The following is a 72089-nucleotide window of genomic DNA, read 5'->3' as shown; positions in this document are numbered from 1 at the left end:
TCACATATTATAATGTCCACTAAAGTCAGTGTCCACATATAGCAAGGGAAACCACAGATCAACAGCTATCTGTCACACCTGAAATCAGTGTCCAAAAATTACAAGGGGTTATAATAATAACCGCAGGTCAACATCCTTTGTCCACTGGAAATCAGTGTCCACTTATTAAAGGGCACCCACAGCATAAACAGCTATCAGTCTCACTGGAAATCAGTCCACATATAACAAGGGAAACTGCAAGTCAACCTCTATTTGTCCACTGGAAATCACCGTCCACCTCTCATAAGGGCAAATAAAGCATCAAAGTTTATCAACCTCACTGGAAATCAGTGTCCACATATAAGAAGGACAACCACAGGTTAACGGCTATCTGTCTCATTGGAAATCAGCGTCCACATATATAAAAGGCAACCACAAGTCAACGGCTCTCAGTCTCACTGGAATTCAGTGTCCAATATAACATGGGCAACCTCAGCATCAACGGCTACCAGTGTCAACTGGAACAAGGGTCCACATATAATAAGGCAGCCACACATCAATGGCTATCAGTCTCATTGGATACCAGTGTCCATATATAACAAGGGCAACCAGAGCTCAATGGCTATCAGACTCACTGGAAAACAGTATCCACATTTAACAAGGGCAAACAAATGTCAATATCTATCAGTCTCACTGGAAATCTGTGTCCACATATAATAAGGGGAAATGAAGGTCAACCTATGTCTCACTGGAAATCAGTGTTCACATATAACAAAGTCAACTGCAGCAACAATGGCTATCAGTGTCACTGGAAACAGGGTCCATATATATATAGGGCAACCAAGGAATCAACGGATATCAGTCTCATTGGAAATCAGTGGCCAGATATAACAAGTGCAACCGCAGGATCAACAGCTCTGAATCCCACTGGAAATCAGTGTCAACAAATAACAAGGACAACCACAGCAGCAGGAGATATCAGTCTCACTGAAAATCAGTGTCCACATATAACAAAAAAACCAGAGCCTCAAATGTTATCAGTCTCACTGGAATTCAGTGTCTACATATAACAAGGGGAACTACAGGTAAATGTCTATCATTCTCACTGGAAGTTATGTCCGCATATAACAAGGGCAAGCACAGCATCAAAGTCTATCAGTCATACTGGTAATCAGTGTCTGCATATAACAAGTGCAACCAGAGCATGAACGGCTTTTTGTCTTAATGAAAAGACTGTCCACATTGAACAATGGCAAGCAGGGTTCAACGGCTATTAGTCTCACTGGAAATCAAGTCCACATATAATAAGGGCAACCAAAGCATCAACGACTATCAGCCTCACTGGAACTCAGTGTCCACATATAACAAGGGCAACCACAGGTTAACCGCTATCAGTCTCACTGGAAATCAGTGTCCACACATAATAAGGGCAACCACAATTCAACGACTCTCAGTCTTACCGGAATTCAGTGTCCAATATAACATGGGCAACCTCAGCACCAATGGCTCGCAGTCTCATTGGAAATCAGGGTCAACATATAATAGCACAGTCACAGGTCAACTGATATCTGTCTCACTGGAAATCAGTATCCAAATATATCAAAGACAAACACAGGTCAACGGCTATGTGTCTCACTGGAAATCAGTGTCTACATATAACAAGAGCAGCCACAGTAAAAAGGCTTTCAATCTCAATGGGCATCTGTGTCCACTTAAAATAGGGAAAGCATAGCATCAATGACTAATAGTCTCCAGGAAATCAGTGTCCACCTATAAAGAGGTCAACCACAGGTCAATGGCTATAAGTCTCAAGGTAAATCAGTGTCCTCATATAACAAGGGCAACCACAGGATCAATGGATATCTGTATCAAAGTTTATCAGTGTCCACATATAAAAAGTCCAGCCAGAGCATCAACAACTATGTGTCCCAGTGGAATCAGGGTCCACATATAACAAGGACAGCCACAGCATCAAATGATATTAGTCTTAGAGGAAATCATGGTTCATGTAAAACTAGAGCAGCCACAGCCTCAAAAGCTATCAGACCCACTGGAAATCAGTGAACACAAAGCAAATGTGTACCCACAGAATCAGCGGCTCTCAACTCACTGTAAGTATTTGTTCACAAATAACGAGGGCAACAACATGTCAACAGCTATCAGTCCCACTGGAAATCAGTGTCCATATATATCAATTGCAAACATAGGTCAATGGCAAAGCGTTTCACTGGAAATCAGTGTACCCATATATCAAGGGGAACCACAGATCTATGGCTATGTCTCACTGGAAATCAGTGTCCACATATAACAAGGGTAACCACATATCAACCGTTATCATTCCCAATTAAATCATTGTCGGCCTTTAAACAGTGAAACCACAGGTCACCTGCTATCACTCTCACAGGAAATCAGTGTCCACATATAACACCGGCAGCCACAGCATCAACAGCTATCGGTCTCATTGAAATCAGTCTCCCCATATATCAGGGGCAGCCACAGCATCAATGGCTAACACTCACACAGGAAACCAGGGTCCACATATAAGAATGGCAACCACAGCATCAACAGCTATCAGTTTCACTGGTAACGAGGGTCCACATAAAACAAGGGTAAACAGAGGTCAAATACTATCACGTCCACTAAAATCAGTGTCCACATATAACAGTGAAAACACTGGTCAACAGCTATCTGTCACACTGGAAATCAGTGTCCACAAATAACAAGGGCTACTGCAGGTCAACATCTATTCGTCCACAAGATTTCAGTGTCCACATATTACAAGGGACCCCACAGCATCAACAGCTAACAGTCTCACTGGAAATGTGTCCAAATATATAAAGAGCAACCACAGGTCAACGGCTCTCAGTCTCACTGTAATTCAGTGTGCCATATAACATGGGCAACCTTAGCAAAAATGTTATCAGTCTCAACGGAAACCAGGGTCCATATACAATAAGGCAGCCACAGATGAACGGCTATATGTCTCACTGGAAATCAGTGTCCACATTTAACAAGGGCAAGTACAGTTCAACGGTTATTAGTCTCACTGGAAATCACTGTCCACCTATAATAAGGGCAACCAAAGCATCAACGGTTATCAGCCTCACTGGAAATCAGTGTCCACATATAAGAAGGCCAACCACAGGTTAACGGCTTTCAGTCTCACTGGAAATCAGTGTCCACATAGATAAAGGGCAACCACAAGTCAGCGGCCCTCAGTCTCACTGGAATTCAGTGTCCCAGTATAACATGGGTAACCTCAGCATCAATGGCTATCAGCCTCACTGGATATCAATGTCCATATATAATAAGTGGAGATGAAGGTCAACCTATATCTCACTGGAAAACAGTGTTCACATATAACAAAGTCAACCACAGCGACAAAGGCTATCATACTCATGGAAACAGGGTCCGTATATAAATAGGGCAACCACAGAATCAATGGATATCAGTCTCATTGGAAATCAGTGGCCAGATATAACAAGTGCAACCGCAGGATCAACAGTTCTGAGTCCCACTGAAATCACTGTCCAAGTATATCAAGGGCAATCACAGTTCAAAAGCTATCAATTCCACTGTAAATCAGTGTCAACATATAAAAGGGCAACCACAGCATCAGCGGATATTAGTCACACTGGAAATTAGTGTCCACATATAACAAGGAAAACCAGAGCATAAAATGTTATCAGTCTCACTGGAATTCAGTGTCTACATATAACAAGGGGAACAACAGGTAAAATTCTATCATTCTCACTGGAAATTATGTCCACATATAAAAAGGGCAAGCAGAGCATAAACGTCTATCAGTCACACTGGAAATCAGTGTCCGCATATAACAAGTGCAACCAGAGCATGAACGGCTTCTAATCTCACTGGAAAAAGCTGTCCACATTTAACAATGGGAAGCGCAGTTCAATGGCTTTATTCTCACTGGAAATCAATGCCCACCTACAATAAGGGCAACCAAATCATCAACGGCTACCAGCCTCACTGGAGATCAGTGTCCACATATAATAAGGGCAACCACAATTAAATGACTCTCAGTCTCACTGGAATTCAGTGTTCAATATAACATGGGCAATCTCAGCGTCAATGGCTCTCAGTTTCATTGGAAATGAGCATCAACATATAATAAGACAGCCACGGGTCAACCGTTCTTTCTCACTGGAAATCAGTATCCAAATATATCAAGGGCAAACATAGGTCGAAGGCTATGAGTCTCACTGGAGATCAATGTCTACATATAACAAGAGCAGCCACAGTAAAACGGCTATCAATCTCAATGGACATCTGTGTCCACTTATAAATAGGGAAAGCATAGCATCAATGGCTAATAGCCTCCAGGAAATCAGTGTTCACCTATAAAGAGGTCAACCACAGGTCAACAGGTATCAGCCTCACTGGGAATCAGTGTCCTCATATAGCAAGGGCAACCACAGCATCAACGGATATCAGTCTCAATGTTAATCAGTGTCCACATATAAAATGGGCAGCCACAGCATCAACAACTATGTGTCCCACTGGTGTCAGTGTCCACATATAACAAGGGCAGCCACAGCATCAACTGATATCAGTCTTAGAGGAAATCATGGTTCACATAAAGCTAGAGCATCCCCAGCCTCAACAGCTATCAGTCCCACTGGAAATCAGTGAACACATTTAAATGTGTACCCACAGAATCAGCCCCTATAAACTCACTGTAAATATCTATCCACATATAACAAGGGCAAAAACAACTCAACAGCTGTCAGTCTCACTGGAAATCAGTGTCCATATATATTAAGTGCAAACACAGGTCAGTGGCTAAGCATCACATTGGAAATCAGTGTACCCATATAACACGGGAACCACAGATCTACAGCTATGTCTCACTTGAAATCAGTGTCCACATGTAACAAAGGCAACCACATATCAACTGCTATCAGTCCCAATTAAATAATTGGCCATGTATAAAAATTGAAACCACAGGTCATCTGCTATCAGGTTCACTGGAAATCAATATCCACATATAATACAGGCAGCCACAGCATCAACCGCTCTCAGTCTCATAGAAATCAGTTTCCCCATATATCAGGGGCAGCCACAGCATCAACGGCTACCCCTCACACAGAAAACGAGGGTCCACATATAAGAATGGCAACCACAGCATCAACAGCTATCATTTTCACTGGTAACAAGGGTCCCCATAACACAAGGGCAACCACAGGTCACTTGCTATCACATCCACTGAAAATCAGTGTCCACATATAACAAGGGAAACCACAGGTCAACAGCTATCAGTCCCACTGGAAATCAGTGTCCACATATAAAATGTACTACCAGATCATGAACGGCTATCAGTCTCACTGGAATACAGTGTCCACATTAAACGAGGGTAAGCACAGTTCAATGGCTATTTGTCTCAGTGGAAATCAGTGTCCACTTATAATAAGGGCAACTGAAGCATCAATGGCTATCATCCTCACTGGACATCAGTGTGCACATATAACAAGGGCAACCACAGGTTAATGGCTATCAGTCTCACTGGAAATCAGTGTCCACATATATAAAGGGCAACCACAATTCAAAGACTCTCAGTCTCACTGGAATTCAGTGTCCAATATAACATGGGCAACTTCAGCATCAATGGCTATCAGTCTCAATGGAAATCAGGGTCCACATATAACAAGGCAACCACAGGTCAACGGCTAACAGTCTCATTAGATATCAGTGTCCACATATAACTAGGGAAACGAGAGCATCAACAGCTATCAGACTCACTGGAAAACAGTATCCACATTTAACAAGTGCAAGCAAAGTAAATAGCTATCAGTCTCACTGGAAATTTGTGTCCACATATAATAAGGGAAACCGAAGGTCAACCTATGTCTCACTGGAAATCAGTGTTCACATATAACAAGGTCAACCACAGCAACAATGGCTGTCACTCTCACTGGAAACAGGGTCCATATATAAATAGGGCAACCACAGAATCAACAGATATCAGTCTCACTGGAAATCAGTGTCCACATATAACTAGAACAAACACAGGTCAGTGGCTATCATTCCCACCGGAAATCTGTGTCCCCATATAACAACGGCAACTACAGGTCAACGGCTATCAGTCTCACTGGAAATCAGTGTCCATATATAACAAATGCAAGAACATGTCAACGGTTATCAGTCTCACTCGAATTCAGTCTCCAAATATGAAAAGGGCAACCACAGCATCAACGGCTTCAGTCTCAATGTTAATCAGTGTCCACATATAAAAAGCCAGCCATGGCATCAACAGCTATCTGTCCCGCTGGAAATCAGGGTCCCCGTATAACAAGGGCAGCCACAGCATCAATGGATATCAGTCTTACAGGAAATCCTGGCATATATAACAAGTGCAGCCACAGCCTCAACAGCTATCAGTCCCACTGGATATCAGAGAACACAATTATCAAGTATACCCACAGAATCAATGGCTTTCAACTTACTGTAATATATGTGCACAAATAACAAGGGCAACAACAACTCCAGAGCTATCTGTCTCACTGGTATTCAGTGTCTAGATATATCATGTGCCCACACAGGTAAACTTCTATGTCTCACTGGAAATCAGTGTACCCATATAACAAGGGGAACCACAGGTAAACGTCTATGTCTCACTGGAAATCAGTGTCCACATATAACAAGTGCAACCACAGCATCAATGGCTATAAGTGTCACTGAAACTGGGTCCGCATTTAACAATGACAATGACATCATCAACGGCTATACGTGTCACTGGAAATCAGTGTGTACATATAACAAGGACAACCACAGCATCAAAGGTTATCAGTCTCATTGGAATTCAGGGTCCATATATAACAAGGGCAACCACATGTCAACGACTATCAATCCACTTGAAATCAATGCCCACATATCAAAATGTCAATCGCAGGTCATCAGATATTTGTCTCACTGCAAGTCAGTGTCCACATATAACAAGGGCAGTCACACCATCAACGGCTATCAGTCTCACTGGAAATCAGTGTCCACATATAAAAAGTGCAACCAGAGCATCTACGGCTATCAGTCTAACTGGAAATCTCTGTCCACATACAACAAAGTCAAGCAAAGTTTAACGGCTATCAATCCAACTGGAAATCAGTGTCCATATAACAAGGTCTACTACAGCATCATAGGCTATCAGTTTCACTGTATTTCAGTGTCCACATATCACAAAGGCAACAACAGCATCAATGATTATCAATCTCACTGGAAATCAGTGACCACCTATACCAAGTGCAACCACAGCATCCACAGCTGACAGTCTCTCTGCAAATCAGGGTCCACATATACCAAGGGCAGCCACAGATCAACGGCTATCAGTCTTACTGTAAAATCGTATCCACATATAACAAGTGCAACCACTGCATCAACATCTATCAGTCCCATCGGCAATCAGTGTCCACATATAAATGGGCAAGCACAGCATCAACGGCTCTCAGCCTCACTGTATATCACTGTCCACATATCTTTTGTAGCACTTGAGCTATTCCCACAGAATGTATTGTCAGGGAACTGGAAATAGTGTAACTCCTGTTTCTGATTTAATTTACAGGGGTTGTGGGTAGTCAGACTCAGTTAGTCCAAATACTTAAGAAATCAGTTGGAAAGAAAACATCAGATGAGTTCTACTTGTTGGCACAGTAACACGGTGTGTGTCTGGGGAGTAGAGGGTATTCACATGATGATGAGAGTAAGACTTGAAATTCCAAAGAATGAATAACAAATATGATATAGAACATACAAATATGGTGTTAGGGTCCGTTCTTCAGAGATGTCACATCTGAATTTAAACACTTAAATTACAAATATTCAACCTGTCATTTTCTCAAATAGAGATCTTAAGAGAATCTGGATAAAACAGGGGCTACATTTGAGGTTCAAAAGAATGTTGCTTAATGATGAATCATGCACAGTTACTGGACAGGTGAGCTGGTCAGCAGCGCACTGACAAGAGGGACAAGGCATGTATGTGGGACCTTGGAAGATCCTTTTATTATAGTAGGAGGATCAAATTTGGGGAAGGGAAAGCAGATGGAGTTCTCTGATTTTTTAGAAGTATTTGACCTGTATTTAGAAATTCATTGTTATTTAACTTAATATCTGAAATTTTGTTTGACTATGAAGAAAAAAAACTTCACTCAAGTGTAAATGTCTCTTTCCTAATCATATGTTAGGAAGGAAACGTGTCTCACGGACCTTACTTGTGGTACTGATAAGAATACATTTATGATATAACAGCAATAATTCTGTGAACATCACCACAGAAGTCAGCTAACTTACCTAAGGTCACTGCAAATCCACAAAAAGAAATTAAGGTTTCCTACGTCCAACTAAGCAGATAAGCTTTCCTGCAGTACACAGAGCCTATACTCTGAGACCCTGAAAAATGATGTTTTCTAAAAAAATCCAAGCTGAATACAACTTGACATTCTGGCTGGATTAAATATGTAACAGAGCTTCTAGTATTACCCAGTGGAAAGAAATTTTAAAAGACGGAAATGGTAGGATGATCTGACAACTAGAAAGATACTTTTAGAGCTTACAAACATTAATTTAAACCTTGGTTCATAGTCTTAATTTTGAAAAAGTTACTTAATCTCCCTGAACTTCACATTTTCCTGGGTACAATGAGGATAGTATGAGATAATTTATGCAAATCACAGTGCCTCAAGCTCTGGTAAATGCTCGATAAATAGCACCAACTGTATTTATTAATAATAGTTAATATTTTAATCATTTACTACTCTCACCTTCAGATGACCCAGACAACAAAGCTATTATTTCTCTCAGTGACTGACACCTCAAGGAAAGCACTAACCTGATATAACAATGACTAAAAGAAGACCATTTTAGTGAACCCACACATGCCCACACATCTCCCACCACTACACACACACTTCAGTTCTCAGAAATAATTAACTGTGAACAACTACTTTATTCCAGATACACTGTAAATGCTGTAAACTGATCTACATTTCTACAGCTTCAGAAAATGGTCTCCCCGTAAAGTATTAGCTAACAGCAGAGCACTGCAGGGGGAGCAAAGACCTGTCAGAGTGAACAAAGCAAACTGTTAGGTAAAGCCATAGTTTTATAAAGTCCATAGTTACACACTTTCTATGATCAAAACAAAAAAACCTTTAACTTTCATTTTCTGGATTTCCGAAGTACAATTAAAGGTAAATGAACTTCATATTGAAAATTCTGTTCTTCCACTCTTCTTAAAGCTTTCAAAACCCTACTCAAGTAGAAAAATAAATTTTTGTTTGTTTCTAGACCTTATTTTTCTTTCTTTCTTCTCATCTTTCCCATGTATTACTGCTCAGATGATTAACAACTGTGTCTGTTCATCCTCGGTGACCATTACCAACATGCAGATGCTGAAATTCCATCTTCGTGGTCAGAACATTTTGCTTTATCTTTTTGGGAGACAGGTCCCGACACAGCTTTTCTATTTTGCATGAGGCCTTTCCACCACAAAAGTGGATTCCTCTTACAATTCCAGGGTCAAACAGCCTGTCAGATGTGGCCTGCTCTAATTCAGATGTTGGAAGAGTTTAAAGAAAAAACAAAACCTTCCTCTGAGGCAAGTTCATGGCCTGTATCAGAGATAAGCCTGCCGGGCTCCACATCCCACCCCATCACCATGGAGGGAGCCAGGTTCCTGATGCAGTGTGGCCTCCTCAGAATGCCTCTGAAAACAAAGCATGCACAACACAGATGAATTAAATAGAAACACGTCTGCAGAGACTTAAATCTTTTGAACAAGTAATCAATAAATCTGAAGTATCCTAAAATGAAATTTCATAAGCACTGACTGGGTTGATATTTAAACAAATGCTTTTGATCTGCCTCAAACCAGACTTAATGCTTCCCTCTGCATGGGCCTTCTTCCCAGTGATGCACATTCATAACAATCCCAAGTTCTATCCACTATTTTTAAAAAGCATCTAATTAGCTTTGATGTGCCAGCATTCAGTTAAATGATGTAACTAAGGAGTCCTTTGGTAAACTAACAAACTGTGAATTGTTCAAAATTTTTGAGAGTATGAATTATTAAAAATTAGTCAAAAATTACCTCTTCCGTCCAGTCTCCCAAACTAGAAACCTTGGTTTTTGACAAACCTGCACTTCCTAAATCCAGTCAGTCGCCAAAACCAATCATCTCTAACTCAGACAGTCCTCTAGAATTATACTATCATTCACCACAATTGCTTTCACTCTCGGACCTAGTTTGAACGATTTCAGTACTCTCTACCTTGATTGCCAGTCTCCTGCATCCACCTCTCACCATGCAGTGAGACCTCACCAAAAGCAAAGACAAGCACTCCCTTCTCTTGCCAGGAAAATCCTTGTAGATCTCCAGTGATTCTGAGATGGAATTCCGGGTCCTGGTCTGGCCTGTGACGGTGCCCTCATGGATAGCCATCTGCCCACACATCTCCTCTCATCCTTCTCAAGTCCCCCTTTGTTCCTGCCAACCTAGATACCTCCCCATTTCCTGGATGTGCCAGGATCCATCAGAGCCTCTGGGGAAGAATGAGTTTTTCTCTCAAAGACAGCTCAGCTTTCCCCCTGGCAAACTCCTATTTAACCTTCCAGTGCCGCTTTGAATGTCCCCTCTCTATGGTGGGCTACTCCCCCTTTCCTTCCCCTGGCAGTTGAGTGCATCATCGTCTGTGTTCCTGCAGCACGTTTAGCATCTCTATCAGCATTTCCTCTGTGTGAGTATTCACTGTGTGCTGCCCTCTCCCCAGCGATATCATGATCTCCCCTAAGACATGAACCACGTACAATTCCGAGGCTGGTATGAATGCTAACATTGACTGAATCCTCTACTGCATGTTAGCTTCATCATGATCTAACACAAAGTACATGAAATTAAAACCAGGAAACTCCTGGGTTTAAATAATAAATCCTAACACCGTCTTCTTCTAGAAACTTAGCTGTGGAGCTTTGCGCTTCCTCACCTGTAAACTAGTAACACAACCAGCTCATGGCGGGGGGGGTGGGGGGGGAGGGAGGGAGGGAGAACTAAGGAAGATTAAATGAGAAAATGCATGAACACTGCCAGGAAACTTCCAGGTATGAATATATGCATCAACAATAACAAAGATAAAAAGGCCCTGGCACCCACTCTGTGCTGGCATGTGGTCAACAATCTCCCCATCTAACCAACTAGTACAAAGGCCCATGGAGGACACAGGAGCTGACCGATGCCACAGGGTAAGTGCCAGCAAAGCCAAGACTCAAGCCCAGGTGGGAATCCAACCATAAGCTCCAAACATTACTTCACTTACCTAAGTACCCGATAGTTGATCTGATCCTCATCAAAATTCCTTTTACTTTCCTCATTTTATGGATGAAAAAACTGAGCCTCAAATAAATAACTTGCCACATATCATACATAGAGTTACAGGGTAAACAAGCTAGGATTCAAATCCAGTGTGTCTAAATTCAAAACACTTCAGTCAAAATCGCATGGGCTATCATCAATATAAAAGGTGCAGACATACTATAAAACAGAAGACTGGCATGAACCTCAGGAACAGCACCTGTGTGGCGGTGATTCAAAATGAATCCAGATTCCCCCTGGTTAAGGTGATCAAGACAGACAGGCTGATAGATAGATGATTGATGGATGGATAGATGACTGATAGATGGTTGGATAGATAGATGATTGATGGATGGATAGATAGATGATCGATGGATGGATAGGTCGATGATAGATACATAGATACATAGATAGATACATAGATACATAGATAGATTGGTTGATCTTAAGAAGGAACCTTCACAAGTCACAGTACATCCCGGGGAATCTTCTTTCACATGGGAAGTAATAAGAAGATATCACAATATTTTATGTGGTTTATTTTCCTAATACTGAAGGGAGGCCACAGTTGTGATGGGTAAAGAACAGGAAGAAGAAAAACAGGCACATATGGATGTTTTGTTATTTACTATCATCTCTTGATCTCAGCCAGGGCTCATTTCCATCGTCTCCAAACCCCTCTCTCAGTCGCACACACACACAGAGGAGAAGGGGTGTGGTCAGAAGCAGGGCACAGATGTAACGAACCCACAAGGATGAGACCTTTACCCTGCCTCATAAACACCGAGCTACACACGGGGAGCCAAGCAGACTCCAGTTTCCTCATGAGAAAGTCCGCTCACCACAACCCCCAGGGTCACACATGTACCACATACCTGAGAAAGATGAACAATACTCTGGTTTAGAAGTGATAACCCAGCTGTGTTGTCATTTGTTATGAGTTATCAAATGGCTTTGGAATGATGGTTCTGCAGTATTAACCCTCTTGGTGAGTGGTAGCTGGGGAGGAACCAGATGGTACTGTTTCGTGTCAACAGTTAGTACCTGGATGAGACATGAACACACAGGAAGAGTGCTTCAGGGCCCGCAGAAACCTCCAGCCTTCTGGGAACAAAGCTCCTGCCCTCAGAACTGCTTCTAAAGGTATGTCCATGACCAGCAAGGTCAGAAATACTGACTCAGAGCCACATAAAAACCATCAATGATTAGGGCAGGCTAGAAAACTGCCAAGAGTGGCCATCTGTTTAGAAGAGGAGGTTTGGCAAGTATACTTAAGAATACCCTAGTCAGAAAGGAAACAAATGTGCTAAGTTTTTGAGTGGCATGGGCAGGATAGCCTGCATCCCATGTGGGTCTTTAAATTACAGGGCGATGAGTAGACACACATCAGAGCTGCTGTTTCCACTGCAATCTGCCTCACAGCCATTGAGTTCTGTGAATTCTCCTACTTACATCAAAGGGATCTGAGCTGGACTTGGCATCCTGACATCGCTCCCTGAAGCAGTCACTGAAAGGAAGAAGGAGACCCATGGCAATGATCCGTGAGCAGAACTTCTCTGCTTCTTCTGGAGGCCCATTCTCCTGCTGGCTGAATAGCTTCTCCAGCAGAGTTCGCCCTGCAGGGGAGACACGGTCGTTAAGCGGGAGCACTGGAGTGTCCCCTGGCTCAGGCTCCCGGAGGAGATGCCAACAAACACAGCTGGGATAGCACCGTTGCCAAGACTTTGTCATGTACAGGGAAGATTCTACAGGTGGGCCACACGGGAAAGGGCAGACCTGGGTCACTCTCCCATCCTCCAGAATATCTCCTGCCCTCAAACAGAATGGGCCACGTGATCGGCCCTACATCCTCTTCCATCTGAAGAAGACCCAGCCTTTTGGGTTTCACTGTAAATCCTCCTTCCACTCCTTGTCAACCAGCCGGAAGCTCTCTGAAGAGGCAGCGAGTAGCCAACAAGTGGGCTAAGAAATGTCAGAGGCTGACTCACATTCTCAGGGGTGACTGGCGGGGGCAGGGAGGGGGGTGGTGGGGAGGCAGGCACCAGCCACTGGAAGGGGACAGGGTGGGTCCACAGAAAATACCACCATGAAGAGGAGAGTAACAGAAACTCAATATATTCTCATATAAGCCTCAGAAACATCACTCTAGGGTAGGTTTACATTGAGGTTTTTATTACTTCCCTAAGAGAGACAAAAGAAGAGAGGCACTTGGAGAGGAGAGTGCCTGCTGTGGGCCAGACCCACATTGTCCTGTGGCTCTGGGTCCCACACGCGGCGAGAGCAGGGTGATGATGGAGGAACACAGGCGTCTGCGGTCACTGGTCAGCCAGAGCCAAGAGCTGCAGGCCAGACCCTCATCCGTCTGATTCTCAACTTACTATTCTTCAGAGAGTGGTTTTGCTGGCTTCCGCACTAATCATCTACGGTGGAGGAAACAGGAGGTCTCCAGGGTCACTCAGTTCCTGCTGCTCCGGCCCTCCCTCTATCAGCAGGTTCAGTCTTCATATTTAGATTAAAGTCCCATATCCAGAAAAGCTCCCAGTGACCCCTTTCTGCACTCTTCTGGCTCCCTTCAGAGCTCCTCTGTGTCATTAATTACTTTAGTTAATTATTTGTTTAATGTCTACTCTGTTTACTAAAACATAAACTCTCTGACAGCCAGCAGACATCCTGCAGACCTGGCCACTCACACAGAAGAAGCACCAATGAACACTTTCTGGAATTCTGATTGAATACAATGCTATGATTCTGTGACAAAGACTCATTCACATCATGGTCAGAACTGAAAATGAAATATCCGTCTAGACCAGGGGTCAGCAAACTTTCACTGCAAAGGACCAAATAGAAAATATTTTAGGCTTTAAGGGCAAGTAAGGTCTCTGCTGCACATTCTTCCTTTGTTTGGTTTGGTTTGGTTTTGAACAAATTTAAGAATGTAAAAAGCACTCTCCGCTTGGGGCTGTGCAGGGCCAGGCCTCACTCTACACATCAGTTACATCTAAATTTCAAACGTATAAACATTCAGTTCTGCAGGATGGTTTCCATGCAATTTTAGTGCATCTTCTTATGTTTGTTTGTAAAAGAAAACTAAATTCAAAATCTACCTCTCATATGTAGAATGACAAAGCAGGGCAAAAGAAGCTCTCTGTTTTCTCCATTCCTGTAGGTCACTAGAGAGCATTTGCAGGTCTCCCAGGACATTTTCTGAGGGGAAATTGAACTCTTTTTCCCTACATAACTAAGTTTGCCTGCACCTAACTGGACCCACACACCTAAGAAACCACATCTCTTGGTTCTCAAGTGATTAATTATCATTACACTAAACCAATCTTATGCAGACCATCTTACAGTAGCTCTGCTAACGGCCAGAAAACTAATTAGTTCTTTCCTACAACTCAATCTTGCATACGACATAAAACAAGGGAGACAGGATCTCGCGTGTGTGTTTCCCAGAGTGAATGAATGTATATGTGTTCATCAAGCCAAAACCTTATGAGCAGTGGTTGAGGAGCGGCGTGGAAAAGAGGGAAGCACAGCCCTAGAGCTTCGTGCCCTGAGGTGCGAACAACCTTCACCCCGAGGACCTCAGCTACAGCCCTGACCCTGTGCTGGGGGCTGGCCCGCCACCGCCCCCCTGGGCCCCACTTCCAGCTCTAACAGCCCTGAGTGTCTCCCTGGTGGCTAACTCGCCCTGGGCTGGGAGCCCTGCCCTCACCTCCCTGCCTTCACAAGAGCCCGGGTCCCCAGGGACTTCCTCTCACAGGCCTCTCCGATGGAGATGTTACGTCCAATCCCACACGCTTAGGGACAGGGAGTGGGGGTGACATTTTGATCCCACAAGCACTTTTAAATGATGTGACTCCTCCAAACCCTCAGCGCCCTTGACACTCCCGCCAGCCCTCATCCTGCAGGGTCCACACTTTCTGGCCCTTCCGTCTCTCACAAAGCCCTCCACCTCCTCACTCACCACCCTGGTCTCCACTCGACCCCATCATCATCGTCACCGACACTCCTGGAGGTAACCCACCCGTGACCTTGAGTCCTGCCTTCACCCCGTGGGACCCGGCCCGACCAACCCCCGGCTGTGCCACCTGTGCCAGGCCCGCGTCCAATTTCAGTCAGCCCTCGGGGCTCCCTGAACCCCTCAGGCTGAGGCCGTGAGTGAAGCCCCACCTCCCACTACCTCTTCCAGCTCCCTGGGCACCAGCCAGTGCTCCCGCACCAGAGCACTCTGCCCTGGGCCTGCATGACCCAGCCTATCTCACTCACCCACATCTCTGCTCAACTGTCCCTTCCCCCACCCTCCCTAAAACAGCACCTACCGCCCTTTCCCATTTTTCCCTTCGGCCTCCAGAGCCGGGCCCTGAGCTCCTGTGAGCCCATGGACCACTCCTCTCGGACTGTCAGCTCCATTTCAGCAGATGCCGGTGTCTGTTCACCACTTTCACCCAGAACCACAAGGGAGGCCTGGCCCAGAGCAGGTCCCCAGTAAACCAGTGTATAGACATCTAATCCCCGATATGACTCTTTCAGCTCTGGCTCTAGAATCCCCGCTAAACCTCCAGCCTCCACATGGGCCTTGAATCAGTCACGGTTACACGGTTACTGCCACCCTCGCCGGTCGATCCCAGGCTCCAGCACCACACCACAACCAGGCCCCCATCCCCTTCTCCCTCTGTCACGTCAGCCTGGGAACCCACACACACTCCAGTCTGGCCCACGCTTCCCTCCGCCTGCAGCTGAGCACCTTAACACCCCAGAAGAAAGACACACTCGCTGCCTGTCCTCACTTTACTATCTTGACTATAAACCTCAATGAGGCCCAAACCTGCTCTGCATTCTCAACTCAGCTTCCAGTCGCCCCCCTCATCCCACTCTTTCCAATGAGGAGCTGATGACCCTCTCAAATAATTTACTGAGAAGATGCAAGAATCCGGGACAAACTGTATATGCAAAACACCCACACCTGCACCCTCCTCTGCCTACGCTTCACAGTGGACACCGTGCTCCAGACAAAAGCAAGTTCTTCTCTCTGTGTCCTGGATCTAATTCCCTGTTGCATGCATGGAACTTCACTCTTTAACTGTTCCTTCTCTCTCTGAATCATGAACACACCCTTCTTGACTGGATGTTACCAGAATCACAAATACATGCTTAACTGTAAAAAAATCTCCCTGAGCCCACATCATTACCCACCACCAGCTACTGTCCCATTTCTTGGTTTCCTTTCACATCAAAACTGCTAGCTATATCATCACAAAGTATACAAATAACAAATGTTGAAGAGGATGTGGAGAATAGGGCACTTTCATACACTGTCGGTGAGAATGTAAATTGGTGCAGTAACAACTTAAAACACTATGGAGGTTTCTCAAAAACTAAAAATAGAACTACCATATGACTTAGCAATTCCACTGCTGGGCATATATCCAAAAACATTCAAAAAGATACATGCACCCCAATGTTCAGAACAGCACTAGTTACAATAGTGAAGATATGAAAGCAACCTAAATGTCCATCAATAGATGAATAGATAAAGATGATGTGGTACATATATACAATGGAATATTAATTTGCCATAAAGAATGAAATAATGTCATTTGCAGCTACATGGATGGACACAGAGGTTATCATACTAAGCGAAGTAAGTCAGAAAGAAAAAGACAAATACCATATGATATCACTTATATGTAGAATCTAAAATATGATACAAATGAACTTATTTACAAAACAGAAACAGACTCACAGACATAGAAAAACTCATGGTTACCAAGGAAGGGGCAGGGGCAAATTAGGAGTATGGGATTAAGGACACAAACTACTATATATAAAATAGATAAACAACAAGGATTTACTGTATAGCATAGGGAATTATACCCAATATCTTGTTAAAACCTATAATGGAATACAACCTCAAGAATACTTTGCTGTACCTGAAACTAACACAACATTGTAAATTAACTCTACTTCAATTAGAAGGAAACTACTAGCCAGAATTACCTACACCTGCCACCTCTGACCCCTCCCTCCTGGCTCAGCCCACTCTGTGCTTAATCCCTCCAGAAATTCTCACTGTCGACTCCTTAAAACACTTTCTTCTCACCCCCTGATGCTCCCTCTGTTCTCTCCACCTTGCAGCTATGGTCTCCCCAGGCCCCTTTCCTGGTTTTCTGCTCAGTGTGCTCAGGCTCATTCTACGACCTCCTCTCAACTCTTCCCATTTTCTCTCCTACGGACTCACCCCAGCAAATACTCCTCCCCTTAAAACCAGGCAGGTCTCTGTGACTGCATCAGCCAGCAGAGGATGGGAGAAGCGGCATTCCCCTCGGGAAGAAGATGAGAAATCAAAGAACCTCGAACCAGGCACTGAGAGTTTTTCCTCTAGGGTCTCTCAACCTGGATTCAAGGAAGCCTGAAACCCAGAAGTGGGTATCAGAATTGACTGGGGAAGCTTTCAGGAACAATTTGGACATTTGTGTCAGTAATCTTTAAAAATTCACCCCTTTACACAAAAATTCCACTTTGGAAAACATGTCATAGGAAACTATCCCAGAGTGATGCATCACAGGATTACTGTGAAAATTAGATGAGATAACACATGTGAAGTGCTCAGCCCAGTTCCTGGTACAATAATAAATGGACCGTTGCTACTAAAAAGAAAAAAATGAAAGAAACTAAAATGTCCAGCCGTAAAGACATATTTAAAAAATGATAGCTTTATATAGATAATAGCTTACTATACAGCTGTCAGAAGTCATGTTAGTATAGAAAGAATAATGACTCAATTAATTTCAACACATTGAATATATGAAAAAGAATAAAAGTAAAACTAAATAGATGTCACTGGAGAATGCTAGTGCACCAATCGCCACTGATAACAGAGAATTAATGGGAAATAAACTAATCTGCCTTTCCAGTATGAATTGGATTTTAGGTTAATAATCATACCTAGTGATTAAAGTTTTCAGTACAGGAAAATTCCAGCCAAAAATGCAAAGAGATGACAAAATTAGAAAATAGCAATCCCTAATGGTTCACATAATGAATAGATGGGAAACCCATTATAAAACGGTCAACTGAAAAATGTGCAAAGAAGACATCAATCTGTCATCCCCAAACCCACAAGTCATTCAGAGTCAACACAAGGAGACAGGTAAACCTGGTAAGCCCCTCAATGGGGGGGATTGTAAAGTCTACAGCACTGTCCAACAAGCACCCATGCTGTCCCTCCGGGAAGAGAGAGAAGAGGCCCAAGCATGGGACACACCATGTCAGCCTGGACCTATTCTCGCCCAGGGTTTCTGACAGTCTGTGAATGCCTAGTTAACAGAAGAGTGTTGTCTCTTGGGGTTAGGGCTACCCTAACACTAACCCTTAAACAATGAATTCTATGTGACTTCAATATAATGATGCCATTGTGGCATATTAAAAAGTACATTTTTGAGATGCAGACTTAAGTATTTGAGATACATATAACAGGATGCCAGGAATTTCTCCAAATTAGTCCATTAAAAAAATGGTGGTGAGGGGTGGAGGTGATGAAGCTATTACAGGGTAATAGTAATGCTGATAATTATGGGAGGTGGGTGGTGGTCCCATGGACTTCATCACATCTCTGCTTTTATGTATGACCAAACTTTAACAATTAATATCTTCAATCACGCTATTAAAAAGGTTTAATGACATGGAACAATGTGTCAAAAGTATTATACGAAATACTCAAGGTTACACAGCTTAACAAGGTGTGTTCCTGATTCTTCAAAAATAGCAGAAACGACTTCATTTAAAAAGAGTCAAATCACTGCAGAAGGAATATGACAAGTTTTTAAAAATGTTTTCAATGACCTGCACACCAGCTGGACGGAACTGAACTCCCCTTCCGACCCACGGGATGTAATTTGACCAGAGTAGGGGGAACGGACAGAGACAAGACGTTATGTTTTGTTTCTTGCACTGATGGCTGGGGATTTAATACTTGTGCATGGAGTGGTCCAGCTTCCCCAGCACCATTCATTGCAAAGGCTATCTTGTCCCCATGGGACCTTCTCACCTCCTTTGAAGGCACAAGTCTGGCTTTCTTTTGGAGCTCTCTGTTCTCTTCCTTGGATCTATTGTGTCTTGTGTGCCAATATCATGCTGTCTTGATGATGGTAGGTTTGCAGTCTAGGTGGAAATCAGGCAGCGTGGGACGTCCGAAGTCTGCACTTCTTTCTGAAGAGCGTATGGACACTCTCTATGTTCTTTTGGGTTTCCAGACACATTTTGGATTTCTGGGTTATATTTGTCTGAGAAAATCCGTGGGTATATTGAGAGGAATGGCATCGACTCTCTAGATTGCCTTGGGGGTGTGGAATCATTTGCACAAGATGGACTGTTCCGATCCATGAGCACAGACTATTTTTCCAAGTTGGGTGTGTGATGTGTTCATTTTCTTTCATCAATATGTATCTCATCCGGTTTTCTGAGTTATGGGTCTTGTTGGTCGTAGGTAGGATGAACTCCTAGGTACTTTCTTTCTGTTGTTACTGTCATTTTCCATGGGGTTGTCTCCTTCCTTTCTCATTCCGTTAGTTTGTTGTAAGTGTTCATAAAGGCAACCGATTTCCGTACAGTCGATGAAGTTTGTACCCTACAATAGAACTGAATTTCTTGAGTTCTGTTCTGTTTTGTTTTCTTTTTTTGGGGGTGTGGGGGAGCGCCTTCAGGATTTTCTGTACAGAGAATTAGGTCCATTGGAGTCTTTCCTCTGCCGTCGGATAATTCTTCTTTTTTCTTTCCATGCCGTTATTATGGCGAGGACTTCCTCCACCTGGGTGGATGAAATCAGCCAGCATGCCACGGTTAGAGTTATGCATATGCAGTAACTGGCCTTCTTCTCCTTCCACCCTTTTCATCTCTCTGAGGTCTCCAGGAAGCTCAGGACTAGGCCAGGGACCCATAGGGCTCAGCTTGGTCAGCTGGACTGCTGTTCGTCTGCCCCTCCATCCCAGGCATAATTTGCTCTACCATCTGTGACTCTTCTGTGGCTGGTGGTGGGGTTTGAGGGTGTGGGGGAGCCTTCAGACCTTTCCCTCCTTTGAGACCAATCCTCTGTTCGTTCTGGGTTGGCAGATTACAGTCCACCATATGGGTGGTCTAAGGCCAGCCTTTGGTCCAGGCCCAAGACCAGGCTCTGGGGGCTCACCCTGTGGGGCCCAGCATTCATCTCCAGCCTGCTCACCCTTGTGCTTTACCTTGGTGTGCTCTGGGTCCTGTAGCTGACTCAGGGGGAAGCTTGGCATGATGCCCCAGCTCAGATCCACCTGTGCTGAGCTCTCTTTGTAGCCCTGGATTGGGCCCTGTAGACTCCTGGGCCATGGTCCCAGAGAAACCTCCATGGTCACACTAACCCAGAGCCTGCTGTGGCCCTCGTGGGCAGTGGGGGCTGGGGGTGGGGTGGGAGGACCCGGCCCCACACTTGGGGAGATGCATTGGATGTCCAGATCAATGAGCTCCTCGCTGATCTCCAACTTGGAGCTCTACCATGACAGTGACCAGCAGATGGGACTGCTCAGCTCAGAGGGATCAGGGCACTGCCGGGCCATTATCACTGCTTCTTCTGCAATCGACCTTCTGCTCCCAGATCAGGCACAGACCTAGGCCAGATCACATAACCACCTGGGACAAAAGAGATCCACCTAGAGGGTTTGGTATAAACTTTGGGTTGAAGGGCACTGCCTGGGCGCGTTCCATCCTGACCAGCCAGCTTGGGACAGCACTGTGGATGTTTCTGGCCTACCGGGCTTCTCACCCCTCATCAGCCTGCCAATGCTGGAGGCAGACCCACCCCACAGGACAGGAACACCCACCCCCGACACCACTCCACACATCCAGGGAAGGGACAGACTGCTACCCAGCTGGCATCAGGGTGGTGGCCTGGCCTGGGGCTCTCAGGCTTGCCTTTGGGGTCTTCTCACACAATGGCCCAAGGCCACTCACGTGAGCCTTGACCCAACGTCGACAGCGCTGGAGGAACACCCTGACTGTGACATTTCCTGAGGCCACAGCCCCAGCACATGGGAACACAGCACAGCCATGTTTAGAGCCATGTGAGCTGGGGAGGGGGCTCCTCTAGGATGTGGATGCCTCGTTCCCCAGGTTCCAGGTTCTGTTGGGCTCTATTGCCAGGGAAGTGAGGTCACCTCCTGGGGTTCCCTGGCCCAGACTAGTGACACCAACACGGCCTGGGCAGAGCCAGGGCCCAGGTTCTGTTGACATAACTGCTTTCAGATATGGTGGCTCTCCTCCGTGTCATCTGGGATGTTGCCATATACAAACCATGGGACTCTCCTCCCGAGTCTCCCCATCTTCAGGGTGGCACTCATTCTGGCATCGACTTCCTAAGGAAACCATTAGGCAGATAGACCTAAAAGCACCTACAGTGCCTGTCAAACCATTAGGCTGGTATCACATGGAGGGCTGGTATCACATGGAGCACAGGTACACACTGCACAAAGGAAGGATTGCCTCAGGGTTGGCCTAGTGCAGAATCCAGCTGAAACAGGCTTGGGTCTACTCTGGGATCTCAGGAGAGTCACTCTTCCTACAGCCTACATCCCAGTCCCACTAAGGGAGGGCTAAAAGTCAAGAAATTTCAGACATCACCCCCTGTGGCTTACAACCTTCGAGGTCCCCCAGTTGCAGTTGATTCACGTTCACGTGTCTCATCTTGGCCTCTGGTGTAGGTTGCCCCTGCATTGGCTCCTGGCAGTCTTGCCTCCAGATCACATATCTTTGAGGAAATGCCCACCCCTCCAAAATGGATGGACATTGTTGATTTGGTCCTCGTCTATAGATGGAGTTAGGAAAATTCTATGACTTCTACTCAATTCCTCTCCCCTGTGATTGTGTGACTTGTGCGTGCATGCACACGTGAGTGCACGTGTATTTGTATCCCTAAGTGTGATACATAATATGTATGTACTAGATATATATTATGTAGAAAAATTTATGATACATAATATATATATTACACATATTGCCTATAATATATATTTTATGTATCCTAATCTTATTCTATATAATAAATTCATGATATAGAATATGTTTATTATATATAATCTGGGTATAATATGTATAGAATACCTACAGGTGCACATACGTAAACACAGACACATTGTTAGGGTTCAGCTTCGGGTTAGGGTTTTTGTGTCTCAAAGGCTTACATTGTGTGACTTCTCGGTTTGTTTTCCAGATGATCCCCCTCATCAGTTCCATCACTGGAAAATCAATGTTTTCTCTAGTTCGCTCCACTGCCTTTTTGTCATATGGACAATTTTCCTGTGCCTTCCAAAACGCTTTTCAGTCGCCTGGAGCCCCAACTTCCTTTATTGTGCTTCTGTTTCCCTTGCCTGAGGAGGCTGATCCACAGACATGCTTCTAAGGCAGAGGCCCAAGAAGGTAAAGCCTATGTGTTTCTTCTAGGCCTGGCCTGACTTCAGGTTTGACATTGCGGTAGTCGATTTAGTGTGAGGTTCTTGTTGTATGTGGCATGAGAAAGCAAACCAGTGTGATGCTTGTGCATGGAGCGGTCCAGTTACCCCAGCACCATTCATTGCACAGGCTATCTTGTCCCCATCGGACCTTCTCACTTCCTTTGACTGAACAAGCTTGGCTTTCTTTCGGAGCTCGCCTTTTCTTCCTTGGGTCTATGAGGATGTCTTGTGTGCCAATACCATGCAGTCTTGATGATGTTAGGTTTGCAGTCTAGTTGGAAAGTTACAGGCAGCTTGGGACATCCGAAGTCTGCACTTCTTTCTGAAGAGTGTTTGGACAATCTCGAGGTTCTTTTGGGTTTCCAGACACATTTGGGAATTCTTGGTTGTACTTGTCTGAGAAAATCCGTGGGTATTTTTAGAGGAGTGGCATTGAATCTCTGGATATCCTCGAGGGTGTGGAATCATTTGCACAAGACAGACTCTTCCGATCCATGAGCACCACATATCTTTCCATGTTGGGTGTGTGTCATCTTCATTTTCTTTCATCGATATGTCTCTTGTCCCGTTTTCTGAGTTATGGCTCTTGTAGGTCATGGGTTAGTTGGACTCCTAGATATTTTCTTTGTGTTGTCCTCCAGGTTGTCTTCTTCCTTTCTCATTCGGATACTTTGTATTGTGTGTACAGAAAGGCAACGTATTTCTGTAGCATCAATGAAGTTTGTACCCTGCAATCGAACTGAGTTTCATGAGTTCTCTTCTGTTTTGTTTTGTTTTATTTTATAGGGAGTGTCGCCGTCAGTATTTTCTATGCAAAGAATCAGGTCAATTGGAGTTTTTCCTTTGCCGAGGGTAATTCCTCTTTCTTCTTTCCATGCCATTATTATGGCGAGGACTGACTCCAGCTTGGTGAATGTAAGCAGCCAGCATGCCAGGGATAGGGTTAGGTGTATGCAATAACTGCCTTCTTCTCCGTCCTCCCTCTCCATCTCTCTGAGTCCTCCAGGAAGGGCAGGACTAGGCCAGGGCCAATAAGGCTCAGCTCGCTGAGCTGGACCACTGTTTGTCTGCCCCTCCATCCTGGCCATAATTTGCTCTACTATCTGTGACCGTGCTCTGGCTGGGAGTGAGGGATTGAGGGGATGGGGGTTCCTTCAGTCCTTTCCCCCTTTGACACCAATCATCTGTTTGTTATGTGTTGCAAATTGCAGTCACACTGATGGAGGTTTGAAGCCAGCCTTTGGTTCAGACGTAATACCAGCCTCTGTGGGCTTATCCTGTGGGGCCCAGCATTCAGTCCCGGCCTGCTCACATTTGTGTTCTGCATTGGTGTGCTCCAGGTCCTGCACGTAACTTGGTAGGAAGCTTGGCACAGTTCTCCATTCAGCGCCTGCTGTGATGAGCTCTCTTCGTAGCCCAGGATTGGGCACATAGACTTTTGGTTGCTGGTTCCACAGCATCAACGGCTATCAGTCTCACTGGATATCAGTGTTCACATATAACAAGGGCAGCCACAGTATCAACAACTATCTGTCTCACTGGAAATTAGGGTCCACACATAACGAGGTCTGCCACAGGTCATCGGCTATCTGTCTGAATGGAAATCAGTGTCCAGATGTAACAAGGGTAACCACAGCTTCAATGGCTATTATTCTGAATGGTAATCAGTGTCCACATGTAAAAAAGGCAGGCACAGCATCAAGAGCTATCAGTCCTACTGGAAAACAGTGTCCACATATAACACACACAACTACAGGACAACAGCTATCAGTCTCTCTTGAAATCACTGTCCACATATAACAAGGGCTACCACAGCAACAAGGGCTATCAGTCTTACTGGAAATACGTGTGCACATATAAAAAGGGCAACCACAGCATCAATGGCTGTCAGTCTCACTGAAAATCCTTGCCCACATATAACAAGTTCAGCCACTGTATCAACGGATATGACTCTCGCTGGAAATCAGTGTCCACATATTACAAGGGCACCATAGCATCAACGGCTGTCAGTCTCACTGGAAATAAGTGCCCGCATATAACAAAGGCAACCAGAGCATCAACGGCAATCAGTCTCACTGGAAATCAGTGTCCACTTATAAAAAGTCCAACCACAGCATCAAAGGCTATCAGTCTCACTGGAAATCATTTCCCACATATAAAAAGGTCAGCCACTGCATCAAAGGATATCAGTCCCACTGGAAATCAGTGTCCAAGTATAACAAGGGCAACCAGAAGTCAACGGCTATCAGTCTTACTGGCAATCAGTGTTCACATATAACAAGGGCAACCAGAGAAATAACAGCAATCAGTCTCACTGGAAATTAGTGTCCACAGATAACAAGGGCACCAACAGCATCAATGGCTATCATTCTCACTGGAAATCAGTGTGCAGATATAACAAGGGCAACCACAACATCAAAGGCTATCAGTCTCAATGGAAATCACTGTCCACATATAAAAAGGGAATCCACAGCATCAACGGCTCTTAGTCTGAATGGAAATCAGTGTCCATATATAAAAAGTGCAGGCACAGCATCAACAACTATCAGTCTGCCTGGAAATCAGTGTGCACTTATAAAACGGGCAACTACAGGACAATGGCTATCAGTCCCACTTGTAATCACTGTTCATATATAACAAGGGTTACCACAGCATCAAGGGCAATCAGTCTCACTGGAAATCATTGTGCACATATATAAAGGGCAACCACAGCATCAAAACCTGTCAAGACACCTGAAAATCAGTGTCCATATATAAAAAGGGCAACCACAGCCTCAATCACAATCAGTCTCACTGGAAATGTTTCCGCATATTAAAAGTCCAGCAACAACATCTAAGGCTATCTGTCTCACTGTAAATCATTGCGCACATATAACAAAGGCAGCAACTGCAACAACGGCTATCAGTCTCACTGGAAATCAGTGTCCACATATAACAAGGGCAACCACAGCATCAACAGCTATCAATCTCACTAGTAATCAGTGTCCACATATAACAAGGTCAGACACAGAATCAACAGCTATCAGTCCCACTGGAATTCAGTGTCCATAAAAAACACGGGCAACTACAGGACAATGGCTATCAGGCTTCATGGAAATCAGTGTACACATAAAACCAGGGCAACCACAGCATCACCGGCTATCAGTCTCACTGGAAATCAGGGTTGAAATATAACAAGGGCAGCCACAGGTCAACGGCCAGCAGTCTCCGTGAAATTTAGTGTCCACATATAAAAAGGGCACCCACAGCATCATTGGCTATCAGTCCCACTGGAAATCAGTGTCCACATATATCAAGGGCAGCCACAGTATCAAAGGTTTTCAATCCCACTGGAAATCAGTGTCCACATAAGACATGGGCAACCACACGTTAACTGCCTTCAGTCCCAATGGAAATCAGTGTCCACGTTTAGCAAGGACAACAACAGGTCAACGGCTATCAGTAACATTGGAAATCAGTGTCCACAGATAAAAGGGCAAGCACAGCATCAATGACTATCAGTCTCACTGGAAATCTGTGTTCACATATAACAAGGGCACCAACAGCATCAACGGCTATAACTCTCACTGGAAATCAGTATCCAGATATATGAAGGACAAACACAGGTCAACGGCTATGAGTCTCAATGGAAATCAGTGTCCACATATAACAAGGGAAACCAAAGCATCAACAGCTATCAGTCTCACTGCAAATCAGCGTCCACATATAACAAAGGCAGCCACAGATGAATGGCTCTCACTCTCAATGGATTTAAGTGTTCACATTTAACAAGGGCAACCACATTTCAATAGCTATCAGCCTCACTGGAAATCAGAGTCCACACATAATGAGGGTAGCCACAATTTAATGGCTATCAATAACATTGGAAATCAGTGTCCACATATAACAAGGGGAGCCACAGGTCAACGGCTATGTCTCACTGGAAATCAGTGACCACATATAACAAGGTCAACCATCACATCAACGTATATCAGTTTCATTGGAAATCAGTGTCCACATATATCAAGGGAAAGCACAGCATCGATGGCTATCCATCTCACTGGAAATCAGTGTGCACATATAACAAATGCAACCACAATATCAACGGCTATCAGTCTCACAGGACATCCATGTCCACATATAAGAAAGTCAGCCAAAACATCAACGGATATCAGTCTTATGGGAAATTGGTGTCCATATATTAAAAGGGCATCCACAGCATCAGCTGCAATCAGTCTCACTGGAAATCAGGTCCACATACAACAACGGCAGTCACATCAACAGCTGTCACTCTCACTGGATTTAAATGTCCACATTTATCAAGGACAACCACAGGTCAATGGCTATCAGCCTCACTGGAAATCATTGTCCACATATAACAAGGGCAGCCACAGCATCACTGTCTATCAGTCTCACTGTAAATCAGTGTCCACATATAACAGGGGCACCAACAACATCAATGGCTGTCATTCTCACTGGAAATCAGTGTCCAGATATATCAATGGCAAAATAGAGTTAAACAGCTATAAGTCTCACTGGAAATCAGTGTCCATATATAACAAGGGGAACTACAGGTCAATGGCTATGTCTCAGTGAAAATCTCTTTCCACATATACAAGGGCAACCACAGGTCAACAGCTATCATTCTCACTGGAAATCTGTGTCCACATATAACAAGTCCAACCACAGCATCAAAGGGTATCATTCTCACTGGAAATCATTGTCCACGTATTACAAGGGCAAACACAGCATCAACGGCTATCAGACTCACTGGAAACCAGGGTCCACATGTAATGAGTACAGCCACAGGTCAACGGCTATCAGTCTCACTGGAAATCAGTGTCCACATATAACAAGGTCAGTCACAGCATCAACAACTATCAGTCCCACTGGAATCCAGTGTCCACACATAACACAGGCAACTACAGGACAAAGGTTTTCAGTCTCACTGGAAGTCAGTGTACAGATAAAACAAGGGGAATCACAGCATTAGCGGCTATCGGTCTCACTGGAAATCTGGGTCCACATATAACAAAGGCAGCCACAGGTCCACGGCTATCAGTCTCACTGGAAATCAGTGTCTACATATAAGAAGGGCAACCACAGCATCAACAGCTATCAATCTCACTAGTAATCTGTGTCCCTATGTAACAAGGGCAGGTGCAGCATCAACAGCTATCATTCCCACTGGAAATCAGTGTCCACATATAACACAGACAACTACAGGACAACGGCTATCAGTCTCACTTGAAATCACTGTCCACCTATAACAAGGGCGACCACAGCCTCAAGGGCTGTCAGTCTCACTGGAACTCAGTGTCCACATATAAAAAGTGCAACCACAGCATCCACGGCTATCAGTCACAATGGAAATCATTGCCCACATATAACATGGGCAACCACAGCATCAATGGCGATCCTTCTCACTGGAAATTTGTGTCCTCTTATAACAAGGACAACCACGGCATCAACAGCTATCAGTCCCCCTGGAAATAAGTGTCCACGTATAACAAGTGCAACCAGATGTCAAAGGCTATCAGTCTCACTGGAAATCAGTGTCCACTTATAAATAGTCCAACCACAGCATCCAAGGCTATCATCCTCACTGGTAATCAGTGTCCACATATAACAAGGAAAATAGATAATCAATGGCTATCATTCTCAGTGGAAATCAGTGTCCAGATATATCAAATGCAAATACAGGTCAACAGCTATGTCTCACTGGAAATCACTGTCCACATATAACAAGGGCCACCACAGCATCAACGGCTATCTGTCCCACTGGAAATCAGTGTCCACGTATAACACGGACAACCACAGGTCAATGGCTATCATTCTCACTTGAAATCACTGTCCACATATAACAAGGTCTACCACGGCATCAAGGGCTATCAGTTTCACTGGGAATTAGGGTCCACATATAACAAGGGCAGCCACAGGTCAAAGGTTCTCTGTCTCACTGGAAATCAGTGTCCACATATAACAAGAGCAACCATAGGTCTACGGTTTGAGCCGTGCACATCCCGTGACACACAGAGTCTTTTCAGTAGTAAATACTGTAGCACTACACAAGCTGAGGGTTGTTGTGTCCACGGATGTGGAATCTCAGATATGGGGGTGGACCCCAAATACAATAGGCTGATTATAATTTATACAGAAATCTTGGACTGCCTGGAGGTTGGCACCCTAAGCCCATGTTGCTCAGGACTGAAAGTGCTTGCAAGCCTTTGGAAAATACATTTTCCTTAAATGAAAATTTACATGTCTCAAGTACTTGGACTGGGTAAATTTTTCTTCCCAATACAACAGAGTTAAATAAAACTGGCTTTCTTCAGCCATCTAACACTTTGCAGCAGTTTTTTTCTTACCAACATACTGGAAAAATTACCTTATCCCTCCAAAAACAAACCTGAATAGCAGAGCCGAGTACAAGACCCTGGCCAACGATATGCTGACAAGCTCATCAGGAGTCAGGATGGAGACTGGTCCACAAACACTCTTTAAGCTGATGGTCAACAGGTGTGTCACCACCAAAGGGTTCAAACGACAGCACTGGCAAAGGCTCGTACCCGCAGTTTACCAATGGGCTCATGACAGGGTGAGGCCACTGTGCAGACACGATACTCCACATGATGTTCGTGTGCAAGAGGGCCATCTCATGCCAGCTAGCTAAGTCTGAAGTCTTCATGACTTGTACAGAAATCTCATTTCAGTAGGCTTAAAAACTGAACGTTATGTCAAAAAAAATCATGAAATCCTATACTTGTATGTAACATGAAGCAGCTTCCTCATCTCTGTTCATTTAACAGAAAAAACGTGGTGACAGGAGATAGGGAGGTTGTGCTTGGCCTTTTGGAGAATTTCAGCCCTAGACTAGTGACATCCCACATCACTCCTGCCCTTCATCAGGTGATGGCCCTGCTGCTTCGCTCTACCTGGCCTCTGTGCTCCCGGCCCGTATTCCCCACCCAGACAGCTTTTGCATCTCTGATACGTTCCATGGGAAGAGGTGTGATGACTCAGCCTACATGTACTATATGCAAATATGCCTTGGGAAAGATTTTTAGAACATTTACCTCTGCCAGAAAAACTTGGTTTTCCATTTACCTTTATTCCACTGACAAAGCCACCTTGGCAGTATTGCTTATTATGAGATGAGTTATTTTCTGGCTTTTAATCATTACTGGGTATAGCCACTGATATGTATAAAGCCCTCCTCCTCCAGCCACCTGGTTTATTTGTTAAACAAATATTTATTCAGTGCCTTTTCTGATCTGAAGTCACCAGCAACCAGCTGCATCATAATAAATGGTTCTGAAAATGCAACTGCATCACATTTGGGTTTGCGTCATCGTCAGATTAATAGAGATGCCTGTGGTGAGGCTGCCCCCAGCTCAGCTAGAGGTTCCGTTCACACCCACCCCTCCAGGCTGGATTCCGCAGCGCCCATCTGGGGGCAGCTGTCTGTTTGGAAATAAATATGGATGAAAATAACTCTGGGTCAGATGTCTAGCCTCAACTTCCAGGTCAGTAGCAAAAGTTCACAGAATCACATCACCCCTTAGTTGCCACTCGCCTGGGGAAGCTGTGCCAGCTTCAGGCCTCATTTCTCTCTCTTTCTTTCACCCAAAAAGACGGAGCTGCCCACCACAACCACCCCCACCCCCCACCCCCGCTTCAGGGTGAAGGATGGGCACCAACTGCAATACCTTCCTTCTGGGCTCATTGTTCTAAGACTACTACACTTTCCTGAATGGCCGCCTTGAGAAATTTACAAAATCATTTCACTATCAAGGCCACTTGGTGGATCAGTGGAAAAACGTTGATGAAAATGTTTTCCTCCAATTGCACTCTTCCTTCTCTTTAGTACTCAGGTGTCACAGGATAGATCAAAGGATCTGACACAGAATGGAGATGTTGGAACTGGATGCAAGAGTCTCTTCCCTGTGTCAAGTACAAGGTGACTGTTTAGCTGTGTTCTACAGGACATCCACTCAGGTATTACAATAGCAACAAAATACCAAACACATGATTGGTTACTAAGGACTGGATTTTTTTCTTGCTTTCCTTTGCTCACTCTTACCTATCTTTCCATCCATACTAGTACTAAGTTGGATTTCAATCAAGTGACAGTTTGTTTCTAGACAATTAATTCTGGAAACAAGCAATTGCTGAAATTTTGGAAATATGTATCATGAGACTACAAATAAAGTAGTCAGAACATGATCACTTGGTGGAGATGATTATTTGTTGTTCTATCTGGGAAAGTCTTACTTAACCTCATGTTCTAAAATGCTAACCTCTGCTACCTGCTTACAGACTGTGGAGGGTACACAGCCCAGAAAACAATGTCAATGTTTTTCTCTAATGAAAGTTTACACTTATGCCCAAAACACTGTCCAATTTCAGAAAACACATGAGTACTCACTTTTTTAGCCTAGGTCTTTGTGATGGTGTCAGAAATCTGTTTCTTCCTTTCCTTTACAGTTTTAGAAAATAATTCCTCAAACTCATGACAATCTATGGATGGCTCTTCAATTTTTTCCCAATAAGTGAAACACTGCAGTCTGTAAAGTTAAGCAAAAGACCCATGAGAGAGCCATCAAACCAAACTGCAGGACATTATGGTGAGTGGGAACAGATGGGGACGGGGAGGACAGAGGCGGCAGAGGAGCAGGGAGAGGACAGCAGGCAGTGGAGGATGGATGGAGCTTGAGGAGAAGATACTCTTTTCTGTACTATCACCATTTGTTTAATCGACGTGATGAGAAACAGCATCAATACAGAATGAGACCTCTGCCTGGAAAGAGTCATTTCCAGGAATTCTCAGTCATCAAGTCGCTATATAAAAACATAAAAGAACAACCCCTCTCGGTATGGCTCTCAAGGCAGGAAATGTCTGATATCTCACAAATCCAACCTGACCCATCAGCTTTGTGGGTTATTTGTGGGTTGAAAATGATTCCCTTCATGCCCACAGAGGCACCTTTGTCTCCCCACCGCTGCCCATCACTGCATGTCACCTGACTCTTCAGTGACTGTGGAGTCATGTAGTACCACCTAAAAAGGGGAGATCCATTTTAAAAAAAGCAGAACAAAAGAACTTCTTATACTGCATATGGATAAAATGTGTTTGGGGCACAGTTGGAAATGATGCCTTGACACATAGAAGTGACCCGGCAAATTACTCAGAGAATGAGCTGCAAAATCAGAAGTAGTCAAAATAGATAGATTCCTCCCCCATTATGATTCAGTGAAGAGAAAATTAATATAAGAAATGAAAATGAAACTGGTAAATATCCTATTTCTAAATCTGTGCCACATCACACACACACACACACACACACACACACACACACACACACACAAATTCAAAGAGTCACGAGAACTTGGGACAAGGAAGTCCAGTGAAATTTAAAGGGCATGCTTTTTCTTGCACTGGCACATTCCACAGCCATGTCCCAGCACTGTCCCAGGGGTCGGGGAACCAGGTTATGGAACATGCATGGATAAGTAATACACCAGCAGCGTACCTGCTGGGAGGCATTCTTTTACAAATATCATATCTTTTATAAAAATCATATAAGTTTGTGATTTTATGACCTCACAGTGTTGCAAATAATCTACAGAAGTGCCATGAAATGCTCAGAATTAAATCATTTCACACATGGGGTGTGGATGTGTGTATTTTTGTGTAGCACATTTCTGAATAGTAAAACAAGACTGTGCCTTCCAAAGGATGCAGAAAACATCCTCAAGAGTCAGTCTGTCTAAGTATTTGATTTACTTTTATAAGATATTTGTCAGAGTGAGGTTCTGCAATGAGGCAACAGAGCATGTATGCTAAGAAAAATATATCCCTCTATCTGTAAAATGTCAATCAAAAACTACATAGACAGAAATCTGTACATTGATTCATGTCATTTGTTTTATCCATTTGATACTTCTGGAGAAAAGTCTAAAATTGCTTCACTAAATACTGATGTAATCATCTACAGGCAAGTTTTATTTTTATTTATTTTATTTTTAATGATTTCCCCCCAGAGTTTTAAAGGAAAATGCTTCCCTCATATTGACAAATTGTGCAAAGATGAGCCCCCGTTCATGTTATCTTTTACTGTGCAGCTGAATTCTCGTCCAATACAGAGGCTTCATCAGCCAACAAGTCTCTATTGGCTGCTTCCTGCTGCCTTTGTCCTGGTTCAACCCGAATCCAAACAAGCCAGTTGACAATGGTGGAGGAAGAAATCCACACGCCTGCGGTGTTGGTGAAGTGCTACTCCCAGCTTGTGGTGGGAGAGGAAAACCTGATCCAGGAAGCAGAGGGGGTGGGGAAGTGGGGCGGCACCTGTTCAAGGAGGGGGAGGAGCTAGAGGAGGCCGAATCCCCACACCTGGCAAAAGAGGAGGTGGGGCAGGAGGAATTCCCACTCCAGGAAGAGGTGGGGCAGGAGGAATTCCCACTCCGGGAAGAGGGGGGCAGGAGGGATTCCCACTGCGGGAAGAGGGGGGCAGGAGGGATTTCCACTGCGGGAAGAGGAGGGTAGGAGGAATTCCCACTGCGGGAAGAGGCGGGTAGGAGGAATTCCCACTGCGGGAAGAGGGGGCACATTAGGAATTCCCACTCTGGGAAGAGGGGGGCAGGAGGAATTCCCACTGCGGGAAGAGGAGGGTAGGAGGAATTCCCACTGCGGGAAGAGGGGGGCCAGAGCAATTCCCACTCTGGGAAGAGGAGGGGCAGGAGGAATTCCCACTGCGGGAAGAGTAGGGTAGGAGGAATTCCCACTGCGGGAAGAGGGGGGCAGGAGGAATTCCCACTGCGAGAAGAGGGGGCAGGAGAAATTCCCACTGCAGGAAGAGGCAGGTAGGAGGAATTCCCACTGCGGGAAGAGGGGGCACATTAGGAATTCCCACTCTGGGAAGAGGGGGGCAGGAGGAATTCCCACTCCGGGAAGAGGGGGGCAGGAGGAATTCCCACTGCAAGAAGAGGGGGCAGGAGAAATTCCCACTGCAGGAAGAGGGGGTAGGAGGAATTCCCACTGCAGGAAGAGGGGGCAAGAGGAATTCCCACTCTGGGAAGAGGTGGGGCAGGAGGAATTCCCTCACCAGGCAAAAGTAGGGGAGAGGATGGCAGCATCTCTGGACCAGGCGGAGGAGGAGGTGAGGGGCACGGTGGGCTGGGCAGCGCAGACCAGGGAGCAGCACCGGGCGGGGGCGGTTGGGGAGCCGTGGTGCTCAGATCAGGCATCTGGCGGGAGGACTTCGGAGACAGAGGCAGCGCGGGGGGGATGTCATGGCTGTTTTCAGAGGAGGGGAAAGCAGAGTGCTCGTGGCTGGTTTCAAACTCCGTGTGAAGAGAAGGATGGGAAGGCTGTGAGCTCGCCTGTCCTTGACCGTCAGACCAGGGCCGCGACGCGGGTGGTGGAGTCTGGAGGGACAGATGTGCGTCGAGCTGAACTGATATTCGCCTTGGAGACACCACCAAAGAAACATCTGCGCAGAATTTGGTCTGAGGTCCGGGAGGTGAGGACGGCCCGGCTGAGTCTCCATTCGTGGCCTCAGGCAGGGTGCCCATGGGAGGACGAGTCAGCGTCCCACCCTCCTCTGTTGGGGACGCCTGGATGGACTTTGCCTGTAAAATCCTTTGATGCCCTAAGTCCTTTTCTCCCAACCTGAGAGCTCGCAGACACATGTCTCCGGAGGTGGCCGCCTCCAGGTCTGCGGCCAGGTACTGCTTCTCTAGCTCAGCTATTTTGGTCCTCAGATCCTCAATGGTCTGCTCCAGCTGCTGAATGACAGTCGCCTGACACTCAGATTTCATGTCACAAACTTCCTGAGGGGCAATAGAGACTTCACAGTTAAATATAAAATAAGGAATACTCAAAATACCAAAAACTAGTTTTACAAAATTAAGCAAAATGTATTTGTTTGTTATAATACTTCTAAACGCTCCCTCCACGGAAAGACACTATTGCTACTTCCACGTGTCTCTTATTTTCCAGCCTCAGATTTCAAACTGGTTTACACACGTGACCATGAAGTCCTAAGGCCTTTGTCTAATCTTCGAATGAAATCATGGAAGACCGGCAGACCGCTGAGAAGAGGGAAGAAGAGGCTGAGTGACAAACCCACTTAATGCCATGATAGGCTATTCTCTTCCTGCCCAGTAACATCTGATATTAAGACGTTCCCTAAAGACATTTTAAATCCTGAGTTTTAAAGGTAATCACAACCTTTAAAAGGTAATCTCTAAAAGAGTCTCCAATAAGATCAAGGAAAATATTTCTGATATCCATACTGGCGTATGCATATGTCTTATGTGCATGTATACAACTTACATCACGTTTACTACAATTCAAATATTTTATCCAAGGCATTTCAGAAAGGAATGCTTTTGGTCACCACAATTTATGAAGATGGCTGAGAGCAACTGTGACCCCGTATGGGTCACCCTCACACGCACACCGTGTCTTCCTCTCCCAAAGGGACACTTTCAGGAAAAAGTGCTTTGGGTAGAGAAAAGGGGGGAGCCCTCTGGGTAAACTGATTACCAATAACAGATGAGTAAGAAGAAAAGACAAGAAAGAGGAATGGGTAGAGAAAAAGGAGGAAAGCAGGGACAGGAGGTAGGAGAGAAGCGGGGACAGACTCCAGCTGACTGAAGCTCAGGCTCACACACTTGCTCACACAGGCTCAACTGCTCCCTTAATGCTGGAATGAGAGGGGAGGGGGAGGTCCCCATGTTCAGAATTGCTTCTCCAGAGCATCCAGGGCTTTTCATAGATGACTCCAACAGATGTCACCAAGAGGAGCCACCATCCATGGCACAGACACCTACTACCTTCCCCTCTTTTCATCTACAGTGAAGGAATAAGTAAGAGGTTAATACAAAGATGACAAAAACTACTGGGTTGGCCAAAAAGTTCATTCAGGTTTTTTCATCTCTTGATGGAAACCTAGGTTGTTTCCATAACTTGGCAATTATAAATAATGTTGCTATGAACATTGGGCTGCATGTATCTTTTCGAATTATTGTTTTCATTTTTATTTTTTCAGATAAATACACAGGAGTGAAATTGCTGGGTCACATGGTAGGTTTTAGTTTTTTTGAGAAACTTCCATACTGTTATCTGTAGTGCCTGCACCAATTTACATTCCCACCAACAGTGTATGTGGGGTCTGTTTTCTCCACATTCTCGCCAACATTTGTTATTGTGTTCTCTTTTTTTACATTTTCCTTTTTATTATTGTTTTGAAAATTTTATTGAAGTATAGTTGATTTACAACATGTTAATTTCTTCTGTACAGCAAAGTGACTCAGTTTTGTGTATATATATATATATATATATATATATATATATATATATAGTTATTGTGTTCTTTTTGATGACAGCCATTCTGACATGTGTGAGGTGATATCTCATTGTGGTTTTGATTTTCATTTCTCTGAGGACTAATGATGTTGAGTATCTTTTCATGTGCCTGTTGGCCATCTGTATGTCATCTTTAGAAAACAGCCTATTCAGGTCTTTTGCCTATTTTTAAATTGGGGTTTTTGGTTTTTGTTTTTAATATTTATTTATTTATTTAGGCTGCACTGGGTCTTAGTTGTGGCATGCAAGAACTTCGTTTTGGCATGTGGGATCTTTAGTTGCAGCATGTATGTGGGATCTAGTTCCCTGACCAGGGATCAAACCCAGGCCCCCTGCATTGGGAGCACAGTGTCTTAGTCACTAGACCACCAGGGAAGTCTAAGGGTTTTTGTTTTTTGATGTTCAGTTGTATGAGCTATTTATATATTCTGGATATTAAACACTTATCAGTCACATAATTTGCAAATATTTTCTCCCATTCAGTAGGTTGCCTTTGCATTTTGTCAATGGTTTCCTTTGCCATGCAAAAGTTTTAAGATTAATTAAGTCCCATCTGCTTATGTTTTTATTTCTTTTGCTTGAGAAGACAGATCCAAAAAAAACATTGCTATCATTTGTGTTAAAGAGTGTTCTGCATATCTTTTTTCTAGGAATTTTATGGTTTCTGGTCTTACATTGATATTTAGGTCTTTAATCCATTTTGAGTTTGTTTTTGTGTAGGGTGATAGAGAATGTTCTAATTTCATTCTATTACATGTAGCTGTCCAGTTTTCCCAGCACCACTTATTGAAGAGACTGTCTTCTCCATTGTATACTCTTACCTCCTCTGCTGTAGAAGAATTTGACAATATAAGCTCAGGTTTGTTTCTGGACTCTCTATTCTGTTCCATGGCCTCCCCAGGAGACCCTCCAAGACCAGCAGGTAAGTCTGTCCCAGGGTCCTATGAAATTGTGGTTTTGCCCTTGTTTCTGGTGTGCATGAGATTTTGTGTGCGCCCTATAAGAGTGAAGCCTCTGTTTTCCCCAATCCCGTGTAGCTCCTGCAACCAAGCCCCACTGGGCTTAAGCCAAATGCTCTGGGGTCTCCTCTTCCCAGTGTCAGACCCCCACACTGGGGGGCCTGACGTGGGGCTCAGAACTCTCACTCCTGTGGGAAAACCTCTGTAATATAATTATTCCCCAGTCTGTGGGTCATCCACCCAGAGAGTGTCAGATTTTATTATATCACAACTCCACCCCTCCTACCAGTTTTTTGTGCTTCCTTCTTTATGTCTTTAATGTAGAGATATTTTCTGGTAGGTTTCAGACATTTTCAACAATGGTTGTTCTGCATATTTTTGTGATTTTGGTGTCCTCCTGAGAGGAGGTGAGCTTAGGGTTCTTCTACTCCACCATCTTGGCTGCTCTGTCAGGATTCACTCCCCTTTGTTGCATTTAATATTCTCTCTTTGCCTTTTGTTTTTGCCAATTACAATATGTCTTGGTGTGTTCCTCTTTGGCTTTGTCCTCTATAGGACTCTGCACTTCCTGCACTTGGCAACTGTTTCCTTTTCCCAGGTTGGGGAAGTTTTCAGCTATTATGTCTTCAATTATGTTCTCAGCCCCTTTCTCTTCTCTCTTCTCCTTTTGGGACCCCTACAATGCAAATATTAGTATGCTTGATGTTGTCCCAGGGGTCTCTTAAACTGCCCTCATTTCTTTTCATTCTTTTTCTTTTTTCTACTCAGCATCAGCAATTTCCACTGCTGTCTTCCAGCTTGCTGATCCATTCCTCTGTATCATTTATTTTACTATTGATTCCTTCTAGTATATTTTACATTTCAGTTATTGTATTCTGCGTCTGTTTAGTTGTTTTTTATATTTTCTGACTCTTCGTTAAAAACTTCTAACTTCCCACTCTGTGCATCTATTCTTCTCCCAAGTTCTTTGATCATCTTTACAATCATTACCCAGAACTCTTTCCTAGGTAGATTTCCTATATCCACTTCACTCAGTTCTTCTTCTGAGGTTTTTATCTTGAACCTTCATCTGGAACATTTTTCCCTGTCACCTCATTTTCCCCAACTTGCTGTTTTTATTTTTATGGGTCTGGTAGGTGCATTTCCTGACCTTAGAGAAGGGGCCTTTTGTGGGAGACAGAGTTCCAGCAGCACGCTTCCCTATCATCACCAGAGCCATATGCTCTAGGAGTCCCCCCTATGATGTCTGTTTGGGTCTTTCTCTTGTGGCAGGCTGATTATGGTCCAGTAGGCTTGGTGGCTCCCAGTCTATTTAGTTACCTGGTGTGCATTGTGCAGAGGCTGCTGGCCACTGGTTGGCAGAAATGGGTCACGAGGCAGTTGACTGCAGAACCTCAGGGAATCCCAGGGCTAGTGCTGGCTATCTGGTGGGCAGACTCAGGCTCCAGGTGATGCCAGGGCTGTTGCCTGCCCACTGGTGGGTGAAGTCAGGTTCTAGGGCAAGTACCAGTCTACTGGTGGGCAGAACCAGGCCCTGAGGTCTGGTTGCTGGGCCCCAGGGTTCCTAGAGCAGGTGTCGGGTCACTGGTGAAGGAGGCCAGTTCCTAACAAAGATTTCTGTGGGTCCCGAGTTTTCTTGAAACTTGTGTTGGCCTGCTACTGGGCAGGGCCTGCTCTCTAGTGGGATGGCTGGTCCGCAGACTGCAGTGCTGTGGTTTTCTTACAGCTAGTGTTTGCACCCTGGTGGGTGGAACTGGGTCCAGAGACAACTATGGGCTCAAGGGGTTTTAAGGCAGCCTGTCTGCTGATGGATGAGGCTGTGTTCGTGCCCAGTTAGTTACTTAGCCTGAGGTGTCCCAGCACTGGAGCCAAAATGGCCCTTGCCAGCACCAGTGTCCATGTCCACATGATAGAACAAGCTCCCCAAACAGCTGCCACCAGTGTCTATGTCTGCAGGGTGAACTGCAGGGAGAGGAGGTGAGCTTAGGGCCTTTCTACTCTACCATCTTACACATTTTCTCCCAAACTTCTTTTTTTTTTTTAATTGAAGTATAGTTGATTTACAGTGTTGTTGTGTTAATTTCTGCTTTAGAGCAAAGTGACTCAGTTATACATATATATACATTCTTTTTTATGTTCTTTTCCATTATAGTTTATCACAGGATATTGAATATAGTTCCCTGTGCTGTACAGTTGGTCTTTGTTGTTTATCCATTCTCTATATAATAGTTTACATATGCTCACCCCAACCTCCCACTCCATCTCTCCCCCACCCCCGCCTTGGTAACCCCAGGTCTGTTCTCTATGTCTGTGAGTCTGCCAAACTTAATTCTTAAACGTTATTACCACAGCCAGCTATTTTTCATCATAGGTTTAAGTATAATAGAAGAATGTATAAAACTTAAAAGCCATGAAGAAGAAGAGGGGGAAGAAGAAGAGAAGGAGAAGAGACTGATCCTAAATCAGGTTCTCACTAAAATTTAGTTTTAAAGGGAGAAAAGGGGGGAATTCCAGTGGTTAAGACTCTGCACTTCCACTGTAGGGATCAAGGGTTCGATCTCTGGTCAGGGAACTGTGATCTCACATGCTGCATGGCACGGCCAAAAATAAAAAAATAAAAAAAGAAAGAAAATTAAAAGAGAAAAGGAAAAAAGTGATCTTTGCAATTCTGTACAGAATCTATACGAGTGAATCCTTATAAATGTAGGAAAGATAACAAATCTATTTTAGTCAACACAGTAATATATCTTATATATCACTAATTTTGAGATTATTTATATTTTAAAATATTGCTTCAAACCTCTAAATTGTTACAAGTGGTAGAGTCTGCCATCCACTTTGGACGAACAATTATATACAATAAGTCAGCCAAAATTCTTCCATTTCTGTATAATTTTATATGTGGGTGGTGTTGGTTAGTTCTTATAAATTGTTTGAATACTTACATATCACAAAAGACAAGTTGTCATTAAAAATAGTATGTTCACTAAAGTATTTTTCAAAATACAAGATTATCTGATTCCCAGAAAAAGAAACATTACTGTATTAAGGCTAAAACTGTCAAAAAGAAAGCCAAGATACATTCAAGGAAAGCTTTTGCTAAAAAGTTAATTTGCTCATCTTTGAAACGTTATTATGTTTACTGTGTAAGCAAGATACTTTCAGAGCCTAGAATATAAAACCACTTATAGGTAAGCTAACACTGTGATAGTTTATTCTATAAATGTTAATATGAGATATGCAATTCATTTTCTACAATATTCAGATTTTCAAGTTCTGCTAAATTCTAAGGCCACGTTACTGTAGACATCTCTAATATTTGAATTCTACTCTTCACAGAAGCCTACAAATTCTCTATGTCTCATGTTCTGAGTTCTAAAATATTCTACGGCTTTGGAGAAAGCCAATGAGATTCCAGATTTACAATAAGGCAACACATGCTGTACATAATCCTATAGGAAAAGAAGCCCAGATTTTAAATCGATCATATTATGCACAGAAATAAAGTGCAATCGATTTCAAGTTCAAAACGGAATTTCAAGTTTGAAAACGAATTTCAAGAAAGAAGGAACTATCAGAATATATGGTGACTGGTAAATAACTCACCTTAGGCTCCTTAAAGTAGAACATATTATGGAAAAGAAGAGTATCACACAGAGAGCTAAAATAGCATCTCTGCAATCCTTACAATGAAAAAGATAAGGAATTACTGAAAATGGAATATTTCTGAATGGAAACGACAAGTGTCTTCCAACCCCTTCATTGCATAGATGAGAAATATGGGGTGCGGGGTGGGTGTTCAGTTAGAAATCATCATTGATGGTGTAACTTTTGACATCTATGGCACTGATTGATAATCTGATTGATGGGAAGGTACAGTTACCATCATTAGTGAATAACCAAAGTGGAAGTAATAAACAACATGTCTGGGAAAGGGGTCAGAAAAAATGGAAATAAACAACCTTTTTGGTTCCCTCACATCTTCTGAATGCTGTCTCTCACTACTTGAATTGCAGCAAGGTCCTGCACTAACTCTAAAGCAAAATATTCCTCAACTCTCCCAATTAGTGCAAGGAAGAAAAACAGTCTTATCGCAATTTTCCTTCAGTGATGATCTGTGGATAAACATCTCACCTTCTCACCACCCTCTGCACCAACACACAACTAGCCTCTAAGGTCATTAAACTTCTAAAGAACAGAGCTCACAGCAAGTCTGGTGGAGTGGCTCAGGGGTGTATGCACGTGTCTGCAAATGAAGGGAAAACCCTGCAAGCAGTGATCTGGGAGCTGTAAATAAATTCTAGCTGGTTTTCAGGTTTGCAAATACAGAATCTATAAATAATGAGGATCAACACTACATCAAGACAGCAACTTTGGAAGCCAGAGTATTGCCCAGACATACGATAATAATGACACGGCAACAGCTAACATTTGAAGTGCCCTACTATGGGCCAGGAGCTCTTCTAAGCACTTTATAAAAATTAGTGCATTTAAATCTCACAAAACCCTATGAGACCAGAATTATCATTATCCCCATTTTGTAGAAGAGGAAATTAAGGCACGGAGAATAGAATACGTTGCTGAGGTTCCTCTGGTAACAGTGGGGTAACTGGGATTTGTGCCCAGGAAAACTGGTCCAAAGCCCAATCCTCAGTCACTATGGGGTGAACAGAAGAAGGATTTCTATGACTCCCCAACGAGGACCTCTGCTATAGACAGTGTGGTCCCCATATATTTCTTCACTCATCAAACATTTTCTGATCTGCCCAAAAATGTCAGGTGCTATGTTAGATATTGGAGGGACAAGTAGAATAAGGAGAGTCTTAGCTTTAAGGAGGTCAACTGTCTATGAGACATGCGTAACACAACAATTATGGAAAAGCAAGGTAAGTATAGGGTCCCAGAGCAGAGGCATCAAAAGGGGTCTCTAGATGGAGGCCTCTCTGGGGACGTGATGAAGAGGGAGTGAAGTTTGACATGAGTTTAGATTAAGAAATAGGAATTCAGTGAATTAAAATGTGGCAGTAGGAGTGAGAAGGAAAAGATACCAAAGACAGTTATGAAGGATGCTAACGCCTAGAAAACAAGGGTGTCATTTTAAGGCTGTAAGAAGCCAAACACGTAGGAAATAGTGGGTGATGAGGCTAAAGGCAGAGGATGGCAAGGGAAAGCTTTGCATGTCACCCGGGGGTCTGACTCTTCTCTCAAACACCATGAGCTGAGAGCAGGCATGAGTACATTTGGCTCCTAGAAGGACAGCTCTGGAAGGCTGTGGAGGGCAGATCAGAAGGGACTGAGACTGGAGTGACCAGACCTGCTGGGAGACCACTGCAGGGACCCAACAGGGCTGCAGCGAGCCTGGAGGGATGGGGAGTGCGGCCCCTCACGTCACCAGGACTCCCACATTTGTTATGTCCTCCCACCGCGATGCATGCTCATTTCTACATCTGGATCTTCAATCTCTCCTCGATCTGAAATGCTCTCTCTCCTCCCCTCTTCTGTCCAAAAATGATCACTTTGAGGACTTGCTCTAAGTTTCCCCTTTCCTAAGAAGCTGTCCTTAATTACAAGTTCTCAACAATGTTCCCATTTTTTAAATTCTGTAATACAACATACACTAAATACCTTGGCCGAATTACATTACAGCTTGCAGATCATTTCATGTATACAGAAGAGCCCCAGACCGTACAATTCTTTGTATTTCCTTCAATACCTACCACAAATACCTTGCACACGGCATGTCAGCACATTTCCAAGAAGCATCCTTTATAAGCTATGAACTTTTATCAGCTCAGCTATCCCTTTAGAGCAGGAGTCCCCAACCCCCAGGCTGCAGACCATTACCAGTCTGCGGCCTGTTAGGAACTGGGTCGCACAGCAGGAGGTGAGTGGTGGGCGAGTGAGCGAAGCTTCATCTTCCTCTCCCCATTGCTCCCCATCACTCACATTACTGCCTAAACCCCCCACCCCGTCCATGGAAAAATTGTCTTCCACGAAACCGGTCCCTGGTACCAAAAAGGTTGGGTACCGCTGCTTTAAAGCAGCTGCTTGAACTGTTTGCCCTTCTCCACAGGTCATCAACAATGTTGCCCAGCACAAAGGGATTTTACACCCGCTAAAGCTCAGTAGAACAAAGACATAACTTCATTTCACCTGCAAGTCCTACTGCCCCAGAGAAAAGCAAAAACAATGTGTGACCTCTAATGCTTTTCTGACATTCTCACCTCAAATTGTAACTGCTTTCCAGATGCCTGCTGGTTTTCACTCTTAAAACTGACAAACCAATTTCTCTTTTTTCTTTACTTCTAAAATTAAAATGTCTAATATTTTTCCTCTGAGCTAGGTGGAGTTTCCATAAAATGAAAATGTATTTTTCAGAAAAACCCTGTCTTCCCCATAATGCATCACAGTGAACACCTTCCAAAAATGTCACCATTTCCCAAGTTGGTGCCTCCATGGGGGTTTCACTGTGTCTCCCCGCTTCCCAACTACTCCTCCGTCACTGTGCCAAAGTGTTTGTCATGGTACCTAAGAACGTTCACAGTCTAAGGCAAACTTCAAGGGAGACTAACCTGTAATTTTGGACTGCAACCAAGTCTTTTCCCTCCCCTTTAATCCCTCTTTTTCTTACTCTGGTCTGTATTTTAGTTTTTACTCACCTTGGAAATTGTTGTGTGCTGGGTTTATAATTCACATGTGAATTCATATCACATTTTGTCTTAGAGTTCAGAAGAAACATACTTTTACCCCAACCTTTGATATGTCTAATACATTCTCATGCAATTCGAGTGGTTTGTTTCTGTGTCTCCATCACTATTCCTTCAGAACTATGTTCCCCACAACTCTCTTTTGATCTGACCAATTCTGTTTTACTCTCTGAGCTTGCCTCTGCCAAGACACAGGTGAGTAACCCTCAAGTGCCGTCAACCAGGCCACCCCACTTCATTCATACACATTCCTTTCATTCGCTCCTAAATAAACATGTTTCTGAAACTAACAATAAATTGTAGTGAGTGGCCATTGTATAAAGAGCACTAGAAAAGATACTCTGAAAGGAGGACCAATAGAAAAGAATACTCAATTCCTCAGTTAAGTTTGTAACCCTATTAGGCATTGAGAGGACCCAGGAGGACTGATCAGAGCAGAATTCTGGGGGAAGAGTTTTAAGCCAGTTTCGAAGGAGGTTAAAACTGGACTGAGATAAGATTTTGCCACTTACCTCAAATCATACACTTTTTCCTGACATTTGAGAATTTATTTGCATACAACATATGTGGTAAGAGAGTGTTGTTCTTGATTAATTTCTTTTCATTATCCAACACTCTGTAATAGGCGTGGCTGTTCTCAACTAATCCATACCGGAATGTGTAGGAAGACCCAACTTTCAATTGCTTGATGTACCAATTCCTACCCAAAGCTAGAGTTTTCAAAGATCAAACTCTATTCTATTTACCTTTCAACTAGTACATTTACATCAGAAAGGTGTTGAGAGCTTTAGGAAAATACTTCGAAGCACACATTTTATATATAATTTCAAAATTATTAATTATTATTAATTTAAAATAATTTATATAATTTTAAAATAAGTTAAAAACTGGGTGGTAACCAGTTTAGCTACCATATATTAATCTTTAATGTAGAAGTAAACGTTTCTAGAGAATGTAATTGATATTTGGCTATTTATATATTGTAGAATGCAAAAGGATTTACAGTTTAAATAGTATTTCAAATGCCAAAGAATAAAAAACAGACTTGAGACAGTCCTGTTTCCGTTTTATGAAATAACTCTTTAGATAGAGCAGATTTTAGAGCATATTATTTGAAATTAATCAGTAAGTGAGATCTAAAGAAAGCAGTTTTGTTTTACAACTTCCTGATCCCACGGGACCATGGTGACAGTACTCGGGGGTGGCCAAGTGTCTCACTCCACAGGCGAAGAGTATCTCCGCACCTTCCACTCCTCCCAGCTGAGAAAAGGCTTTAGGAATCATGTGTTTTGTCTAGGGATATGGAGCTCTCAGAATTATTCACTACAGGGAGAGAACAAAAGACAAAACCAATTCCATAAATTCCAGCGTGCTCGGATGGAGAGAACAGGTGCCTGGACGCGTACCTAAAGAAAACCGAGAGTGCAGGATGTGCTTCACCTCTGCGGAGGGCCCCACCCTCTGGGTGCCTCACGTTCATCAGTAACACAGCAAACCCCCTGGAAGCCCCCCCACTTCCTCTGCAGGGTCAGCTTACAGACAGATAGACTGCTGTCTAGTAACTAAGAAGCAAGGCATTCGGAGGAGCTTCAAGATGGCGGAAGAGTAAGATGTGGAGATCACCTTCCTCCCCACAGATACATCAGAAATACATCTACATGTGGAACAGCTCCTATAGAACACCCACTGAACACTGGCAGAAGACCTCAGACCTCACAAAAGGCAAGAAACTCCACACGTACCTGGGTAGGGCAAAAGAAAAAAGAAAAAACAGAGACAAAAGAATAGGGATGGGACCTGCACCAGTGGGAGGGAGCTGTGAAGGAGGAAATGTGTCCACACACTAGGAAGTCCCTTCACAGGCGGAGGCTGTGTGTGGCGGAGGGGCGGAGCTTTGGACCCATGGAGGAGAGCGCAGCCACAGGGGTGTGGAGGACAAAGTGGAGAGGTTCATGCACAGAGGATCGGTGCTGACCAGCACTCACCAGCCCAAGAGGCTTGTCTGCTCACCCGCCGGGGCGAGTGGGGGCTGGGACCTGAGGCTCGGGCTTCGGTCGGATCCCAGGGAGAGGACTGGGGGTGGCTGCACGAACACAGCCTGAAGGGGCTAGTGCGCGACGGCTAGCCAGGAGGGAGTCCGGGAAAAGGTCTGGAGCTGCCGAAGAGGCAAGAGACCATTGTTTCGGGGTGCGTGAGGAGAGGGGATTCAGAGCACCGCCTAAATGAGCTCCAGAGACGGGCGCGAGCCACAGCAATCAGCGCAGACCCCAGAGACGAGCATGAGACGCTAAGGCCGCTGCTGCCACCACCAAGAAGCTTGTGTGCGAGCACAGATCACTCTCCACACCGCCCCTCCTGGGAGCCTGTGCAGCCCGCCACTGCCAGGGTCCCGTGATCCAGGGACAACCTCCCCAGGTGAACGCACCGTGCACCTCAGGCTGGTGCAATGTCACACTGGTTTCTGCTGCCACAGACTCACCCCAAATCCGTGCCCCTCCCTTCCCCCGGCCTGAGTGAGCCAGAGCCCCGGAATCACCTGCTCCTTTAACCCTGTCCTGTCTGAGCAAAGAGACGCCCTCAGGCCACCTACACACAGAGGCGGGTCCAAATCCAAAGCTGAATCCCAGGAGCTGTGTGAACAAAGAAGAGAAAGGGAAATTTCTCTCAGCAGCCTCAGGAGCAGCAGATTAAATCTCCACAGTCAACTTGATGTACCCTGCATCTGTGCAATACCAGAATAAACAACGAATCATCCCAAATTGAGGAGGTGGACTTTGGGAGCAAAGATATATATATTTTCCCCTTTTTCTCTATTTGTGAGTGTGTATGTGTGTGCTTCTGTGTGTGATTTTGTCTGTATAGCTTTGCTTTTACCATTTGTCTTAGGGTTGTATCCGTCCGTTTTTGTTTTTTTTTTTTAATTAAAAAAATTTTTTCTTAATAATTATTTTTTTACTTTTTATTTTAATAAATTTATTCTATTTTATTTTACTTTATTTTTCTGTTTTATTTTATCTTATTTCTTTCATTCTTTCTATTTTTTTCTCCATTTTATGCTGAGCCATGTGGATGAAAGGCTCTTGGTGCTCAAGCCAGGCATCACGGCCGTGTCTCTGAGGTGGGAGAGCCAACTGGTCCACAAGAGACCTACCAGCTCCACATAATATCAAATGGTGAAAATCTCTCAGAGATCTCCATCTCAACAACAAGACCCAGCTTCACTCAACGACCAGCAAGCTACAGTGCTGGAAACCCTATGCCAAACAACTAGCAAGACAGGAACACAACCCCATCCATTATCAGAGAGGCAGCCTAAAATCATAATAAGGCCACAGGCACCCCAGAACACACCACCAGACGTGGACCTATGCACCAGAAAGACAAGATCCAGCCTCATCCAGCAGAACACAGGCACTAGTCCCCTCCACCAGGAAGCCTACACAACCTACTGAACCAACCTTAACCACTTGGGACAGACACCAAAAACAACGGGAACTACGAACCTGCAGCCTGCAAAAAGGAGACCCCAAACACAGTAAGTTAAGCAAAATGAGAAGATAGAAAAACACACAGCAGATGAAGGAGCAAGGTAAAAACCCACCAGACCTAACAAATGAAGAGGAAATAGGCAGTCTACCTGAAAAAGAATTCAGAATAATGATAGTAAAGCTGATCCAAAATCTTAGAAATAGAATAGAGAAAATACAAGAAATGTATAACAAAGACCTAGAAGAACTAAAGAGCAAACAAACAATGATGAACAACACAATAAATGAAATTAGAAATTCTCTACAAGGGATCAATAGCAGAATAACTGAGGCAGAAGAATGGATAGGTGACCTGGAAGATAAAATAGTGGAAGAAACTACTGCAGAGCAGAATAAAAAAAAAAGAATGAAAAGAACTGAGGACAGTCTCAGCGACCTCTGGGACAACATTAAATGCACCAACATTTGAATTATAGGAATCCCAGAAGAAAAAGACAAAAAGAAAGGGACTGAGAAAATACTTGAAGAGATTATAGTTGAAAACGTCCCTAATATGGGAAAGGAAATAGTCAATGAAGTCCAAGAAGCACAGAGAGTCCCATACAGGATTAATCCAAGGAGCAACACGTCAAGACACATATTAATCAAACTATTAAAAATTAAATACAAAGAAAAAATATTAAAAGCAGCAAGGGAAAAACCACAAATAACACACAAGGGAATCCCCATAAGGTTAACAGCTAATCTTTCAGCAGAAACTCTGCAAGCCAGAAGGGAGTGGCAGGACATATTTAAAGTGATGAAGGAGAAAAACCTACAACCAAGATTACACTACCCAGCAAGGATCTCATTCAGATTTGATGGAGAAATTAAAACCTTTACTGACAAGCAAGAGCTAAGAAAATTCAGCACCACCAAACCAGCATTACAACAAATGCTAAAGGAACTTCTCTAGGCAGGAAACACAAGAGAAGGAAAAGATCTAAAATAACAAACCCAAAACATTTGAGAAAATGGGAATAGGAACATACATATCGATAATCACCTAAATGTAAATGGATTAAGTGCTCCAACCAAAAGATATAGACTGGCTGAATGGATACAAAAACAAGACCTGTATATATGCTGTCTACAAGAGACCCACTTCAGACCTAGGGACACATACAGACTGAAAGTGAGGGGATGGAAAGAGATATTCCATGCAAATGGAAATCAAAAGAAAGCTGGAGTAGCAATTCTCATATCAGACCAAATAGACTTTAAAATAAAGACTATTACAAGAGACAAAGAAGGACACTATATAATGATCAAGGGATTGATCCAAGAAGAAGGTATAACAATTGTAAATATTTATGCACCCAATATAGGAGCACCTCAATACATAAGGCAAATACTAACAGCCAAAAACGGGAAATCGACAGTATCACAATCATTGTAGGGGACTTTAACACCCCACTTTCACCAATGGACAGATCATCCAAAATGAAAATAAATAAGAAAACACAAGCTTTAAACGTTACATTAAAATAGATGGACTTAATTGATATTTCTAGGACATTCCATCCAAAAACAACAGAATACATATTCTTCTCACATGCTCATTGAACATTCTCCAGAACAGATTTTATCTTGGGTCACAAATCAAGCTTTTGTAAATTTAAGAAAATTGAAATCGTATCAAGTATCCTTTCTGACCACAAAGCTATGAAACCAGATATCAATTACAGGAAAAAACCTGTAAAAAATACAAGCATATGGACGCTAAACAATACACTACTTAATAACCAAGAGATCACTGAAGATATCAAAGAGGAAATCAAAAAATACTTAGAAACAAATGACAATGAAAACACGAAGACCCAAAAGGTGTGGGATGCAGCAAAAGCAGTTCTAAGAGGGAAGTTTATAGCAATACAATCCTACCTTAAGAAATAAGAAACATCTCAAATAAACAACCTAACCTTACACCTAAAGCAATTAGAGAAAGAAGAACAAAAAAACCCCAAAGTTAGTAGAAGGAAAGAAATCAAAAAGATCAGATCAGAAATAAATGCAAAAGAAATGAGGGAAATGATAGCAAAGATCAATAAAACTAAAACCTGGTTCTTTGCGAAGATAAACAAAATTGATAAACCATTAGCCAGACTCATCAAGAGAAAAAGGGAGAAGACTCAAATCAATAGAATTAGAAATGAAAAAGGAGAACAATTGACACTGCAGAAATACAAAGGATCATGAAAGATTACTACAAGCAACTCTATGCCAATAAAATGGACAACCTGGAAGAAATGGACAAATTCTTAGAAATGCACAACTTTCCTAGACTGAACCAGGAAGAAATAGAAAATATAAACAGACCAATCACAAGCACTGAAATTGAAACTGTGATTAAAAATCTTCCAACAAACAAAAAAGCCCAGGACCAGATAGTTTCACAGGCAAATTCTATCAAACATTTAGAGATGTGCTAACACCTATACTTCTCAAACTCTTCCAAAATATAGCAGAGGGAGGAACACTCCCAAACTCATTCTACAAGGCCACCATCACCCTGATACCAAAACCAGACAAAGATGTCACAAAGAAAGAAAACTACAGGCCAATATCACTGATGAACATAGATGCAAAAATCCTCAACAAAATACCAAGAAACAGAATCTGACAGCACATTAAAAGGATCTTACACCATGATCAAGTGGGGTTTATACCAGGAATGCAAGGATTCTTCAATATACGCAAATCAACAAATGTGATACACCATATTAACAAATTAAGGAGAAAAACCATATGATCATTTCAATCGATGCAGAGAAAGTTTTCAACAGAATTCAACATCCATTTATGATAAAAACCCTGCAGAAAGTAGGCATAGAGGGAAGTTTCCTCAACACAGTAAAGGCCATATATGACAAACCCACAGCCAACATCGTCCTCAATGGTGAAAAACTGAAACCATTTCCACTAAGTTCAGGAAGAAGACAAGGTTGTCCACTCTCACCACTATTATTCACCGTAGTTTTGGAAGTTTTAGCCACAGCAATCAGAGAAGAAAAAGAAATAAAAGGAATCCAAATCGGAAAATAAGAAGTAAAACTGTCACTGTTTGCAGATGACATGAGAATTGCATATGACATGACATTCATAGAGAATCCTAAAGATGCTACCAGAACACTACTAGAGTTAATCAATGAATTTGGTAAAGTAGCAGGATACAAAATTAAGGCACAGAAATCTCTAGCATTCCTATACACTAATGATGAAAAATCTGAAAGTGAAATTAAGAAAACACTCCCATTTTCCATTGCAACAAAAAGAATAAAATATCTAGGAATAAACCTACCTAAGGAGACAAAAGTTCTGCATGCAGAAAATTATAAGACACTGATGAAAGAAATTAAAGATGATACAAATAGATGGAGAGATATATGATGTTCTTAGATGGGAAGAATCAACATTGTGAAAATGACTCTACTACCCAAAGCAATCTACAGATTCAATGCAATCCCTATCAAACTACCACTGGCATTTTTCACAGAACTAGAACAAAAAATTTCACTATTTGTATGGAAACACAAAAGACTCTGAATAGCCAAAGCAATCTTGAGAAAGAAAAACAGAGCTGGAGGAATCAGGCTCCCTGACTTCAGACTATACTACAAAGCTACAGTAATCAAGACCGCATGGTACTGGCACAAAAACAAAAATATAGATCAATGGAACAGGATAGAAAGCTCAGAGATAAACCCACGTATATATGGTCACCTTATCTTTGATAAAGGAGGCAAGAATATACAGTGGAGAAAAGACAACCTCTTCAATAAGTGGTGCTGGGAAAAGTGGACAGGTACATGTAAAAGTATGAAATTAAAACACTCCCTAACACCAAACACAAAAATAAACTCAAAATGGATTAAAGACTTAAATGTAAGGCCAGACACTATCAAACTCTTAGAGGAAACCATAGGCAGAACACTCTATGATATAAATCACAGCAAGATACTTTTTGACCCAGCTCCTAGAGAACTGGAAATAAAAACAAAAATAAACAAATGGGACCTAATGAAACTTAAAATCCTTTGCACAGCAAAGGAAACCATAAACAAGAACAAAAGACAACTCTCAGAATGGGAGAAAATATTTGCAAATGAAGCAACTGACAAAGGATTAATCTCCAAAATTTACAAGCAGCTCAATCAGCTCAATAACAAAAAAACAAACAACCCAATCCAAAAATGGGCAGAAGACCTAAATAGACATTTCTCCAAAGAAGATATACAGATTGCCAACAGACACATGAAAGAATGCTCAACATCATTAATCATTAGAGAAATACAAATCAAAACTACAATGAGATATCGTCTCACACCAGTCAGAATGGCCACCATCAAATAATCTACAAACATTGAAAGCTGGAGAGGGTGTGGAGAAAAGGGAACCCTCTTGCACTGTTGGTGGGAATGTAAATTGATACAGCCACTATGGAGAAAACTATGGAGGTTCCTTTAAAAACTAAAAATAGAACTACCATACGACCCAGCAATCCCACTACTGGGCATATACCCTGAGAAAACCATAATTCAAAAAGAGACATGTACCAAAATGTTCATTGCAGCTCTATTTACAATAGCCAGGACATGGACGCAACCTAAGTGTCCATCATCAGATGAATGGATAAAGAAGGTGTGCCACGTATATACAATGGACTATTACTCAGCCATAAAAAGAAACGGAATTGAATTATTTGTATTGAGGTGGATGGGCCTAGAGTCTGTCATACAGAGTGAAGTAAGTCAGAAAGAGAAAAACAAATACCGTATGCTAACACATATATATGGAATCTAAAAAAAAAAAAAAAAAAAAACGGTCATGAAGAACCTAGGGGCAATATGGGAATAAAGACACAGACCTACTAGAGAATGGACTTGAGGATATGGGGAGAGGAAGGGTAAGCTGTGACAAAGTGAGAGAGTGGCATGGACATACATACACTACCAAACATAAAATAGATAGCTAGTGGGAAGCAGCCGCATAGCACAGGGAGAGCAGCACAGTGCTTTGTGACCACCTTCAGGGATGGGATAGGGATGGTGGGAGGGAGGGAGATGCAAGAAGCAAGTGATATGGGAACATATGTATATGTATAACTGATTCACTTTGTTATAAAGCAGAAACTAACACACCATTGTAAAGCAATTATACTCCAATAAAGATGTTTAATAAAAAAAAAAAGAAGCAAGGCACTCTGTGAAAAACAGAACTGTATTTTTTTTTAAAGAGTAGTGAAGCGCTAAAGTTAGTAAAATCGACACAATTTAACACAAAGTTAAACATGTGTCTGTGATGTAATCAGCTTCAATCTATGCCTCTAAAACATATCTTGATATCAGTCTCTTATAAATGGTATAAATACAGTAGAATAACTTAAAATAAACTTCTCACCTCATCTATTTGATGATTTTGGCATGAGATGGTATTAAATAGCCGCAGGGTGATTACACATGCAAAAGTCTAATTTTTGTCATAGTGGAGATAACAGGAAGTATAAAGTCAAACAGACCTATGTTCATACCATGGCTCTTACCCTTTATCAATTTTTGACCTGAAGCAAGTTAACTCCTATAAACATCATTTTCTTATCAGTTAAATATGAATTATAATAGTTACTTTAAAGGGTTATTATAAGAATCGCATAAGATAATGCAGTAAAAGAACAGGTGCACAGTACATAGGTAATTAATTCTAGTTGCCTGAATCCCTTTAATGGTGGTTACTTTAGGCTCTTATGAAAGAGACACACATCATCTCAGAAACGAACCAGTCCCTAAGTAAACTTATGATTGATAAAGAGTCACTGATTCCAAGAGTACATGATGTCATTACTGAGTGCTCGGCTTCAACTGCTTCCCAATAATGTTACCACCCAATTAATTTATTATATTTTCTAGCTTCTAGACACTTCACTGGCAACAAGGAAATGAGAAGGTGTGAAATTTAAATCAATCTATTTCCCCCTTGAGTTTCCAAGCTGTAATCTCAGGTGTTTTAAAATTACCCAGTTCATCAGGTTTTCCATTTATTATTGGTTCAGAGCTCAAGAAACATAGAAAATCATTATAATTTTACACACATGAATATCTACTTTGAATTATTCCAGCTGGAATCTTAATACACATAGCAATGTTGCTGGTGTTTGGTCACTGTTGATAGTATAGAATACTTTTTGTCCAGGTTTTCTTTGGCGTTATCAATATAACAGAGAATTCAGTAATATACACCCTGGAAATATGAACTAGAAAAATCTAACATATTATCCCATATCACAACTTAGTCATGTCAAAAAATGTGTTGCAAAAATAATGAGAAGATATTCTGAGGGCACTATTTTTCTTAATGATTTCTCTTAACCTCTTTTTATTTTTCTTCATTGTATTCACTACTGGCTAATCATGACACAGTTAATGAACTACCAGCTAAGTCCACCAGGGCTCTGCAAGTGCCCCAGCCTGACGGAAGTCTCTGCTCTAAAAAACAAAAAACAAAAAAAAAACAAAAAAAAAAACAACAAAAAAAGAAGCTGGGAAAACCTGTTTTATGACATTATCCTTAAGAGTAACTTTACTCTTATGAAAGTGACCAGTCTAGCTATATTTCTGAAAAGCACCAGATAATCTATAAAATGAAGTTCTCAACCAATTTATTTCCTTATTTATCCTCCAAGAGAAGCAAACTTTCATGTATGATGCAGGGCTGCTTATTTTGAAAAGGGAAGTCATTTTATACTTTGAAAAGTTCTCAAAAATCATCATATTCTTTGATTTTTCAGAGAAAAACACTGTGTCCCAGATAGCCTGAGTATGTTGTTCCAAACTGACCAGAAACTGACGGGGGCCTGGAACCGAGGAAGCAGCCATCTCATTTTCTACTCAGACCCCACTCCAGAAAACACGCTTCTTGGTGGTAATTTCTCACACTAAGGTATTTTCAAAGGTAGAGTTGAGGAATGTATAAATAAATTTTAAAAATGGTTTTATACCCCAAAGAGCAATTGCTAACCACAATTACTATTCCATATAAGTGTTTCCTATTTTTTCAGGAAGTGCATTTTGGTGCAAGAAACAAAGGCTTTAATGTGGCTTCTTTAGTAACAGAATAAGAACGTTTCTGCTGAAATTAAACACACACTAACTAATGTTTCACCCACCAAAGCAACTTAAGAATATTATTTGGTTTTAGAAAAGCCCTGGCACATCTTTAAAAAAATCATATCCACGTGATTATTAGTGCAACCAGGTCCATTCTGTGCAACAGTGGCTGCTGTTTCCTGCTGAAGCCAGCACTTGTGGGCCCAGCTCTCCAGCAGGACATGGAACAATATGGATGCTGAGGAGTTTGTGCCCAGTGCCACTTCCAGGCTGATTTCCTTCACAAAGTCTGAATGGAAGAAAACCCCCTCCCACCTGACTGGAGTCCCCTGCAAGCTGAGAAACACGGCCGCCTAGCTGGCTGGGCAGATGGAAAGATAAAGCAGAGGCAAATAAGAGAGAAAGGGATCTGATATCCTAATTAAATTTTCTTACCTGCTGAGCAGTATCTGAACATTTTTTCAGAGTTTCTAAAACAGCAGATTGAGACTCTGGGTTGAAAAGGAAGAAGACAGGCAATATGTTAAAGAGAAAATTTTCCCATTTCTTCGATTGCAAAATGAAACTAACTATAATATACCTTCAGCCGTAATAAGCACACAAACACCCAGGCTACCTTTCAGTTATACCTCCGTGTTATGAGGACATGATTGCTTTTGAGTACATGTAACACACAAAATGACACACTCATGTCATTAGGCATTTTTTAAATTAGCTCTACCCCCTTCTTTACACATCAGTCATGATAATTTGTCTCAATAGCTAGTTTCTACTTTGTTCCAGGAAGTATCTGCCAAGACATTCACAGTTCATATTATTCACTTAAGTCTGTACAGTGACAGAAGCCAACTCCCCAGTCTGGAAGGGTGGGATCTTGGATGCCTTACCTGACTATTGACAACTGACCTTCCACTTTCAGTGAGAGGTAATGAGTGCTCACCAAGAGGCAATGAGTAATTGTCATTTGAGAACCTACAGGACTGAAAATTCTTCATGCTGGAAAACCTAAGGGATAACCAAGGCCATGTTTTCTTTTGTTTTTTAAGGTAGGGGATACTTTCTTCTAAGTGAAGCTTGCACGGGAGTTACATAAAAACCTAAGAGAACCTCCAGGAACCCCCAGCACTCTGTGGATGGGAGTCTGAGAACGACTCCCCTTGCCCATCCTGGGCATCTGCGGTGAGGAACCAAGGCCCTGACACAGCGGCTGGTGGTGATACAAAGACGAATCTGTCTCCTGACCTTCACTCTGCTCCCTGCCCTCAACTGGCATGCAGACCAGACAACTGACAGCACACAGCTGTCGCTCTGGGGAATACTTCAGACCTTCCTAGTTCAGCAGCATTTTAGTTCATGTATGTGACAATGCATAGAAAAAGTAAAAGGCATTCGTGGTTTAAATCGTACAACATATTGCTAAACTACATAGAAAGTTCTCATTTCACTTGGATTAAAGCATCGTCTCCACCTAGGCCCACGGACCTCCTTCCACCTGCCCATACCCCTACTTCTCTGGCTCCACACCCGCTCACAGGGCTCTGGCCACACTGGCCTTCCTGCTACCCTGTAACACGCCAGTCCCGCTCCAGCCACAGGATCTCCCATGGAGTCAGGGGGAGAATGTCTGCCCTCGCCCCCACCCGTTCCCGGGAGCCCTCCGTTCCCTCTCTCTCTCCACAGTGTGGATCCTCTAAGGAAAGGCTGCAGAACTCACTTGTTTGCTGACCTCACTCTCACCTCGACTAAGTCAAACGCTGTGAAGAGAGAGAGTTTGTAGATTCTTCCTTAATGAGTCCCCAGCACCCACAACAGTGCCTGGCGCACCACAGATGTTAAAAATATGTGTTGAGTAGTTGTGGGAGGGGATGAAAGGAGAGATCAAAGAATGAAGAAACCATGGAAGCGAAGCAGCAGCCCCAGGAAAGTGGGCACTGGGCAGTCATTAGGCCTGCACCTGAGCTCAGAGAGCATCTTTCAGAACAAAATCACTGAGAACAGCATGACGTAATCACTCACCAACACGTGTCACTGTGGCAACAGAATATTAACACTGCAGGCATTTTCCCAAATACTGCATTTCACTAAGTTAATCAAAACATTTGTCTCTTACCCTGACAAATTTCTACTCTGAACTCAACACCAGAGTTGGCCAGTTTTGAAGAAAGAGTTTTAACATCAAAGCAAAGACAGTGGAGACCTTCAAGATGGTGGAGGAGTAAGACATGGAGATCACCTTCCTCCCCACAAATACATCAGATATATATTTACCTGTGGAACAACTCCTACAAAACACCTACTGAATGCTGGAAGAAGACCTCAGACTTCCCAAAAGACAAGAAACTCCCCACGTACCAGGGTAGGGCAAAAGAAAAAAGAAAAAACAGAGACAAAATAATAGGGATGGGACCTGTACCTCTGGGAGGGAGCTGTGAAGGAGGAAAAGTTTCCACACACTAGGAAGCCCCTTCACTGGCGGAGATGGGGGGTGGGTGGGTGGAAGCTTCAGAGTCACAGAGGAGAGTGCAGCAACAGGGGTGCAGAGGGCAAAGCGGAGAGATTCCTGCACAGAGGATGGGTGCCGACCAGCACTCACCAGCCCGAGAGGATTGTCTGCTCACCTGCCGGGAAGGGTGGGGGCTGGGAGCTGAGGCTCGGGCTTCGGAGGTCAGATCTCAGGGAGAGGACTGGGGTTGGCTGTGTGAACAGCCTGAAGGGGGCTAGTGCATCACAGCTAACCAGGAGGGAGTCCGGGAAAAAGTCTGGAACTGCCGAACAGGCAAGAGACTTTTTCTTGTCTCTTCGTTTCACAGTGTGTGAGGAGAGGGGATACAGAGAACCACCTAAACGAGCTCCAGAGACGGGAGCAAGCTGCGGTATCAGTGCAGACCCCATGAGATGCTAAGGCTGCTGCTACAGCCACCAAGAAGCCTGTGTGCAAGCACAGGTCACTATCCACACCTCCCCTCCTGGGAGCCTGTGCAACCCTCCACTGCCAGGGTCCCGTGATCCAGGGACAACTTCCCCGGGAAAAAACACAGTGCACCTCAGGCTGTTGCAATGTCATGCTGGCCTCTGCCACCACAGGCTCACCCTACATTCCATACCCATCCCTCCCCCTGGCCTGAATGAGCCAAAGCCCCCTAATCAGCTGTTACTTTAACCCCGTCCTGTCTGAACGAAGAACAGACACCCTCAGGTGACCTACATGCAGAGACGGGGCCAAATCCAAAGATGAACACAGGAGCTGTGCAAACAAAGAAGAGAAAGGGAAATTTCTCCCAGCAGCCTCAGGAGCAGCGGATTAAATCTCCACAATCAACTTGAACCCTGCATCTGTAGAGTACCTGAATAGACAACAAATCATCCTAAATTAGGCAGTGGATTTGGGAAGCAACAATATATATATATTTTTTTTCCTTTTTCTCTTTTTCTGGGTGTGTATGTCTGTGCTTCTGTGTGTGATTTTGTCAGTATAGCTTGGCTTTTACCATTTGTCCTAGGGTTCTTTCTGTCCTTTTTTTTTTTTTTTTAGTATAGTTTTAGCACTTCTTATCATAGGTGGATTTGTTTTTTGGTATGGTTGCTCTCTTCTTTCTTTGCCTCTTTCTTTTTTTATTACTTTTTATTATTTTTTAATTTTTAATAATTATTTTTTATTTTTATTTTAATAACTTTAATTTAATTTTATTTTTCTTTCCTTCTTTTTTTTTCTCCCTTTTATTCTGAGCCACGTAGATGACAGGGTCTTGGTGCTCCAGCCAGGTATCAGGCCTGTGCCTCTGAGGTGGGAGAGCTGAGTTCAGGATATTGGTCCACCAGAGACCTCCCAGCTGCACATAATATCAAACTGTGAAAATCTCCCAGAGACCTCTATCTCAATGCCAAGACCCAGCTCCACTTAATGATGAGCAAGCTACAGTGCTGGACACCATATGCCAGACAACTGGCAAGACAGGAACACAACCCCACCCAATAGCAGAAAGGCTGCCTAAAATCATAATAAGATCATAGACACCCCAAAACACACTACCAGATGCGGACCTGTCCACCAGAAAGACAAGATCCAGCCTCATCCATAAGAACATAGTCACCATGCCCTCCACCAGGAACCCTGCAAAACCCACTGAACCACACTTAGCCACTGGGGGCAGATACCAAAAACAACAGGAACTACGAACCTGCAGCCTGCAAAAAGGAGACCCCAAACACAGTAAGTTAAGCAAAATGAGAAGACAGAGAAACACACAGCAGATGAAGGAGCAAGGGAAAAATCTACCAGACCAAAAAAATGAGGAGGAAATAGGCAGTCTACCTGAAAAATAATTCAGAGTAATGATAGTAAAGATGATCCAAAATCTTTGAAATAGAATGGAGAAAATACAAGAAACGTTTAACAAAACCTAGAAAAACTAAAGACCAAACAATGATGAACAACATAATAAATGAAATTTAAAATTCTCTAGAACAAATCAATAACAGAATAACTGAGGCAGAAGAACGGATAAGTGACCTGGAAGATAAAATAGTGGAAATAACTACAGAAGAGCAGAATAAAGAGCAAAGAATGTAAAGAATTCAGGACGCCAGTCCCTCCCATCAGGAAACTTGCACAGAGCTCTTAGATAACCTCATCCACAAGAGGGCAGACAGCATAAGCAAGAAGAACTACAATCCTGCAGCCTGTGGAACAAAAACCACATTCAAAGAAAGATAGACAAGATGAAAAGGCAGACGGCTATGTATCAGATGAAGGAACAAGATAAAACCCCAGAAAAACAACTAAATGAAGTGGAGATAGGCAAAGTTCCAGTAAAAGAATTCAGAATAATGATAGTGAAGGTGATCCAGGACCTCGGAAAAAAATGGAGGCAAGGATCAAGAAGATGCAAGAAATGTTTAACAAAGACCTAGAAGAATTAAAGAACAAACAAACAGAGATGAACAATACAATAACTGAAATTAAAACTACATAGAAGGAATCAATAGGCAGAAGAACGGATACGTGACCTGGAAGACAGAATGGTGGAATTCACTGATGTGCAACAGACTAAAGAAAACAGAGTGAAAGAAATGAAGACAGCCTAAGAGACTTCTGGGACAACATTAAATGCAACAACATTCGCATTATAGGGGTCCCAGGAGGAGAAGAGAGAGAGAAAGCACCAGAGAAAATATTTGAAGAGATTATAGTCGAAAATTCCCTAATAAGGGAAAGGAAATAGCCACCAAGTGCAGGAAGTGCAGAGAGTCCCATACAGGGCAAACCCAAGGAGAAACACGCCGAGACACATCATAATCAAATTGACAAAAATTAAAGACAAAGAAAAATTATTGAAAGCAGCAAGGGAAAAATGACAAATAACATACAAGGGAACTCCCATAAGGTTAACAGCTGATTTCTCAGCAGAAACTCTACAAGCTAGAAGTGAGTGGCATGATATACTTAAAGTGATGAAAGGGAAGAACCTACAACCAAGATTACTCTACCCAGCAAGGATCTCTTTCAGATTCGATGGAGAAATCAAAAGCTTTAAAGACAAGCAAAAGCTAAGAGAATTCAGCACCACCAAACCAGCTCTACAACAAATGCTAAAGGAACTTCTCTAAGTGGGAAACACAAGAGAAGAAAACGAACTACAAAAACAAACCCAAAACAATTAAGAAAACGGTGATAGGAACATACATATCGATAATAACCTTAAACGTGAATGGATTAAATGCTCCAACCAAAAGACACAGGCTTGCTGAATGGATACAAAAACAAGACCCATATATATGCTGTCTACAAGAGACCCACTTCAGACCTAAGGACACATACAGACTGAAAGTGTGGGGATGGAAAAAGACATTCCATGCAAATGGAAATCAAACGAAAGCTAGAGTAGCAATACTCATATCAGATAAAATAGACTTTAAAATAAAGAATGTTACAGGAGACAAGGAAGAACACTACATAATGATCAAGGGATCAATCCAAGAAGAAGATATAAAAGTTATAAATATATATGCACCCAACATAGGAGCACCTCAATACATAAGGCAACTGCTAACAGCTATAAAAGGGGAAATCAAAAGTAACACAATAATAGTGGGGGACTTTAACACCTCACTTACACCAATGGACAGATCATCCAAAATGAAAATAAATAAGGAAATAGAAACTTTAATGACAAAATATACCAGATAGATTTAATTGATTTTTACAGGACATTCCATCCAAAAACAGCAGATTACAATTTCTTCCAAAGTGCACATGGAACATTTTCCAGGATAGATCTCATCTTGGGTCACAAATCAAGCCTCAGTAAATTTAAGAAAATTGAAATCATATCAAGCATCTTTTCTGACCACAATGCTATGAGAATAGAAATCAATTACAGGGGAATAAAGTAAAAATCAGAAACATGGAAGCTAAACAATATGTTACTAAATAACCAAGAGATCACTGAAGAAATCAGAGAGGAAATCAAAAAATACCCAGAGACAAGTGACCATGAAAACACGACGATCCAAAACCTATGGGATGCAGCAAAAGCAGTTATAAGAGGGAAGTTTGTAGCTATACAAGCCTACCTCAAGAAACAAGAAAAATCTAAAATAAACAATGCAACCTTACACCTAAAGGAACTAGAGAAAGAAGAACAAACAAAACCCAAAGTTAGCAGAAGGAAAAAAATCATAAAGATCAGAGCAGAAATAAATGAAATAAAAACAAAGAAAACAATAGCAAAGATCAATAAAACTAAAAGCTGGTTCTTTGAGAAGATAAACAAAATTGATAAACCTTTAGCCAGACTCATCAGGAAAAAAAGGGAGAGGACCCAAACCAATAAAATTAGAAATGAAAAAGTAGAAGTTACAACAGACACCGCAGAAATACAAAGTATCCTACGAGACTACTACAAGCAACTCTATGCCAATAAAATAGACAACCTGGAAGAAATGGACAAATTCTTAGAAAGGTATAACCTTCCAAGACTGAACCAGGAAGAATCAGAAAATATGAACAGACCAATCACAAGTAATGGAATTGAAACTGTGATTAAAAATCTTCCAACAAACAAAAGTCCAGGACCAGATGGCTTCACAGGTGAATTCTATCAAACATTTAGAGAAGAGCTAACACCAATCCTTCTGAAACTCTTCCAAAAAATTGCAGAGGAAGGAACACACCAAAACTCATTCTACGAGGCGACCATCACCCTGATACCAACACCAGACAAAGATACTACAAAAAAGGAAAATTACACACCAATATCACTGATGAATATAGATGCAAAAATCCTCAACAAAATACAAGCAAACAGAATCCCACAGCACATTAAAAGGACGATACACCAAGATCAAGTGGAATTTATCACAGGGATACAAAGATTCTTCAATATGTGCAAATCAATCAATATTATACACCATATTAACAAATTGAAAGATAAAAAACATATGATAATCTCAGTAGATTCAGAAAAAGCTTTTGAGAAAATTCAACACCAATTATGATAAAAACTCTGCAGAAAGTGGACATAGAGGGAACCTACCTCAACATAATAAAGGTCATATACAACAAACCCACAGAAAACATCATTCTTAATGGTGAAAAACTGAAAGCATTTCCTATAAGATCAAGAACAAGAAAAGGATGTCCACTCTCACCACTATTACTCAACATAGTTTTGGAAGTCCTAGACACAGCAATCAGAGAAGAAAAAGAAATAAAAGGAATACAAATTGGAAAAGAAGTAAAACTGTCACTATTTGCAGATTACATGATACTATACATAGAGAATCCTAAAGATGCCACCAGAAAACTACCAAATCTAATCAATGAATTTGGTAAAGTATCAGGATACAAGATTAATGCACAGAAGTCTTTTGCATTCCTATACAGTAATGATGAAATATTTGAAAGAGAAATTAAGGAAACACTCCCATTTACCATTGCAACAAAAAGAATAAAATACTTAGGAACAAACCTACCTAAGGAGACAAAAGACCTGTATGCAGAAAAGTATAAGACACTAATGAAAGTAATTAAAGATGGTACAAACAGGTGGAGAGATATACCATGTTCTTGGATTGGAAGAATCAACATTGTGAAAATGACTATACTACCCAAAGCAATCTACAGATTCAATGCAATCCCTATCAAATTACCAATGGCATTTTTTATGGAACTAGAACAAAAAAATATTAAAATATGTATGGAGACACAAAAGACCCCGAATAGTCAAAGCAGACTTGAGGGAAAGAAATGGAGCTGGAGGAATCAGACTATACTACAAAGCTACAGTAATCAAGACAATATGGTACTGGTACAAAAACAGAAATATAGATCAATGTAACAAAATAGAAAGCCCAGAGATAAACCAAAGCACATATGGTCACCTTATCTTTGATAAAGGAGGCAAGCATATACAGTGGAGAAAAGACAGCCTCTTCAATAAGTGGTGCTGGAAAAACTGGACAGGTACATGTAAAAGTATGAAATTAGAACACTCCCCAACACCATACACAAAAATAAACTCAAAATGGATTAAAGGCTTAAATGTAAGGCCAAACACAGTCAAACTCTTAGAGGAAAACATAGGCAGAGCACTCTATGACATATATCACAGCAAGATCCTTTTTGACCCAGCCCCTAAAGAAATGGAAGTAAAGATAAAAATAAACAAATGGGACCTAATGAAACTTGAAAGCTTTTGCACAGCAAAGGAAACCATAAACAAGAACAAAAGACAACACTCAGAATAGGAGAAAATATTTGCAAATGAAGGAACTGACAAAGGATTAATCTCTAAAATTTACAAGCAGCTCATTCAGCTCAATAACAAAAAAACAAACAACCCAATCCAAAAATGGGCAGAAGACCTAAATAGACATTTCTCTAAAGAAGATATACAGATTGCCAACAAACACATGAAAGAATGCTCAACTTCATTAATCGTTAGAGAAATGCAAAACAAAACTACAATGAGATATCATCTCACACCAGTCAGAATGGCCATCATCAAAAAATCTAGAAACAATAAATGCTGGAGAGGGAGTGGAGGAAAGGGAACACTCTTGCACTGTTGGTGGGAATGTAAATTGATACAGCCATTATGGAGAAAACTATGGAGGTTCCTTTAAAAACTAAAAATAGAACTACCATATGACCCAGCAGTCCCACTACCAGGCGTATACCCTGAGAAAACCATAGTTCAAAAAGAGTCATGTACCAAAATGTTCATTGCAGCTCTATTTACAATAGCCAGGACATGGAAGCAACCTAAGTGTCCATCATCAGATGAATGGATAAAGAAGGTGTGGCACATATATACAATGGAATATTACTCAGCCATAAAAAGAAACGAAATGGAGTTATTTGCAGTGAGGTGGATGGAGTTAGAGTCTGTCATACAAAGTGAAGTAAGTCAGAAAAAGAAAAACAAATACAGTATGCTAACACATATATATGGAATCTAAGGAAAAATAAAAGGGGTCATGAAGAACCTAGTGGCAAGATGGGAATAAAGACACAGACCTACTAGAGAATGGACTTGAGGATATAGGGAGCAGGAAGGGTAAGATGTGACAAAGTGAGAGAGTGGCATGGACATATATACATTACCAAACGTAAAATAGATAGCTAGTGGGAAGCAACCGCATAGCACAGGGAGATCAGGTCTGTGCTTTGTGACCACATAGAGGGGTGCGATAGGGAGGGTGGGAGGGAGGAAGATGCAAGAGGGAAGAGATATGGGAACATATGTATATGTATAACTGATTCACTTTGTTATAAACAGAAACTAACACACCATTGTAAAGCAATTATACTCCAATAAAGATGTTAAAAAAAAAGAATGAAATTAGAACACTCCCTAACACCATACACAAAAATAAATTCAAAATGGTTTAGAGACCTAAATCTAAGACTGGACACTATAAAACTCTTAGAGGAAAACATAAGAAGAACACTCTTTGACATAAATCACAGCAAGATCTTTTTTGATCCACCTCCTAAAGTAATAGAAATAAAAAGAAAAGTAAACAAATGGGACCTAATGAAACTTCAAAGCTTTTGTACAACAAAGGAAACCATAAACAAGACGAAAAGGTAACCCTCAGAATGGGAGATAATATTTGCAAATGAATCATCGAACAAAGGATTAATCTCCAAAATATATAAACAGCACATGCAGCTCAATATTAAAAAAACAAACAACCCAATCCAAAAATGGGCAGAAGGCCTAAATAGACATTTCTCCAAAGAAGACATACAAATGGCCAAGAAGCACATGAAAAGCTTCTCAACATCACTAATTATTAGAGAAATGCAATTCAAAACTACAATGAGGTATCACCTCACACCAGTTAGAATGGGCATCATCAGAAAATCTACAAACAATAAATGCTGGAGAGGGTGTGGAGAAAAGGGAACCCTCTTGCACTCTTGGTGGGAATGTAAATTGATACAGCCACTATGGAGAACAGTATGGAGGTTCCTTAAAAAGTTACAAATAGAACTACCATACGACCCAGCATTCCACTCCTGGGCATATACCCTGAGAAAACCATAATTCAAAAAGAGTCATGTACCACAATGTTCACTGCAGCACTATTTACAATAGCCAGGACATGGAAGCAACCTAAGTGTCCACTGACAGATGAATGGATAAAGAAGATGTGGCACATATATACAATGGAATATTACTCAGCCATAAAAAGGAATGAAATTGGGTCATTTTTAGAGACATGGATGGATCTAGAGACTGTCATACAGACTGAAGTAAGTCAGAAGGAGAAAAACAAATATCGTATATTAACACATATATGTGGAACATAGAAAAATGGTACAGATGAACTGGTTTGCAGGGCAGAAATGGAGACACAGATGTAAAGAACAAGCATATGGACACCAAGGGGGGAAAGTGGCGGGGGGGTAGGTAGTGTGATGAAGTGGGAGATTGGGATTGACATGTATACACTGATATGTGTAAAATGGATAACTAATAAGAACCTGCTGTATAAAAAAATAAAATTAAATTAAAAAAAAAACTTATTGAAATTGATCGATTCTACTATATCTACTCCTAGCTATTTCCTAACCAGTAAGTAATTTTTTTTTTGCTAGGGTTTATTTCTTTTTTAAAAAAACATTTTTATTGGAGTATAATTGCTTTACAATGGTGTTAGTTTCCGCTGTATAACAAAGTGAATCAGCTATAGATAAACATATATCCCCATATCTCCTCCCACTTGCGTCTCCCTCCCACCCGCCCTATCCCATCCCTCTAGGTGGACACAAAGCACTGAGCTGATCTCCCTGTGCTATGTGACTGCTTCCCACTAGCTATCTATTCTACATTTGCTGATGTATATATGTCCATGCCACTCTCTCACTTTGTCTCAGCTTACCCTTCCCCCTCTCTGTGTCCTCAAGTCCATGCTCTACATCTACATCTTTATTCCTGTCCTGCCCCTAGGTTCTTCAGAACCTGTTTTTTTTTTTTTTTAGATTTCATATATATGTGTTAGCATATGGTATTTGTTTTTCTCTTTCTGACTTACTTCACTCTGTATGACAGACTCTAGGTCCATCCACCTCACTACAAATAACTCAATTTTGTTTCTTTTTATGGCTGAGTAATATTCGATTGTATATATGTGCCACATCTTCTTTATCCATTCATCTGTCAATGGACACTTAGGTTGCTTCCATGTCCTGGCTGTTGTAAATAGAGCTGCAATAAACATTGTGGTACAGGTCTCTTTGAATTATGGTTTTCTCAGGGTTTATACCCAGTAGTGGGATTGCTTAACCAGTAAGTAATTTTTAACATAAACAATAAAATAGTGTATTTAATGGGATCAATACTTTTAGTTATATGCTCTTCCTTTTAAAACTAAGTATGATTTTATGTGTTTGTTTTTTTCAGGTGTTATTATGTCAGCACCCCCTCGTCTCTGAATGTCTACCTTGGCCCTTGATCAACTGTTCTCTGCAACACAGGAAACTCAGAGCCCTACACAGAACACGTGTCCTACATTGTATCTCTTGTATGGGGTTCATTTCAGAGAGTATAGTCCACCAAGTAAATACTAAGCAGTGTTTCAAAAGCATTGGACAGTAAAAGAGGGACATGCAGGGTTGGGTGTGGGTCCCCATTCAGTGCCTCAGTGCAGAGAAGAAACAGGTAAATGCATCGCTCCAGGACTGGGAGAAAAACAGAGGTTATAAGCACTAGGCCCCTCTGCAGACCTTTGGGCAGGAGCCTAGAATAAAGTCCCTGACAGTGTGGGTCATTGTTGACTTTAAAGGAAACTCATGAGTTAGATAATGAGTGCATTCTGAATGCCAGTCTACACTTTAACACACTCAGACAGTTCTTAAAGTATCCCTGTGTGGTAGGTGTTAACCTCACTACACTGTACAGGGGAAGAAACCAAGTACAGCGGTTAGGAACCTTGCCCAAGGTCACAAAGCTGAAGTGTGGCAGAGCCCAAGCTCCCTGCTTTTAAGCTAAACTCTTCACTACAAGTCCCGATTAGGCTTCTACCCAGCATCTTTCTCTCAATAAGCCAATGGGGGGTGGGAAATATCAAATTCATAACACCCATGCTACCATTTATGAAAATGGGATGAGGGAGACATTTCTGAATTGTAATAATGCCCTTCTATTTACTCTTCACTTATGGATCACATGTCAATATTCCTAATCAATCCACCAAGAAGAAGCTGGGAATTTATTATGCTGAAATGAAAAAAGAAGCAAGTAATAAACCAAATTCCATAAAAATGTTTTTACAGAAATAGGATTCTTAATTCAATACAGTAAATATAAAGTGCTTTCCTAGTTTCAGGCTCCATATAAAGGTGACATTAATCTCATGTTACTTTCAAAATACTTCAAAAATAACACAAAATACTTTAGTATGACAAGGACAAAGAGAAAAAGCAACCAAAAAGAAATATTTTTTGGAAAAATATTACATCTAAACACTGAATAATTTTTTAATTACTTAAAATTTTAATTTAGTAAAACGTGTATCTCTATTTTGCCTCTGTCAGTTATCTCTGAAGGCAAAGGAAAAAAATGAAGAAAATTTCAAAGAAAGCAGTGAGGGAAGAGACAGGGGAAAGAGGTATGGTGGCTGCCACCCTTGAAGCCAGTAGGCAGAAATTTCTTATGAGCTCTCAGCCCATGCAAGGTGTGCAGCTTCCCCCCGGGTGGTGGCCACAGCTGGACCCTGAAGCAGTGGTTCTTGGACTTCATATACACTGTAGTAACTGGACAACCCAGTGCCCTCTTCCCCAGACCTCAGCAGCCTTGAAGATGGGGCATAAGAATTTTCAATTTAACAAGCTTCACAGTGATTTAGCCTGAGTTATATGCAGATTATAATCTAAGAAATACTTGGAAGAGAAACCCAGACTCAATACGCAGTAGGTGTTTCAGAGGTATTCGATGTTACTTTCAGAATATTCACTCTTCCCAGGGGCCTACCAGTGTCCGTATCCTTGGTCCTGTGTTCTTCATCAGGAGGTTTAGATGGTGGCCAAGCAGCTGGGACTCTCCTGGGGAACTGACCTTCTATATAATCCAGTGAGTGTGTGGGTTGACTAACTGCAGCCCAGGTGTAAAGTTGATCTTGCTATATTTCCAAAAAAAAAAAAAAAATTAAGCTATTTAAATTCAATCATGAAAAAACTGGAGTCTTCTTAATTGATATTTGCAACATCATTTCTATCATAAACATACGTGTGATGTGCATATATATACAAGCAAATATGCATAAAACATTAAACAGCCTTTTATACTAGTCAATGTAGATTCATCACATAAACATTCCTTCACACAGTCTTTTCATTTTCATAACCATACGTGTTTCAACTTCTATTCTATGGTAAGATGTAAGTCTCTTTCTTTGGGGGTAGGAGGCCATGTGGGCCTGCAGATAATTACAAGTTCAGAAAATCCACTCAGTCACAGAGCCCCCTGATGAGGCATCTTCAATGCACTGGAATATGCTGTCCCTTTGAAATCTGTTTAAACACTTGTGGCAAAGTCAGAGGACAGGCAGCGCTTGGCACCCAGGATAATAAAAGCTTCCTCGCCTTCAACAGCAGAAAGCCCAGGAAACTGATTATCGTGCATCCAGGTTGAGGACTGTTTGGGAGACAAACTATGAAAATAAAATAAATGAACCTGCCAAGAAAAAAAGAACTGTGCAGGGATCTGGCAGAGAAAGCTCTTCCAAGCTGCAGACCAACAGAATCCAGACAGAATGAGAAGCAGGCTTGTAACTACACCTCGTGCCAGGAAGCCAAGAGGGAACCTCACAAAGCAGGCCACACTGAGGCCTGTGAACAACTCGGGAAACTGCCTGCTAGGACTGCAGGTTAGCAGTTGCTTCAGGACGCAGGTGCTCAATGTACACAAGCCCTGGGTTCTCTTCGTGACGTCTTCCCTCCTTACAGGTGTATTTCCCTAAACCTTTTGACCAACATAAAAAGTAAAGCAGAGAGAATAACAGAAAAACATGCTGTAACCACCATGCTGAGATTGTGAACTTGACTGAACCGATGGAGAGGCACTGATAGTTCCGTAATTTGTTTAACAAGTTAATTTAAGAACTTCATAAAATATTCTTCAGTGTCAACAGTAAAATACAATGTATAGATCAGTTAGTTTAAGCTTCACCTTTAGGGACAGTCACTGGCCCTAACTGAGAACTCAGATTCCCGGGTCAGTGGTATTGAATTGGAAGTGTCCCAATGCAGACCTGGCCAGCATTTCAGTCAGTCACATCTTTCAAGTACTCATACCTTTTTTTTTTAATTGATTGATTGATTGATTGCTATGTTGGGTCTTCGTTTCTGTGCTAGGGCTTTCTCTAGTTGTGGCGAGCGGGAGCCACTCTTCATCGCAGTGAATAGGCCTCTCACTATCGCAGCCTCTCTTGTTGCGGAGCACAGGCTCCAGACGCGCAGGCTCAGTAGTTGTGGCTCACGGACCCAGTTGCTCCGTGGCATGTGGGATCTTCCCAGACCAGGGCGCAAACCCGTGTCCCCTGCATTGGCAGGCAGATTCTCAACCACTGTGCCACCAGGGAAGCCCCCAAGTATTCATACCTTGATTGACACAAGTGGCTTTGCTATTTGTGCTGCTGAATATTAAAAGTAGCTTTTCCAGCACTGTTGACAATAGCCAAAACATGGGATCAACCTAAATATCCATCAACAGATAAATGGATAAAGAAGATGTGGTACATATATACAATGGAATATTACTCAACCATAAAAAGGAATGAAATAATGCCATTTGCAGCAACATGGACGGACCTAGAGATTATCATACTAAGTGAAGTAAGTCAGAAAGAGAAAGACAAATATCATATGATATCACTTATATGTAAAATCTAAAATATGACACAAACGAACTTATCTATGAAACAGAAGCAGACTTATAGACATAGAGAACAGACTTGTGGTTGCCAAGGGGGAGGGGAGTGGGGGAGGGATGGATTGGGAGTTTAGGGTTGGTAGATGCAAACTATTACACTTAGAATGGATAAACAACAAGGTCTTACTGTATAGCACAGGGAACTATATTGAATATCCTGTTATAAACCATAATGGAAAATAATATAAAAAAAAAGTCTCTATGTGTATAACTGACACACTTTGCTGTACAGCAGAGTGGCACAACATTGTAAATCAAATCTACTTCAGTAAAAAAAAAAAAAGTAGCTTTTCATTGGCAAAATGAGTGGTTTAATTGGCATGATATTAGAAATGAGCTCTCGTTGGTAAAAGTAAAGGAATTCAATGAATGTGGACCAGCAAAAACATCAGAGAATATCCTCATTCTTAAAAGAACAAGGTAAGACGTGAGCAAGTGGCGATGTCAAGGCTCAATGCCCTGATGGTGCTGCATCCAGTGCTGGTCTAGGAAGCAACTCCTAGTCTGTCAGCAACCACTCGGCACAGAATCCTGCCGTCCTCATGTCCACATCACCTGAACCTTCCACGTAAGGAGCAGTCAAGCACTCGCTGCCAGGGGAGAGAGATGTATGTTCCCTAAAAGGGGAACTCTGACTTAGCGTCATCATCCTAATAGTAAACCCATTCAGCCTTGGACTTCATCTGCTCCATATAAAAGAGGCAGCACCAGCAGCTAGGGGGACAAATGGTTGCACTCAGGATTTCATCACTCACTGAAAAACAAAGTTTGCTACAAGCACTCTGCAAAAGCCAGAACAGCCTGGCCAGTCCTGCAGTCTATCAGCCCCACCCCAGGACTGGAATACGTTACAGCCCTGTGATGACAAAACCTCTCCTTCACCGTGTGGCTCCATGAGCAGAAAAGCAACCACAAAGCTTTTTCATGGCTCTTTAACATCTACAGAATCAGATGTCAACTCTTTGAACTGTCGCTTAAGTTTTTCTATATTCCTCCCATTCACCCCCCCAGATTCATCTCCCCGAGTTTCCTAAATCAAGCTCCACTCCACTAGAAGGCCCCACTTCACCTCCCCACCCATGGAATCTAACCGATGATTAAGTCTAGCTGGGGTGTCCCCTCCCCACTCCAAAGTCACAGTGCCAACAGGCTGGCCACCCCTCATGTTGACAGCTACCAGCACGTGCTCCAAATCAGTGGCTGAACATGGTCCTGAGTGTAGCTTGTCACCCCTCAACTGCCTGAACTCCTTCAGGATATGAGGTGTGTACACAAGTCCTGTAAATCTCCCTGAGCACTTCACAATGTTAAGACTCCATAAAAGCCACTTAATATCTACTGAACTGACGCATTTGTCACATAAAAAGAAAAAACAAAAGAGTTGGTTTGTCAACATGAACAGCAGCTGGAGCTGGGGAATCTCATTTTCTACACTTGCTTTTTTTTTTAAACATCTTTATTGCAGTATAATTGCTTTACAATGGTGTGTTAGTTTTTGCTTTTTAACAAAGTGAATCAGCTATACATATGTCCCTGTATCTCTTCCCTCTTGCGTCTCTCTCCCACCCTCCCTATCCCACCCCTCTATGTGCTCACAAAGCACGGAGTTGATCTACCTGTGCTATGCGGCTGCTTCCCACAAGATATATATTTTAATTTGGTAATATATATAAGTCCATGCCACTCTCTCACTTCGTCCCAGCTTACCCATCCCCCTCCCCATGTCACCAAGTCCATTCTCTAGTAGGTCTGAATCTTTATTCCCGTCCTGCCCCAAGGTTCTTCATAACCATTTTTTTTTTATTTTTAGATTCCATATATATGTGTTAGCATATATATTGGAATTTGTTTTTCTCCTCCTGACTTACTTCACTCTGTATGACAGACTCTAGGTCCATCCACCTCACTACAAATAACTCAATTTCGTTTCTCTTTATGGCTAAGTAATATTCCATTGTATATATGTGCCACATCTTCTTTACCCATTTGTCTGTTGATGGACACTTAGGTTGCTTCCATGGCCTGGCTATTGTAAATAATGCTGCAATGAACATTGTGGTACATGACTCTTTGAATTATGGTTTTCTCGGGGTATATGTCCAGTAGTGGGATTACTGGGTCGTATGATAGTTCTTCTTAGATTTTTAAGGAACCTCCACACCATTCTCCATAGTGGCTGTATCAATTTAC

General features: G+C 42.4%; 1 protein-coding gene across 1 annotated transcript; it reads right to left on the bottom strand.

The window, feature by feature from the left end:
- Window positions 1-30451: 30451 nt before the first annotated feature.
- Window positions 30452-70545, bottom strand: LOC309667351 (formin-2-like; the record flags this gene model as incomplete). The annotated part of the gene is given in 7 exon segments (XM_082475728.1): window positions 30452-31354; window positions 32899-33144; window positions 33147-33378; window positions 33734-34620; window positions 54892-54947; window positions 67941-68088; window positions 70435-70545. Coding segments are annotated over 7 exon segments (1809 nt in total). The 3' UTR covers window positions 30452-31225.
- Window positions 70546-72089: the final 1544 nt, after the last annotated feature.

This window comes from Balaenoptera physalus, assembly GCF_965194825.1.
Source record: "Balaenoptera physalus genome assembly, chromosome: 9".
NCBI classification, from domain to species: domain Eukaryota; kingdom Metazoa; phylum Chordata; class Mammalia; order Artiodactyla; family Balaenopteridae; genus Balaenoptera; species Balaenoptera physalus.
This window is presented reverse-complemented; position numbering and strand designations above follow the sequence as displayed.